The sequence below is a fragment of the Marmota marmota genome, unplaced genomic scaffold (genome assembly GCF_001458135.2).
Source record: "Marmota marmota marmota unplaced genomic scaffold, marMar, whole genome shotgun sequence".
NCBI classification, from domain to species: Eukaryota; Metazoa; Chordata; class Mammalia; order Rodentia; family Sciuridae; genus Marmota; species Marmota marmota.
The window spans coordinates 29,294,288-29,366,376 of record NW_025999977.1 but is presented as its reverse complement, the minus strand read 5'-3'; positions in this window follow the sequence as shown (position 1 = coordinate 29,366,376).

Here is a 72,089-nt window from a genome sequence, read left to right as displayed (position 1 = left end):
TTATAGTTAACCTAGATGTCCTTCAACAAGTGAATAGGTTATTTCCAATTTGGACTATTATGAGTAAAGCTATACACACATGTCCAGGTGCTTGTGTATACCTGAGTTTGCATTTCTATGGGATAAATGCCCATGAAGACAATGACTGGGATGTATGTTAATTTCATGTTTAGATTTTTAAACCGAAAAACAAAATCAGAGTGGCTGTGTTATTTTTGCATTCCCACCAGCAAAGTATGACTGATCCAGTTTCCTCTGGATTCTCAACAGGATTTGGCATTATAGCTATTTTTTATTTATATTTATTTATAAAAATATTTTTTATTTATATTGTCCTGATAAGTATGTAGTAAAATCTATCATTATTTTAATTTGTATTTCTTTAATGGCTGATGATCTTTTTATGCTGATTTACCATTTGTCTATATTCTTTGGTAAAAGATCTGTTCGTGTTCATATATATAATCTGTTCATATAATTCATTTTTTAAATTGAATTATAATTTTTTTAACAGTTGATTTTTGAAAGTTCTTTGTATATTCTAGGTAATGATCCTTTGCCAAATAAATGTTTTTTTAAACATTTTTTCCAGTCTGTACCTTGTCTTTCCATACTTTTTATAGAATCAGAGTAAAATTTTTAGATTTTGATGAAATTAACCAGTTTTGCTCTTATAAATTGTGCTTTTGGTGTCTAGATTAAGAACTCCTGGTACAGCCCTAGATCTTGTTTTTCTTATGCAATTTTTTTCCCAAAAGCTTTATATTTTTGTTAAATAAATGGACTATTTTGACTTTTAACTTTTTTTATATTGACATTTTTTGTTTTAGTCCATGGATGTCTAATTGCTCCAGCATGAATTGTTGGGAAAGTTTATTCTTCATTACTTGAATTGCTTTTACATCTTTGTTAAAAAAAATCATCAGGCATATATTGAGGGTCTATTTTTGTATTCTCTATTTTATTTCATTGATCTGTTTCTCTGCCAGTACCACACAGACTTGAAATCGGGTATACTGATTCCTCCTCCTTAATTGTTTTAGCTATTCTAATTTTCCCTTTCCATGCAGATTCTAGAATGATCTTGTATATATCTTAAGAAAATTTTGCTAAATTTTGGTAGACATTTAAAAACTGCATATTGATTTCAGAAGAATTGACATCTTTACAGTGATCCATGAACATAGTTTCTCTCTCCATTTATTTATATCATCTTTGATTTCTTTCACTAGTCTTGAATAGTTTCCAGTAGTTTGTTACACATGTGTTTTGTGTTCTTTTTGTAGTTGAGTAATAGTAACTGGCATTTTAACTGTGTCTGTATATTCATTGCTAGTATATGGGAATACAATTGATTTTCCTGGTTTATCTTGTATTCTATGGTTTTTCTGGCTCACTTATTAGTTCTTGGAATCTTTTGTTTTTAGATTTCTTAGAATTTTTTAGACAATCGTGTCATTTGAAATTAAGACCCCAGAGAGCTCCCCTACCCTTTCTATTATATGAATAGAAGCTGTGAAGGCATCCTCATGAGTTAGATAATGGGCCTTTACCAGACACTGAAACTACCAGGAACCTTGATCTTGGACTCTTCAGACTCTTTAACTATGGGAAATAAGTTTCTATTATTAATAAAACATCCTGTGTAGGTATTTTGTTAGAGCTTTAAGAAAAATTGCATGAAATGTCTTAATCTTATTTTATAGTTTTTGCTATTGTGGATTGAATCCAGGGGTTGCTTGACCACTGAACCACATCTCTGTGTCCCCCTGCTACCCACCGCTCTTTTAAAAAATATTTTGAGACAGGGTCTCACTTAGTTGCTTAGGGACTTGCTAGATTGCTGAGGCTGACTTTGAATTTGTAATCTCCTGCCTCAGGCTCCCAAATTACTGGGATTATAGTCATGTACCACCATGCTCAGCTTATCATTTTACTTTCAGCAGCTTGTGTGGCTATAACTAAAGTGAGTTTTTGGTAGCCAGCATGTACTTGGATTATGTTCTTAAATGTACTGTCAGCATCTGTCTTGTAATTTGTGTAGATGTTTGATCTTTTGTAAATTTTATTTAAAGTCTGCTATTTTGTTTTCTGGCTGTATTTTTCTTTTTCCCTAGCTTTCCCATGGGTTACTTGAGCAATTTTTCAAAAATTTGTATTATCTATAATGTTTCTGAGTATTTTTGTATAGCTTTAATACATAGGTCTTACATTCTGTACCGAATTTACCACATTCTATTGAAGATTTTACCAGTTTGGGTGAAATTAGAAAACTTACCTCCTCTTACCTTCTGTTTACAATAAAATTGCCTTAAATATTTTTTCATATTTATTTATACCCAAATCAGATAGTATTACTTTTTTGTTTTTGCTTCAACCATCAAACATAATTTGGAGCTTTGGTATTTACTATGTGCCCTGCTGTGTTTTAATATCTCCCCTTATAGTGCTGGATGCCCTTGTCACTGCTGAGAAGTGGTCAAAGTCCTAACTCCCTATTAGGCCTCTTCTCCCACCCTTTTGTAATAAGCCCAAGACCATGTATACCACAAAGTATACATGGCCTTACATTCTGCTAGGTGAAGGTGACAGTTCAGGTGGCTTTCTGCTGATACTATGGGGAGAGAGGGTGGCTTGCTATCTCACTGTGGAGATGAAGGTCTCTGTAGCCTTCTCTGATACCACTTTGGGGGCACTTTATTCCCACCTTTGTTACAGTGGGAATGCTAATCTGAACTTCCTATTTAGTCTTTGCTAACATTGTGAGTGGAATTGTTTTCCTGTGGTGTTTGGAGTGGAGTGGTTGTCATATAAAAGTTTTCTGTCTTGATGGTGTCCCTTTCCTGGTGCTTTGGCTAGAGAGGGCAAGCTTTTGTCAGGGCTTTATTAGTCTGTACTGTTGGCATATTTAGGTTACTAGCTTCTTCAGCTCCAGTCTGGGATATATGAAGTTAAAAGAAAACCAAGGGAACTCACCCTGGTGGTGGTCTTTGGGTCCTGAGGTCCCAGCCCATCTCTTGTCTCTTCTTCTTCTCTCAGAATCTTCCTGTGTTTGTTTTTATGTAGAAAATCCAAAGATGTTAGTTGTACTTAGAGTAGATCTACTTTCCCCTATTCTCCCACTATCTTCCCAGAAGAGGAAGTCCAAACTTATTTTTATTAAATTTAATAAACATTTTAATAAACAGCTTTACTAAACTATAATTCAATGTACTTCCATTCCACGAGTATTTATTTGGCACACCAATACTGTACTGATGAAAATGAAAAGACATGGGTTTAGACATTAAGAATTGATGCCATGTCTCTTCAACATGAGAGAAAGGTGAAGTGATTGATACAGGAACATGGGCCTGTTTGATCTTCTAACACCTGTGTGACATTGAAAATAACATTTCTTGGGCTGGGGAATGTGGCTCAAGCGGTAACACGCTCGCCTGGCATGCACGGGGTGCTGGGTTTGATCCTCAGTACCATATAAAATTAAAAAAGATGTTGTGTCCACTGAAAACTGAAAAATAAATATTAAATTCTCTTCTCTCTTTAAAAACAAAAGAGAATAACATTTCTTTGGGATTATACTTTATCACATAAAGGAGTTGAATTACATGCTTGTAATTCAGCTCTAGCTGAATTCAGAGAAGGAAGGAGATAGTAAGTTTGGGTGAGCCTTGGAAGGCTTTTTTGAGGGTGAATTTAAGATAGGCCTTGAAAGTTACATCTGGCCAATTACTCATGAAGACTTTCTCCTCCCATTTGCAGGATACCTGTGGTAAGCCAACCTGGGTGAAAACTCCTCATAAAACAGAATTATTGGGCCAGAACCAGGCTGGCCCTGCTCCTAGCTAGTGTCTATCACATGGTTCTGGGCCTGGTGTACCTACTCCAGGGGCCTGCTCTCTTGTTCTTCTCTTTCTTCTGCCCCACTTCCTCCTTTCTCTCCCTCCCTTTCTCCCTCAACTCTTCTTCTCCCTCCTCTCCTCTCAGAATGGCTTCCACCCCCTGATGTTTACATTCCAAACATTCTTTTTAAGAGTTTTCTCAGGACTTCCTCTTTCAGAGGTGGGCTTCTAAACCTTTCCATTATTAGTTTTTATTTGTAATATTCACATAGCTTATATAACACTTATATGGCCCCGTTTTATCTTAACTTTCTAATTGTACTTTCCAGAAGCTTGAAATATAAAGTCATGTTTTCTACTTACCAAAGCTTTGGAAGAAACTTAAAGATCAATGAATGTGTGTTTGTGGTGGTGGGGGTGGTTGGGGGAGTTTTCTAACCAATTTGGCATCTCCTGGGAGTTTTTTATTTTTAATATGCAGATTCCCGGGCCCCATTTTAAACATAAATTGTGTGTGTGTGTATGTGCTTGAGAGGGTAGGATGTATTGAAAGGATATGAGAGGAAGCCATGTTTTTGTTTTTGTTCTGTATTTCCCCCAAGTCATACAACATCTCCTGATATAACTTGCAGAACACCTATTCTTAGTTTCTGTTTCTCCATTTGACATAGGACTCTAAAGTTTCTATTGTTTTTTTGATGATCCTGATTCAAATTCTGGATAATTTTGTATTCTGAGGATGGACAGGATGCTGTGTCATCCTGCTCTAGAGCTTTCCTGCTTGCTTTGTGTTCTGGTAGGTCTGCAGGAACCTGCTCATCAGGGGCTAGAGACGAGGATACCGAGTTGTGCTGCTTTTTCTGTATAGGAGTTCAGGAGGCCTACAATGTGTCTGAAGTTTCAGTATATTACAACACACATTCAATATGTGCTTTGCTAAATAAGTTTGATGAAGCATAGTTACATTGAGAAAGATACTGTCCAACTGAAAATGTCCAGCTAAAGAAAATAGCACTTCTTTTTCCCCCTGCTATGAACTAAGGAGAACTTTGGCATTTGATGTCGGGAGGTATTCAGAAAATACAAATTAAACTCTTACAAGCAAGGATTTTTATTCTTTTGTCAATCTCGTGGAAAATTAATCATAGAAAATATGATGGTGCCAAGAAAACATTTGCAAGAGCGCAGATGCATGAATATGAAACATTACATTTTCCAGGCAGTGCATTTACTTATTGAAGCAACCTCCTTTATGACTAAAATGATCGTTATCCAACAGCGATGGGTGACAAAACCTCATATTTTTCCTTGTTTTAATCATTCCTTTGGAATTGACTTTGGAAGCAGGAAGTGCAGGGGGATACCCCTTGTTTTGCAGCACAAGTTAAGAGTTGATGGGACATTTCTGGGGGGTGGGTGTCTCTCTCTGCATCAGGGAAGTGTGTAAGATGACTGAATTGAATATTGAGGTCTTTGGCATACTGCTTTCCAACCATCTGTATAATAAAGGAAATTGTCACATTGATTAGGAGGCTTTGGCATTACGAGAGGAGGGAGAACAAAAAGCTGAAAAGCCCTTGCCTGCCTCAAACAGCTTTTGGGTGGACTAAATTTTTATGCTGTTCTGGAAGCTCCAGTCCAGAGCAGGACCAGAAGTGATACCTCTTCAATGGGGGGCAGCTTGTGGCAGTGAGAGTGGCTTGCACCCCAAAACAACCACTGCTTCCGGTCTGCCTACAAGACTTTTTTCCTCTCTCACAATACATTTTAATGTGTTTTAGTTTTAATTGTCACAAACTGTGTCTAGTTCCAGGGTATTCCTTTTTATTTTGTAAAGCATTTCATTCTTGTGATGTTTTATAAAATCTTATCTCTTGAAGCATAATAACTAATTGCTCTTTACAGACATTCTTCCTTGCATTAGCTCTTTTCCCTTCTGTGTGCTCTGGTTACTACTTTTGTTTTAGAGACATTTCTCAAATATTTGATTCTTGGCTGGTCATTTTGAAACTGGGGCATTAAGAGGGTGTTGGGAAAATTTCATCTAAGTGTGAGGTTTGTTAGCATTTATAATCAGGTGTGACCTGGATGTTTTATTTTATAGAGCAAATGTAAAATGTCAATATATTTAGGCTTTTACCTTGAGTTTTAATCTTTCTTGGAATTCTCGAATTTGCTGGCTGAGTCGCGGAGGCCTGGCTGCTTTGCCTTCTGGGAGTTAAGTTGGGGAAAGACCTAGGGATTTGATATTCAGCATATAAATCCTCACTGAATTCCTATACTTTCAGAGGCCAAGGAACTCCTGAGCCTGAGGAATTTGACCTGTAGATAAGGCATTTGGAAACGAGTTCACCATAATTTTAGTGGGGCTGGGAAGAAATGAAGATAAATCTATGTTCAAGCTGTTATGTTTAGTTGGAAGTGCAAGGTTGATTTTTCAGATTCATAGAAAATTCACATCTACCCAATACAACTTCTATAAGAGAACTTTAGACACAAGGAACATTTCAACACGGAGTAGCAACTGGTCAACTAATGACTAGCTCTGAAGAATTTCGACACAGCTAAGACTTAGGGCTAAGAGGTGACTCACACCAAAGACCTCAGGCCAGGGATATGTGGTGATGTGTTTTCAAAATGTACTAAGGTTATAATTTGGGATATCAAGAGTTTGAGCAGATTGCTACCTTTGTGGTATACATGGTCTTGGGCTTATTTCAATCTGTATTGTCTTCAGCTTTTCAAAGACTGGCCTGAGAGGAGTTAAGGCAGTGCTTCATGCTTATCAAAGCCCTCTCACACACAACTGACCTTCAGATTTAAAAAAAAAATCATTTAAGATAAATGTGCTATATGCCTGTTTAGAGTTAATGCCATAATATTTAAGAATCCAGACATATCTAATTGGTTACATGCCAGTCTTTTGTGATTCCCTAGCAAGAATGGTGGTGGCAGATATGAAAAAAATTCCCCTCATTTAGAGCTTCAAGAAGAGCAGCTCCTCATGCAGAGGGTTACCATCACTATTCTGGAGTCAACATTTCCTTTCAGCTAAAGGCTGAAAGTTCCCCTTCTGGACTTCAGAAGGGTTGATATTTTTCAATCCCAAAGAGCTAACCTGTTGACTTTGCAATTTAGAAGGTCAGCTTTCCATGACAAAATCTCATTTCAGGAGAATGTTTCCCTTAGAACATGTTTCTTTCCTGAGCCTAGATTTGAACATCTCTAGATCTACATAGTCTTTCCTTTGCTGTGGATAAGTCTCTGCATTTGATTCAGCAGCTGCTGATGGGTGAGCAGGAGCTAAGATCTGCCGTGGCTGGAAACATGTCCCATCTTGTCCACATGTGGCCCGGATTTGATGGTACTCAACACAAGCTGGGCTGTTGATGTCACAAATCTTGTTTTATTCAAGGCAAATAAGTCAGAACTGGGGAATATCCTACAGACTCGTGTGTATTTATGGGCTCACTCTCCAGAAAGTCATCAACTTCAACCCTGGATTTCCCCCTGAAAGGGAGACTAAGGTCATGAAATTAGTGTTGGGAAGTATAAAATAAATTGCTTTGATTTTCTAGGCCTTAAGATTGGGAAGTTTTCAAAACGTGGGATGCATTCAGGGGTATTCTGCTAGGCTGCATATGTAGCTTGCAATTCAAAAATCTCAGGTGGATGGGAAGGTAACTGTTAGGAATCTGTTGCAGAGAGACTTGGGTCTTGGCTTGGTGAGGGCGCCATATTTAAAAGCAGTTTTGCTTGTACTAACTCATTTCCTTTGAAACTTTATTATCTCCAAAGCTTCCATGACTTCTTGTTGGCCCAATCTCTGTTACAACTGGACCTAAAGGAAGTGACTAGACTCAGAAACAATCTAAGAGGGAGAAGTTGCCTGAAGGAACCTGTGGAGGTAGTAGCAGGTCATGTATATTGTAGCAAGGAACAAGTCCACAGAGACCTGGAGCCAGGCAGATGGTAATTGGGATAGATTTGAAGAGCATGTAAGCATTTTCCAGGGAGTCCAGAATACGTGAGAATGGAAAATCTGTTAAAGACTAAACTCATCTAATCAAATGGGACAGTGATGGAGGATGTTATATCTAGATCTAAAGTTATCTAAATTCAGGGGGTTGGGGATTCATGGGAGATGTGGAATATGCTGTTGAAATAATTACTTAGTAGCCAACCATCCCCTTTACTGTTTTAATTCAAAATATGCTGTGTTCTTTTGCTCTAAATCCTATGGATAAGTTGGGAATCATAATTTATGACTTCTTCTTTCCTTCCTCTGTTTAATGAAATCTGTTTTTTCCCTGTTTAGCTAATCTGATCCCACTTCTATGTCCTCCTACAAGTCCTAAATGACTGACATGTTGGTCTCAATTCCCTGTCACTTTTGAAGAAACTGCAGCTGCTCCTTCCTCTTATCCACCCCTTCTCTGTACCCACTCCCTTTCCTAGAACTTTATTGGCTTTAACAAAAGATTGATTATGTAAAATATATCCTAATTATGAGTTTGAAAGATCCTTCAGAGTCCCACCAGCTCTGCTAACCCTGTGACTAGTAACCAGAAATCTGTTGCTCCTCTTGCCCTTTATTTCTTGCCAGATCTCTAGCTCCTGGGCCAGTACCTAATGCATAGTAGGTGTAGAGCAAAAATTTATAGAATGAATGAACCCACACTGAACCAGAACCGCTGGTACCAATTCCAAATCCTTAAGAAAGGAGGTGACCTAACCTGGAAAAAATTTCAGAGTTGATCAGGGTTTGCTGATCAACTTCTTCCTTGTCATTTTGCTGCCACCTGCCCTTAAAAGTTCCATGTCTCTTCCATGTTTATAATATTGTCTGTCACCCTGACCCTTTCAGCTATAATGGTGAAAAGTAATTGAATGATCACTGTTAAGCAGGGTGTGGGTGCTTTATGGGTACTGTATAGTGAAATTCCTACAATAAACTTATGAGGAGTTGACATTCTACAGATAAGGAAACTGAGGTACAGGAAGGTTAAAATGGTGGCCAAGGTTCCATACCTGGGAATTTTATTAGGATTCCAGATTTGAGCATAGGTAGAATAAAGCTGGGGTCCTTACTTGTCATGGCTGTGCTGTTGTCTCACTTTGTGTAGTTCCAGAACTCTTGCTTGCTTTCTTCTTCCCAAAGCTACCTCTTCCCATAGTATTAGCACCAGGGCAACTGTGTGACTTATTCAGGAAGATTCGCTGACCCCTGAGTCTGGGCCAGAGGGCACTTCTCCACGTCTTGCACGTCCTGTGCTTTCCTAATTAGAGTCAGGGGTCTGCCTTCTTCCATCACGATTTTATGTCCCCAGGTAGCACAGCACCCTTCTAGAATGGCAGAGAATGGCAATGCGGAGGTGAGAGGCAAGGTAGGGGAGGGGGTGATTTTGAAACTGCAAGGATTTTGATTTTTAGTCTCATTTCTCCTTCCTTTGTTTTAATTGGAGGGAAGCATCATGTGTACTTCGAGATAAGCAGTAGTTATAACTTCATCCATCTTGCTGGAATTTCTTTTCCTGGAAGGATAGCAATTCAGCTCTTATTGCACTCCCTTGAGCTAAAAGTACACTAAAATTCTCTGGAAAGCAGAAAAATTGGTGACAGAAATGCCTCATTTATGGCAAAGCTCACCACTCCATCCTTTATCTTGGAAAACTTCTTGCCAACTTCAAAACATTTTAATGGAAGCTATGTGCTCCCTAAAAGAAACAGGGAACTGCCCTGGAATCCTGGATTAATAAGGGGGAGAAGAAACCACCACTGAGACCACTGGATGTGTCTGGATGGAGGTTCCAGTTGTTCTAGATTCCCTGGCTGGTCACTGTCTCAGCCCTGGTTGTTAGAGGCAGAATGGGGAAGTCTAAACCTCAGATGAGAATGGGGAGCCCTGGAGTGGTGATTGTCCCTTCTCTGTGTTGCTTCTCTGGCAGGGGATAGGGAGACCTTTTCCCCCCCTGTTGTATAGGTGACCCGTAAATATTTGATCTGACTTAATACAAACATAAACTGTTCAAGGAAATTATTTGTTATCTTACATGTTTTAATTCCAAGCACCAAAACAGTGAGCTCTGTGTACATCAGAGATAGTATGACAGAAACTTAGCTAGAAGTCTTGATTTCAAAACTAGACTTTATACATGCTTGGTCTTTAGAACTTCACATTTATGCTCGACTTAAAAAAAAAAATCAAGAAAGTTGTTTTTTAAAGTCTGTTACTTTTCATGACTTGATTGCTTCAATTCTGGGGCCGGGGGAGAGAAATGCACATGGTGTAGCAGGCAATGTTACCATAATGAGAGAGGAGAGGAAATATGGCACCATACTGTGAACATCACTGGTCTAACATCTGATCTGGTTCATGCTTTAGCAGGACAATGGTGGAACTATAGAGAGGAAAAAGTGCCAACCAAAATAATAACGTCTCTTCTTAACCTCCTTCCAGGGTGATCCCTAGAATTCCAGCTTTGATTTCTGACTACTTTTTCCTTTTATCCTCCACCAAATCCAGGAGTGGGTGGTGCATCTATTCTCCTTGCTGCAGCTTTCAACTGATGCTCCCTCCCAAGGTGGGGATGCACTGCTGCTCCCCCTTTCCAGAGCTACCCAGAGTTCCTGCTCATGCTTCTGGCCTGCTGCAACTGCTGGTTACTGCAATCTGTGTAGTTACCACACTGAACCAAAAGCCAAGACTGCTTTCTACATAGAATCTACCCAGTAAGTGAGGCCAACAGAAAGAGCTCAGAACTGACGTAGTCAGTCATGATTATGTTAAGACCTAGAGCCAGTCATGTCTGAGACCAACCTGAATTTTAACTGTTATGCTTTTACTAGCTTTAATGGTATTATGATTACCTTTAAATCTTGACTAATAAAGGTTCCTACACATGGTTTCAGGGCTGTGGTCATAGAAAACCCTGACTTCTTTCCTGGATGTTGATGTATGTTTATCTCTCACTAGTCCCAACTAGATCCCATGGCAGTGGTAGCAATTGCAAAAGTATCTATTTTAAGTTCTAACCTCTGCTTTTTCTCTGACCTCATTATTGAGCTGATTCCATGTGTCATCAGGAAAGTCCACTGGATGTTCAAGACGATGCTCAGACGTGTCTGTCCCTAGCTTCAATGCCCCAGAAGAAAGAATGTGCTTTTTTCTTATAGCATTGCTACATCCCAAAGAGAAGGGCTGGACAATAATCTGAGTCTAATCCCTAGAGAAATCGTGATTCACAGGTGTCAACTGCTTATGCTGCTGTAACAGAACACCGCACACTGGGTGACTTATAAAGAACAGAAATATACATCTCAGTTTTAGAGGCTAAGGAGTTGAAGATCAAGGCAGTGGTGGGTTTGGTGTCTGGTGAGGAACTGTTCCGTTGATGCTACTCTTGTGGGGACAAGTTCACATAGCTGAAGGTGGAGGAGCCAAAAAGGGTCAAATTTCCTCCAGTTCTCTTATAAAGTGCTGATCTTTTCATAAGAGTGAAAATGCCCATCATTGGGGTTATAGAACACTCGATGTACTTTAAGGCTGATGAAGAGGATTGTGGAGAGTGCTGCCCATTTGTTCACTACAGGTCAATTCCTTGCCTGGAGAATTTATGAAGGTCACCTCTTTTGGGGGAAGAGAAGGTGGGTTCTTTACATCTAGGAGCCTTGCTAGATAGTTGACAGGCACAACCATGATACTCATACTATTTTCCATTTTAAGCTGGCTTCCTCAGAAATTGGAGCCTGAGGCAGTCTTTTTTTCTTTTTTGATTTATTAATTTATTCCAATTATACGTGACAGCAGAATGCACTTCGATTCATAGTATATAAATGGAGCACAATTTTTCACTTCTCTGGTTGTACATGAAGTAGTCACACCATTTGTGAAATCATACACGTATCTAGGGTAATGTGTCTCATTCCACCATCTTTCCTATCCCCATTCCCCTTCCCCTCCCTTCCCTCCACTTTACCCAATCCAAATTTCTTCCATTCATCGCATGCCTGTCCCACATTATGGATCAGAATCTACTTATCAGAAAACATTTGACCATTGGAGTTTTTTTTTTTTTTTGGATTGGCTTACTTCACTTAGCATGATATTCTCCAGCTCCATCCATTTACCTGCAAATGCTGAGACAATCTTACATACTACTTCATTAGGGAGTAAAACTTGAGGGAAACTGGAGGCAAGGAGAAGGAGTATGAGTCAGGAAAAGAGGAAATGCCAACACAAAAGTACATTATTAAGCCAGCTACCACTTGTTGTCAAGAGCAACAGATGGCTCAGCCTTACAGGATTATCTTCTGTGTGAGATCATGCAAATGACCAGTTTGCAAGTATATCTGTCCGAGGGAGGGAGAAGAATTTATCCACTGGCTGCAGTTTGCCTTTGGTTTAAAAAAAAAAAAAATTGGCCCCAAAGGTGTTACTCCTCTGAATTTATTATGCATACATGGAGCTCCACAGAATCAACTGGAAGTCCTTGGCAAAAAAACCTGGTGAAGGTTGGAGAAGAAGCATGCTATATGGTTCCTCCTACTACAAAATAGGACCCTATATGAGAAGGGGTACAAGCTAAATCACTTTGAGACCTATTCAGTGTAATGTATACTGCAAACTCTGAAAAGACTTGAGGCAAGAGGGTTAATGAAACAAACTGTAGTTGCCAGTGATATAGCTAATCCCAAGGTCCTGACTGAAACTTATCACACCTTCTTCCATATCTTCCAGATTTTCCCCACTACAGCCAGCACTTCATTTGGCTTGGGATGCTTGCCCAGTAAGATGACCCACACTTTTATCTCTGAGGATTTTATGCCTTGTTTATGTTAAGCTGTGGTTGCTCCAGTTATTCATTTGCTAGTATTACTAAGCAGAGAAGCACCAAAGGGTGCTCCAAGGAATCCTTGTTTTGAGACTTACTCAGTCCTGCACCCACTGTGCGACAGTAGCCCTAGCTTCTCATGGAAGTCAGATCGATCACCCTCAACAATAGCGAATCTTTTCTTTGTATAGCACCATGAGGGAGCCATGTGTTCTTTGATATTGTAATGAGGAGGTCACTGGAACCCTGTGTGCTCTTCTGCATCAAGAGGCACACATTGGGACAAGAGGCAAGAGGGTATGTGGCATGTACATGTGATGAGGTACTGTTAGGTTGTATCCAGGTGAAGTTGGTTAGACTTTTTTTCCTATTTATAAGACAGCAGAAAGCACTGCAATTCTTATGAAAAATTGTGCTCCATATGTATAATATCTCTGGTTGTATACACAATATATTCACACTAATTCATACTAATTCATGTCTTCATACTTGTACTTTGGATAATAATGATCATCACATTCCACCATCATTAATAACCCCATGCCCCCTCCCTTCTCCTCCTACCCCTCTGCCCTATCTAGAGTTCGTCTACTCCTCCCATGCTCCCTCTCCCTATCCCACTATGAATCGGCCTCCTTATATCAAAACATTCAGCATTTGGTTTTTTGGGATTGGCTAACTTAGCATTATCTTCTCTAACTCCATCCATTTAATTGCAAATGCCATGATTTTTTTCTTTCATTGCTGAGTAATATTACATTGTATATACAACATTTTTTTTTTATCCATAGCCACTAAGGTTAAACAAGTGACAAGTGCCCTGGGGATAAGCACATGCGAGAGAATCTGTCATGGGACATAGGAAGTATGTACCTATCTTCCCTTCTTAGGGGAACCTGGTAAGCAGAGTGATGGTGTTCTTAGCAACACACTCGCACACCTCCATCAAGTAGGTACATAGGACCTTTGTTGAGCACACAAGCTATATCCCCAGCCAAGAAAGTCAAGAATGCAAAGTTGAACTAGATCTGGTAGATTGTTTTTCTCAAGGAGTTGGAAGTCAGTGATATGATCATTTGACAGGGAAAATAAAATTATAAAGTAATGGTGGTTTTCTCCAGGTCATTCCAATAGAATGTGGCAATTTTGGATCTATTGTCCAATATTTCTGACTGCTATTCCAGTTAGACTATACTGCCTGTACTGTTTACTGAAATATTTAAACAGCAAATGACTGGCAAGCATAGAATCATGAATCATCAGTTTCAAGTTTAAACAATTCCTCCTAGTACCATGGAGATTTGTAAGTTCTGTGGTAATAGCATATTGTTGAAGATAGACCTGGAATATTTTTTGTTGCTGTTACATTTATTTTTTTTGTTTGCAGCAGGTGAAAGAACTGACACATTTATTGTCAAAGAACATGTATTCTAATTTCAAAAGCAAAAATACCAAATGTGATCTCTTTAGAAAATAGTATACAAAAATACAAATAAATCAATAATACCCTGTGTGATCTTTTTCACCTTAATTTGTTGTGATTATCTTCCTGTATCATTTAATATTCTCCCACTTGATTTTAATGATGGTGGTATTCCATTATATGGTTACATCATGTCTTTCACCAGTTAAGTATATGTAGAAATGGATTTTTCCAGTAAATCTGTATTAAAACAATGTTCCATGAAATGGCCATAGAGCTTTATTTTTATGAAATCCATGATTTTTTATAATAACTTTCTCATCATGAGCTCCTGATATTCATATACATGAAAGCACATGTTTTTTGTCAGTCCGTGAAGGTACCTATTTCCTTGCTTCCTTGACAGCCATGCCTATTATAATTTCAAATATTTGCTTATTTAATGGGAAAAATATAAACCCTCACTTTAATAACTGCAGGAAAAGCTTTCTTTTACTAAAAGAACAGGAATTCTAGTCCAAGGGTAGAGTTAACATGTTGATTTAACTTTTATGTATACTTGCTGTGGTAACTTAAAAAAATGGCCACAATAATTTCCCTTCCTATATCCAGTATTTTACAATGTGATTTTATAATAGGATCATCCATCAAGATATGAAGTCTGTTTCCTCATCCCTTGAATCTGAGCTAGCATTATGACTCTTTGATCAGTAGAACGTAGCAAAAATCATTTGTTGTGAGATGAGGGTCCAAGAGGTCTTGAATGCTTTTATGTGTTGTCATAGATCCTGTGACCATCACATGAATTGGCCCAGGCTCCTTCTGGATGCAGTAACACATGGTCCAGATACTCCATTACTCCAGCAGTTAGCCACTCAACTCCTAGAACTGTGTGTCTGCTCTTCAGTTGGAGCACAAGATCAAAATCACTCAAGGAAGTGTAGATTAAACTGGTGACCATGTATTTATGTGAATAATAAGGTATTGTTATTTTAAGTCAAATTTTGGAATAGTTTGGTACCCCACAAAAACTGGCTGAGACGCTCATATCCATTTTGGAGGAAGAAGACACATTCATATTTCTTGAAAGATTTTCTAACTGAAAACAGGAAGAATTTTCCAATAACAAAATGACCAAATCAGTAGAAAGAGTATTATAACTTATAAAGTGATAAAAAGTCTTTTAAAATTTTTTTAGTAATACATGACAGTAGAATGTAGTTGGACATATTATACATACATGGAGTATAACTTCCCATTCATGTGGTTGTCCATGATGTGGAGTTACACTGGTTGTATATTCATATATGAACATAGGAAAGTTATGACCAATTCATTCTACTGTCTTTCCTATTCTGATTCCTCTTCCCTTTCCTTCATTCCCCTTTGTCTAATCCACTAAACTTCTATACTTCCCCTCCGCTGTTGTGTGTTAGCATCCCCATACAGAGAGAACATTTGGCTTATGGATTTTCTGGGATTGGCTTATTTCATTTGGGATGATAGTCTCCAGTTCCATCCATTCACTGGCAAAAGTCATAAAGCCAATCTTTTTGGCTAAGTAATATTCCATTGCGTATATAGACTACATTTTCTTTATCCATTCATCAGTTGAAGGGCATCTAGGTTGGTTCCATATCTTAGCTATTGTGAATTGAGGTGTTATAAACATTGATGTGGCTACACCATTGTAGTATGCTGACTTTAAATCCTTTGGGTATATACCAAGGAGTGGGAAAACCAAGTCAAATTGTGCTTCCATTCCAAGTTTTCTGAGGAAACTCCATACTGTTTTCCATAGTGGCTGCACCAATTTTCAGTCTCACCAGCAATGTATGAGTGTACTTTCCGTCCCATGTTCTCATCAACATTGTTATTTATGTTCTTTTTTTAAATACATTTTTTTAGTTGTAGACAGACACAATGTTTATTTTTATGTGGTGCCTCACAAGTGCTAGGTGAGCACTCTATTACTGAGACACAACCCTAGCCCCACTTATATTCTTAATTGTCATTTTGACTAGAGTAAAATGAAATCTCTGTAGTTTTAATTTGCATTTCTCTAATTGCTAGAGATGTTGACTATTTTAAAACATATTTGTTGACAGACTGTATATCTTCTTCTTTGAAGTGCCCACTTACTGTTATTTTTTAAGGTTTTTGTATACCCTGAGATTAATGCTCTCTCTGAGGTGAAGATAGATTTTTCTCCCATTCTGTAGGCTCTCCATGTTCTTGATGATTTCTTTTGCTGTGAAGCTTTTTAGTTTGATAAAAATCCCATTTATAAAATATGAAGTCTTGACCCCTACCTATTGGTTGTTAAAAGTTATGAAGCCATGTTCTCCATAAAATACTTTTCTTCTGTAACTGTTGTAGGGGAGCAACTCTCAGACTCCAATTTAGAAGAAAGACTCCTTTGGCTGAGAACGTGACTATGGAGGACTTATTTTAATTTTGCATCTAGAAAGCAATGTGAATTGGGGAAGGTGTTTGTTATTCCTGTGGGCCTCAGTTTTTATAAGTGCAAAATAAAGAACTTGTAATAATAAAAGAACTTGTAATAATAACCATAGCTAAGAATTATTGACTGCTTTTTATGGACAGGCCCTGCTCTATGAACTGTCATAATTCTATTTCTTATAGCTGTGCTTGCAGTTCTGTATCTGTAAAAGAGATATACTAATGGTATCTTTGTTATGGAGATTAAATGAGATGATCCTAAATCATCTCTTGGGTCTAAGACTAATCATTTTTTTCTTTATAAGGCAATGCAATTAAACAATCCTTATTTAGCAAATTTGTTGCTAAAAATGACATAGTCATGCCCCTCACCCCCAAAAGATCTTTGTTTAATGCATTGGAAATCTTCTGAGATTAAATTTCTCAAGCCAATGTCAATAAATACTACATATTTAAGGAAAGACAGAGTGAATGGTATACCATTTATCAGTAGAAAACTTGACAGTCTCAGCTAACTTTAGGCTGTTTTGAGAATATTCAAAATTTTCAAGAAAAACTTGACATTTTCTTACAAAGGTTTGACTATTTCAAGTGACATTCATATAAAAGCTGCTAGTGTGAGTAGTTTTGCACCATAGGCAGCCTATAAACTTCTATATTTCTTGCAGGATACAAAGTCTAACCATAAGGAAAATTTTGATTTTTTGATTTTATTAAAGGAAAGAGCTTCTCTTTATCAATAGACCCCAATTAAGAGAGGGATAGTACAAATTTCCTTCCAGTTTGTGATTTGCTTTTTCTATAAAAACTAATATTTAGGACCAAAAAATATTCCCAAATGTCAGTATGAAAAAAGATGAGTAAGAAAAAATGGTTGAAAGACTTGAATGAGAATGAATATCCAAATGGACAATAAATATAAGAAAAGGTTTTTGAAGTCATTAGGGAAATCACATTAAATAATAACCATAATGGCCAAATTGAAAAGAGACAGATGTTTGGAAACGAACTAGCACACACTGTTGAGGGTAAATGGATACAATGTTTTTAGAAAACTTTCACATCCATGAAAGACTGTTGCACATATTCTTTTTTCCAGTTATTCTACTCCTAGTTACATACCTGACAGGAAAAGGAGACATAATGTTAACCAAAACACATGCACAAGAGTATTTATAGTAACACTCTATAATAGATCAAAACTGGGAATAACCAAATGTCCATCAAACATTGTTACTTAGTCATACAATAAAATGCTATATAGTAGTAGAGGAAAAAGCCACTACATTTAATGAGTTTCAAAAACACCTGTTGAATAAAAAAAAAAGCTAGACACGAGAATACCTGTTTCGTGGCTCCATATGTGAAGGGCAAAATCGGGCAAAACTGATCTGGTGTCAAAATAATCATTCCCTTTACTTTTATGTAAAGAGGTAATAGGAGGGGCAAGTAACTAGAAGATTTTAGTGACCGGGAGAGGGCATTAAGAGGCTTGTGAGATGCTGGTAATGTTCTCTTTTTAAAATTTCATTATTTTTGTTGTTTTAAGATAAATTAGAGTATTTTGTTTCAAATGTGAATTATACAGGTGTTCACTCTGAATATTTATCGAGTTGCCTGTGATTTGTGTACTTTTCTGTATTTCGATCGTAGATGAGTTTATTAAAAAATGAATCCAGCCTGGAAGCCATTAGAGAACTTCCCATACAATAGCCATAGAGTTGTAGAGAACAACTATACCTGGATTTAGCAAAAACAGAGCATGCAGTTCAGGAAAGGAATATGCATGAGAGTGTTCAGGTTGAGTGGTCTCGGTATGAAGTGATCCAGAAAGGGCCAGGACCTATGGCTTTGGTTGCTGGCGCAGCATCAGGCAAAGATCACACTGGGGGCCTGGCAAGCTGTGGAGCTGAAGGTGGGTAAATCCTGTGAATTCAGAGTGCATCCACAAGGTCACAAGAACTTACTATAACCAAAGGGAGCAGGCCAAGAATCTGAGCAGGAGAGATGGAATGAATAGCCAGAGCAAATATGAAAACTTTGACAGGCTACAGATTTAGACATGGGCAGGAATTCTGTACCAGGAAACCAGTGTTGTACAGGGCTCAGACCTGAAAGCGAGAGAGCCTGCAGCCCGCAAGCGTGGTTTACCTGTGGACCCCAAGAACAATGGCTTTCTGCCAGGATTGGTATGGACAAGGCTCTTCAAAGAGGCAAGACTCACCAGGGATCTGGTGGTTAAAGCACAGAAAGAGGGTGAGGGCTTTGGGAAGAACTCAGTTCTAATGGTTGTGATTCAGGAAGGATCATTGTTTCTGTTAGTGGTGAGGAAGAACTTACTGTTGTGTGGGTGCTGTGTAAGATAATTAGAACCAAAACCATGTAATTGGAAGACGTCCTACCTTAGCTGCTATGGCTTCTAGTATAAGAACAAACAACAGTTGGTCTTCAGATGCGAATCGTGATATGGCTGGGATCCATCTCCTTCAGCATGAAGGAAGCCTGTGTTAGGAAATGGCAAGTAAGATACTAATGCCTTATTTTATGCAGGGCTGTTACTCCTTTCAGAGAATTTTCACAAATATGATTCCATCTGAAACCCCAAACATCCCTGAGAGGGGAGGGAGAGCCTGCATTCCTAACCTCCAGAACAGATGAGCAAGCTGGGTCCCACAGAGGAAGAGGGGAATCTGTAAAGAATCCACATCTCAACAGCCCAAGCCTCACTTGCCTGGTGCAGTGCAGTTCTGCCTGAGGTGTGATATGTGCTGGATGGGGGGAGCTAACTAAAGGCGGAAGAGGCATGGAGGAAAGATTTTTTAAAATAATGTAACAACACAGGACTTAGAAATGGAAGACTGACACCTAGATACTGCCTTTTTTTTTTTTTAAGCTTTGTTTTCTAGGAACAAGCAACACCTGGGTTTCCTGGAGTTCAAAGATTGGTTTGTGCTTCCACTGATAAAGCCTTAGAGTCCTTCACTGGAAAACTCATCATGCAGAGTGGTGCTTCTCAGACTTCACGTGCCTAACAATCACCTGAAGGGAATGGTGTTGAAGTGGGCCCTAAGATTCATTAGTGCTGGCAGGAGGATCAGAGTCTGCATTTCTAACAAGTTCTTAGGTGATATTGATGTTGAGGATCTGAAACTGCTGCAGCAGTAAGAACTGAGTACATTCTTGGGGTGATCCCAGACTGAGCTTTTGTGTGGCATCCCAGGGACCAAGACTTAGTATTTGGTGTTTTTATATACCAAGAAATAGGCCCAGGTCCCCATATAAACTACACTTATGAATAGTTAGAAAAATCTTGATTACTTCTGGATCTATTGTTAAATTTTTTTTTTGGAAAATTTTACTTTTACTTCACAGGAAATAAAACTTATGGTTCTGGGTGCTTAATTCATCCATTCATCTGTTTATGATGTGCCCACAGTGTAGTAGCCATAGTTCAGACACTGGAGTTAAAGCAAGGTGTAGTGGCATGGAAAACAGGAACAAGCAAGATAAAAAGTGGACATGTGACATACACATGAGGGTCATAGGTGATACAGAGTAAAATGCTTTAAAAGGCAGAGAGATGGCAGAGGGTGTGGGGTTTCAGCTTTAAATAAAAAGGTCTCATTGAGAAAATAACATTGGAGAAAAGAGAGGAAGGAGATGGGAGAATGAGCTGGGAAAGTGTTTGGTGGAAGAAGATTCTAGGCAGAGGGAACCACAGGTATGAAAGCTTCCAGATGGGAGCATGCTTGCCTTGTTTACAGAACAGGAAAGACTCCTGTCACTGTAGTGGAGAGGCAAGGAAGGTCATGAGATGCAGATGGGAGGAAAAGGGCAGGTTAAATGGCCTCCTAGGCTACCATATGGACATTGATTTTGAATATTATGGATGCTGTTGGAAGGTTTGGAGCAGAGGACTGAGAGTGACAGGATCTGACTTACATTTTTGAAAGCATCATTCTGGCACCTGCACTAAAAATGGAGAGGATGAAGGTAGAATTGGTGAGACCAGCTAGGGGGCTATCTGCCACCCAGGTGAGAGATGAAGTTGTTTTGGTGGTTCCTGGTCTGGTGATAAGTGGGAGGATATATTTAGACAAATGTGATTTTCATGTGTATTTCCCTGGTCGATGGGAAACTAGGATTTATTAATCTGAGTGCTTAATTCATGACTCTTGGCAGTTTGTATTAGTTACAAAGGCTTATTTATTTATTTCTAAAGTTTCTCACTTCTTTTTGTCTGTGGTGCTGGAATATTATTTCCTTATTAAATAATTATGGAATGTTTGAAGCAACGGTATTTGGGGTTAACTTTCACCAATGCAGACTTCAGAACAATTTAGCAGCTTGTTTTCCATTTTTAAGTTTTATATCACAGATGGGAGCCTTTCCATTAAAGATAAATCAGAAGTGGCAGCAATTGTCACTGTTATTTTTCTTAGAATTCTAACTTGAATTAAAGATAAAAAGTCTCCAGAGAATTCAATATTCCAGAGATGGCAAAATTGCAGCAAACATACTCTACTGTCTTCTCACCAGTGGCAGACATTGCTAAATGATCACAGCTTTCTTTTTCACTGAGCCCTGACGGAACATGGGATCTTTATCAAACAACCACCATTAGGTTAGAATTGGCATGAGTTGAAACCTCTCTGCCATTCCTGTGAATAATCCCTCTTCTTGACAGTTTAATAGGATTGGACAGGAAGCCTTATTGCACAACAGTGCAAAGACTTCATCTTTGTCTTGTCAAACCCTGCCTTCATCCCTTGCTAGTTATTTGACCCTGATAGTTATTTAGCATTGCTAAGCTCAGTCTTATTATCTATAAAATGGGTGGAAATACTAATAATCTTCTAGCTTATAATATTACTTTTTCTAGCTCCTATCTGTAAAGTGCTTAACCCAGGGCTTCATAAGATTCATTGTAAACAATCTCAACAATATTATTTGCATTGGAATTTGTTTAATAGACTGATTTATTGAGGACAAAAAATTTACAAAAGTATTCTGGTATTCTGGATTTGTCACCTTTTACTTATTTACCTATTTATTTTAAGCTTGCAAGTAAGCCACTCTTCCAAGAAAGGAGCCCTTGTAAAAACTCTAAAACACACACTGATGTTTTCAGAGCCTTTTATTCTGTCAGCCTCTTCTGGGTTTGGGTATTACATGGAGTTCAGCATCCAGGTGCTGTAGTGGGAAAGCTAGGGTTGGAGGAAAAGTCTTTGGTCTTGCAGTCCTGGGTCTTCCATTCCACCTTGGAATTGTACATGGACATCTCCACAGGGACAAGACAACATGTAGGGGGGATAGTGCTCAGTGATATGTCTTCGATTTCAGGTTCATTATTGACTATGAACCTTTTTGTCTTTTATGTTAGCTTGATTGCTAATTAGCTATTTTTTTAATGGGGAAATATGACCAAGGTTCCAAAGGGCTTTATGTACTTTATAATATTGTGATCATGAAATCCACTTCCTTAATTTGAAGTTCACTTTTACAAAACCAAAGATAATTGTGCTTGACTGCCTATGCATGCAAATGCTACAGCTTTGTCAAGAAAGGCAGTGAGGGCCAGTCTTGTCTTGGCTCTCAAGTTTTATCTTCAGTCTCTATACCACAAGGATTCCTCAGTCCTGCCGATTTGAGGAGGGCACATCTGGGTGCTAAGTGCTGGGGCTAGGGCCGTTCTTAAAGTTGCTTTTTAGTAGGTTAGAGTCAGAATTGCTATTTTGTTTGAGTAAAACTCTTTCCAAATGCATGTTGTGCATGTGTTTCATTCTTGAATGACCTCACTAGACAAAGGGTCTGTATTCTGGTTTTCTAGAGAGTTCTCTGCTGTGTTGCAGGAAAGTATCACTGGTCTGGGTCTTGGATGGATGGCAAGCACATGCTGAATTGTTTCTTTCCTCCTCCTGCCAATGTCACTAATTGAGAGATTGTTTTCTCTTAGGTTGAATGAACTTTAAAATCCTCCCAGGGAGGCATAATCACATGATGGAAGATGGCACACAAAATATAGCCTATTTGTCATCTTTGTCCTAAATTACACATTTATTTTTTTAATTCACTCCACTGAGGTTTTATTCTTGAACAGAAATCTATTAGTACAATTATTATTCATTTTTAAAGTATCCAAACTTCCTGGTTACTTCCAAGAGTTTCTACTATCATTTGCTTCTACAGCTTCACTATGTTGTGCCTAGGTGTGAGTTAGGGTTATTTCTTTTTCTTGGGACCCACAGTGATTCCTGAATCTTAAGGTTCTTATCTTTTTTTCCATTCTAGACCACAGTCAGCCATTACTTTCTTGAACTTGCCATTACTATTAATTTTCTCCTTCTGGAACAACTTCTAGACATAAATTAGAATTACTTATTGATCTTTTTTTTTGTGGGGGAGGTTTACAAGGCATCCCCAGCCCTATTTTCTATTTTATTTAGAGTCAGGGTCTCACTGAGTTACTTAGCTTTTGCTGAGGCTGGCTTTGAACTCATGATCCTCCTGCCTCAGCCTCAAGCTGCTGGGATTGCAGGCCTATACCACCGCGCCCAGCTTCATTTCTTTCATGCTTCTTTTTCTTTCTGTATTTTTCAACTCTTTCTCTTTTGTTATTTTAGATTTCCTCAGATCCATCTTCTACTTCAGATCTCAAACTATTTAATTTGCTATTAATCTGTCCATTGTTGTGGAGTTTCAATGTTTCTATTTTTTGGATTTGAGACATTTTGATTTCTTTCTCACACCCACACTCAGACCATCTTATTTTATTAGAAATTTCAACTTTCCTTTCATTTCTTTAATTGCATTTTATATTTTCTTCCAGATATTGCATATTAGCTGAAGTTCTACTTTTGAATTTTATTATCTTATTTTTACAGTGCATTATCCTTTCCTTAGGATTTTGATCCTTCCTTTAGTATATTTAATAATTTTATATGTATTTTATTCTTTCAGATTGCCATACTGGTAGCTAAAGTCTTTAGACTAGTTATGCTGACTCTGGCCCATAGTGGACTGTTACCTTTTGTGTCTTGTAATTTTAGATCACAGCATGGATTTGTCCATGGGGAGCTCTAGCTCAGGTGAAGACCATGTCCCTTCAGAGCAGTTTACTTGTACTCTTGACAAGCATTTTAAAGATACCTTGACTCTTGGATTAATTTGGTAGGGCAATGCAGACTTGCATTGCAAACCCAAAGGAAGTGGAGGCCTGGGTTTTAAACTGCTACAGAGAATTTTGGTTTTGTTTTTAATCCAAAGTCCAGCAGAGATTTCCCTAGTTGGGAAGGATTTATTTTAAAGTCAAAACTTTTGCTAAAATTGTGGTCCTTCAAGGATTGCAACTCAATCCCAATTCTATATGCTGGCTCATCTCCTATTGGGTGTGGACATTGGAATCCCATCCTAGGTTACCAAAGATTGCTATCTCCACCGTTCACCAAGCGCTCTCTGGACTGCTATAGCATCAGCAGTACATATGTCTGGTTTTCAACTCTCCTTTCATTCTTGATCTTTGGGAATTCCCCTTCTTTGTTAGCTCAGCTTTGCATTTTAAACAATGTTTCTTATATTTCATCTAACATTGAAAGGTGTTTTTAGAAAAATTAATAAATTATAGTATTCTGTGATCATTTCACAATCTGAAGCCCTTGTACATCATGCATTTATTGAGCACTAGTTAATGCCAAACATGGAGCTTAGTTGTGGGGATATAAATATCTGTTAAATACAGTATCTGCTTATAATAGTCATACAATTTTTGTGTATAATTGATAATTGGTACAGAAGGGATACATACAGTCTTTTGAAACAAAATAGAGCCACCCATGCAAATGAGTGAGGTCTAATCAAGGCTTCCTGGAAGAAATCACTAATCTGCTCATGCAATGTGAATAGGAGTGAGCCAGGTAAAGGCCTTAGAAGAGTGGGGAAGGTATACAGTAAATCCAAGAGAACTGCAAGCATTTTATAAAGGGTTACTCGAATAGAGTTTAAGAAACTAAACATCTTATTGCTAGACTCAGCACACTGAGCTCCCTGATACTGTGATAATAAGACAAAGGCAAGGCCCCAAAGATAAGGCAGCTTAGTTCCAGGAAAGCAATGATATCCTGGGGCAGCGGAGTGCTCTGAGAAGCAAATGCCAAGGGAGATCTCCAGTCGTGTAAGAGATCTATTGGGCGTGATGTCCATAAAAGGTGCAGAGGAGAGAGTAGCAGCAGGAAGAACCTTCAATCTGTAATGCTGGTCTCACATTTGTGAAAGGAGATGAGGAAAGAAGCAAGATTGTGTAGGAGAAGCCTCAAACTGGTGCAGTTCAGAGAAACAATTTGCCAAACCAGCAGGAAACTAGGATGTATTGCCCATAGAAGAGTCCAACTTTAGCAGGAGTGACCCTGTCAGAGTATTCCTGCTCAGTGCCATGCTCAAGAGTTGACAGGGCTGCACAGCCTCAACGTAAGCCTTGCAGCAGATCCAGCACTCCTTGTAGCTCCTCTCTCTTGAACCTCCATGGCTTCTGTACACCCACTGGAAATTTTATAAACTGCCTTTCTGGTTTATGTACAAGTCTCATTCCAATTTAATTATGTGTCACTTTTGCTAAGAATCTGTTCATTTCTGAGTCTCCAGTACCTAGTGCTGTTGAGGATGAGAACAATGTCATGACAGATTTATCCAGTTAATATCCCGGGGGCCTCAGGCTTCCTAACATCTTTTCAACCTGTCTGCTTATGAAAGAAAACCTCTCCATCTCATGGTGGATCATAGGTCTGCCTTTTTTATTCTAAATTCAGTCCTTTCTACTTCATTGAAACCTTGTCCTGTGTGGATCCAGACAGTATTTTAGCTCCAGATACCCTTGTTATTCTCTCTTCATGTACACTAGACATGGATAGAATTCAGACTATTAGAATACTCTAAGGATAATTATACATAAGGAGATTTGAACTATTTTAGAGAAAAGATACATCAACATCAAAAAGAAACTAGCAGATTACTATTGTATGCTTCCTCCCAGGAATTTAATTGCTTAGGAATTCCTTAACACACATCATGGAAAAATTGATCACATAATTTGAACCTTTGAAATTACAGCGTTTAAAAAAATTTTTAAGTGTGAATGAGCATCAATTATTGAGTTGCTTGTGTTCTCTTTGTGAACCAACCACCTCACCAAGACTATGAAGTGCATATATATCTTCCCTGAAGTTCTTGCATGTAAAGGCAAAAAAAAAAAAAAAAAGTCTCTGATTTCCTTATTAGAGGGCATGTAAAGTGAATGGGATAAATGAACCTGCTTGGTTCACACATTCTTGATATTTCTGTTGCCTGTGCACAGACTCTCATGTCCCAACATGTTCTATTCCTAAATCTATTATTCAGTTTCTTAGACTACAGAACACCTGCTTAGTGTCAAGAGTTTTTGTTTTACAAAGAGAATTTTAGTTTGATCTAACTGCCTTAACTTTCCTTGTCTTCACATTGATTCAAGTAGTCTACCTTTGAGAAGAGTGATATTTTGAAGCAATAGAAGTAGGGGCAAGGAAGACTGTCCTCCTTGGGAACTGAGTCAAACTGTCAAATACCTAAATGGGTTTAAGAAAAATGATGTATAGTTTCTGAGTCAGAATAGAGGGGCAGAAAAAGGATGGAAATGGATACTGAGAAAATAGGTCCGAGAAGTTGCTCGTTCTTAAAGGCTTCCATTGAGGCTGAAGAAATGGATTAAGAATTGAAAAAAGGTTAATTACCAGACATTTACAGTTTAGTGCTAGAGATTGTCTGATGATCCAGGAGACCGAAGGCCTCTGAAAAGAGTAAAAATAGAATAAGCTTATTATTAAAATATAGAATATATATATAAAAATAGAATAAGCTTATTATTGTGTGATTAGTAGGTGTGAATTAAAGTGCTATAGCAAAACTGTACCAGGTAGTCAAGGCAAAAACCAAGAATTCTTGGAAACTAAAGGTATTAAACAAGTGTAAGTATAGATAAGGCCTGACTCCAGACCAACTTTCCCTTGCATTTCTTCCCTGTTGGGCTCCCAAAGTGTTGCATAATATTTTACTTGTGTTTTCAAGGCTTCTGGGAATATCTTTGAAAATTAATGTACATGTGTATATAAGTGTTAGCACCTAAGAAAAATATTATATGGCATCTAAAGAAAGAAAAACAATCAACATGCAAAAATGGAAGAACATAATAAAACAGGAAAGGCCACCAGTGCCTGAACCTCAGGATATGCATATGCAATTAGGTCTCTAACCCTTCTCAAGGTTAACTGCTCTTGTTTTGTAATTGTTCTGCTCCAAGTGTTTATATAATTATTCTTTTGCTTTGGGCATTTTGGCTAGATAGTTCAACTACATGTCAAGACATCAAATGAATAAACTGAATTGCAATCCACTGGGGATGATGCCAGCACTGAGAATCCTTATTAAGGTTATAGGTTTTAGCAAATATTGGATTAAATGCTGGTTATATCTAAATACTCCACTGGGAATGTTATAAAAAGGTCTTTAGAGGAACTATTTTTTTAAATGAAGTATATTTTTGTTGCTTTTAATGGTTTCCAAATGGGTTATTCAATGTGAAAGGATGTTACCATGAATTTAAGATTTTTTTCCTAGAGGACATGGATTGGAAAGATAAAGAGTTGGTATTTCACAATCAATTTAGCTGAAGGAAAAGAAACTAGAAAAATTAGTTGTAGGAGTTCTGTAACACAATAAATGATGATGTGTTTATTATGGGATTATCAGTTCTAGAGGATGTGTTTTATTCAATGACTTGAAAAATTCCAGCCAAAGGATTTGGCCAAAACTTCTAAAAATCTGGTGAAAACTTAGGTGTGCAAATGTAGGTATAAAACCTTTAAAATAAGAATTGGGACTGAAAACCAAAATGCAAATGTTACATGTTGTGACATGTAGAAATAACAAAAGTTAGAGGGAAGGAAGAAAATAGAATAAGCTTATTATTGTGTGATTAGTAGGTGTGAATTAAAGTGCTATAGCAAAACTGTACCAGGTAGTCAAGGCAAAAACCAAGAATTCTTGGAAACTAAAGGTATTAAACAAGTGTAAGTATAGATAAGCCTTCCTACATACCTCAAAATTTTTAAATGAGCAAGGAATGCACATATGAAAAAAGAAAAACCCCAGTAAATGTAACAAAATACCTATAAATATTTTCCCACAGTTTGTGTCACCAATCAGAGTGGGGTTCTTTTGCTGAATTTGGGATAGAAATCATGAAAAGGTGAAGTATAGTGTTTGGGTTGTTTTAATTTTTTATTTTTTTTTAAATGTCACCAGCTCTTGGAGTGACCAGCTCTCAGGTCCTAGTGTTATCGGCTCATGTGAGGGTTTCTGTTTTTTTTGAACTTTTGTTTATTGAATATAGTCATGAAGCAGCAAGTAATACCCTCTGAAAGAGACTTTACTGGGGCTTGTGCTGGAGCACAAAGGGGTGCATGGGCTAGGGTCCTGGATGGCTTGCTGAGCATGTGAGGAGCAAAGCTTAGGGTAGACAAAGGGTGGGCTGAAGCAGGTGCTCACAGTCAGCAGGTGCCACGGTCTCAGGGTTTCTGCATGCATCTTGTCAGTTCTACTCTCAGCACCTGGTTTTCGCTTCACCTGGTGATCTGCTTGTGTGTGGCACTAGGCTCATCTGTGCTTAGAAGAGGTAGATGCTCACTACCATCACACTAGGAAGGTTGTAGGTCAAATACAGAACTGTTGTACCTGGGGATCAGGTCATGGCTGGAAAGCCTGGGGAGGAGTTAGTAGCTCCTGAACATGGTCATTGCTAGAAACAATCATTTGAAAGCAGCTTGTGCTTTCAAACTGTTTGTGCTTTTCTCCCCTGTCTGGATTTTTTATTTCAAGATGACAGGGTTTATTTTTTTTTACTCTTTTTAGAGGTAAATGACAGTGAATTTTGACATATTACACATACATGGAGTTTAACTTAATCTAATTAGGATCCCATTCTTGTGGGTGTACATGTAGAGTTTCACCGGTGGTGTATTCATATATAAACAAAGGAGAGTCATGTCAGACTTACTCTACTGTCTTCCTGTTCCCATTCCTCCTCCCTTCCCTTCATTCCCCTTTGTCTAATCTAATGAACTACTACTTCACCACTTGTGTGTGAGCAATCACATATTAGAACACTTGACCTTTGTTTTGGGGGGATTGGCTTATTTCATTTGACATGATCGTCTCCCGTTCCATTCATTTACTGGCAGAAGTCATAAAGCCAATCTTCTTTTTGGCTAATATTCCATTGTATATATAGACCAGTTTCTTTATCCATTCATCAGTTGAAGGACACCTAGGTTAGCTCTATAGCTTAGCTATTGTGAATTGAGCTGTTATAAACATTGATGTGGCTACATCATTGTAGTATGCCGGTTTTAAGTCCTTTGGGTATATACAAAGGAGTGGGATAGCTGTGTCAAATGGTGGTTCCATTCCAAGTGTTCTGAAGAATCTCCATACTGCTTTCCATTGTGGTTATACCAACTTGCAGTCCCACCAGCGATGTGTGAGTGAACCTTTTCCCCCACATCCTCACCAACATTTACTTACATTTTTAATAACTGCCATTCTGACTAGAGTAAATTGAAATCTCGGTGTAATTTTAATTTGGGTATCTCTAATTGCGAGAGATGTTAAAAAATTAAAATGTATTTGTTGAACATTCATATTTCTTCTCCTGTGAAGTGCTTGTTCAGTTTTTTGTTCACTTATTGAACTGGTTGGTTTTTTTTGCTGGAGGGTTAGGTTTTTGGAATTCCTGATACATTCTGGAGATTAATGCTCTCTGAGTAGGTAGCAAACATTTTTCTCCTATTCTGTAGGCTCCCTCTACATGCTATTGTTTCCTTTGCTGTAAAGAAGCTTTTTAGAATAATGCCATCCCATTTTTTGATTATTGATTTTACTTCCTGCACTTTGAGTCTTGATAAGGAAGTCAGTTCCTAAGTTGACATGATGGAGTGTTGATCTTATATTTTCTTCTAGGAGACACAAGGTCTCTAGCTAATGCCTAGGTCTTTAATCCACTTTGAGTGGAGTTTTATGCAATGTAGGAGATAGAGGTTAAGTTTAATTCTGTTGCACATGGGTTTCCAGTTTTCCAAGCACCAGTTGTTGAAGAGGCTATATTTTCTCCAACATGTTTTTTTTTTTTTTGTGCCTCTGTCTAGTATGAGATAACTGTTTATGTGGGGTTTTTCTCTGTGCTTTCTGTTTTATTCCCTTGGTCTTGATGTCTGTTTTAGTGCCAATATAATGCCATTTTGATACTATAGCCCTGTAGTATGATAGAAGTTCTAGTATTGTGATGCCTCTTGCTTCCCTTTTCTCGCTGAGGATTGCTTTGACTATTCAGGACTCTTATTTTTCCAAATAAATTTTGTGACTGCTTGTTACAGTTCTATGAAGAACATCATTGGGATTTTAATAGCAGTTGCATTAAATCTTCATAATGCTTTTGGTAGTGTGCCTATTTTGACAATATTCATTTTACCTACCAAGAGCATGGAAGATCTTTCCATATTCCAGGGTCTTCAATTTCTTTCTTTAGTGTTCTGTAATGCTCATTGTTGAGGTCTTTTACTAGATTGATTCCCAAGTATCTTATTTTTTGAGGCTATTGTGAATGGGATAATTTTCCTAATTTCTTTCCTCTGATTCATTATTGATGTATAGGAATGCAATTGACTTATGGGTGTTAATCTTATATCCTTCTACTTTGCTGAATTGTGAGTTCTAGAAATTTTCTGGTGGTGGTTTTTAGGTCCTCTAAATATAGAATTAAGTCATCAGCAAATAGGGATAATTTGAGCTTTTGTTTTACTATTCATATCCCTTTAATTTCTCTTTTGCCTAAGTGCTCTGGCTAGATATTTAAGGACTATGTTGAATAGAAGTGGTAAAAGAGGGCATCCCTGTCTTGTTCTGGGTTTCATAGTAAATGCCTTCATATTTTCTCCTGTAAGAATGATGTTGGCCTTGGTTTAAACATTTTGTAGCTTTTACAATGCTGAGATATGTTTCTATTATCCCTAGTTTTTCTAGTGTTTTTAGCACGAATGGATGCTATATTTTGTCAAATACTTTTTCTCCATCTATTGAGATAATCATGTGATTTTTATCTTTAAGTCTATTGATGTGGCAAATTACACTTACTGATTTCTGTTTGTTGAACCAATTTTGCATCCCAGGGATGAACCCCATTTGATCATGATGCAGTATCTTTTAAATATGTTTCTGTATGCAATTTGTTTTTTTTTTCTTAAGAACTCTAACACATGTTCATCACATATGGGTCTGAAGTTTTCTTTCCTTGATGTGTTTTGTCTGGTTTTGGTATTGGGGTGATACTAGCTTCATAGAATGAGTTTGGAAGGGTTCCTTCCTTTTTTATTTCATGGAATAATTTGAGGAGGATTGGTGGTGTTCTTTGAAGGTCTGGTAGAACTCAGCTGAGAATGTCCGGTCCTGGGCTTTTCCTTCTTGGTAGGCTCTTGAGGGAATCTTCAATTTCATTCCTTGAAATTGATCTGTTTAAATTTTCTATGGCCTCCTGATTCAATTTGGGTTAGTTATGTCTCTAAAAATTTGTTGATGTCTTCAAGATTTATATTTTATTATGAAGTATACATTTTCAATATAGTTTCTGATTATTGTCTGAATTTTGGTAGGGTCCATGGTGATATTTCCTTTTTCATCAGAAATTTTAGTAATTTGAGATTTTCCCTCTTTGTTAGCTTGGCTAAACTTTTATCAATTTTATTTTTTCAAATAACTCACTTTTTAAAAAATTGTGTGAGAGGTTTTTATTTCTTTTTTTTGACTCTGATTTTAATAATTTCATGTCTTTTACTGCTTTTGGTGTTGATTTGTTCTTTTTCTAGGGCTTTGAGATGTAATGAGAATTTTTATTTGACTTTCTATTTTAATGAATGAGCTCAATGTAATGAACTTTGCTTTTAGAATTGCCTTCATAGTGTCTCAGAGATTTTGACAAGCTGTGTCACTATTCTCATTTCCCTCACATATTTTATTTCACCCTTGATTTCTTCTCTCCACTAGTCATTCAATAGTGTATTATTTAGTGTCCAGGTGTTAGAGTAGCTTCTATTTTTTATTTTATTGTTTATTTCTAATTTTATTCCATTATGATCTGATAGAATGCAAGGGATTATCTTTATTTTTTTGTATTTGCTTAGAGTTGCTTTGTGACTGAAGATGGTCTATTTTAGAAAAGGATCTTTGTGCTGCTGAGAATAGCATTTAGTCATTGATGGGTGAAATAGTCTATATATGTCAAATCTAAATTATTAATTGTATTTTTTAGTTCTATAGCTTCATTAGTTTTTGTTTGGAAGATTTATCCAATGCCAAGAGAGGCATGTTAAAGTCACACAGTATTATTGTGTTGTGGTCTATTTGATTCTTAATATCGAAGGGTTTGGTTGATATTTATGCTCCAAACAACAGAGCATCTATGTATATTTATGATTGTTTTATCTTGTTGATGTATATTCCCTTAAGCAGTATGAAATAGCCTTCTTCGTCCGTTCTGATTAATTTTGACTTGAATTCCACTTTATTGGATATAATAGAAACTCCTGGCTTATGAGATCCATGTGCATGATTTTTTCCCCATCCTTTTACCTTCAGTCTGTGGATGTCTTTGCCTATGAGGTGAGTCTCTTGGAGACAGCATATTTTGGGGTCTTGTTTTTTAATCCAATCTGTCAGGCTGTCTTTTGAGTTTAGTCCATTTGCATTCAATGTTATTAGTGAGAATTGCATTTTATTCCCTGTTATTTATTTCTAGTTTTTTATTTGAATTAGTTTCTTCTGTGACTGACTATTCTAAAGTAGTTCATCCCTTTGCTAGTTTTCAATTTTATTTTACATTTTTTTCTTCATGAAATATTTTGAGTATATTTTGGGTTGCAGGCTTTCTAGTTGTGAATTTTCTATTTATCATAGAATGTTTTTATAATTGATTCTGGAGCTTGATTTTATTGGATATAGTACTCTTGGCTGGCATCCATTTTCTTTCAGAGCTTGGGATACATTATTCCAAAACCACCTAGCTTTAGGGTCTGGTTTGAGAAATCAGCCGAGATCTGTATTTGTTTTTCTCTAAATGTGACCTGTCATTTTTCTCTCACAGCCTTTAAAATTCTATCCTATTCTGTTAGGCATTTCCATAATTATGTATATTTGGGGTCCTGTAAGCCTCCTGTATTTGATTTTTTCCATTTCATTCTTAAAGTTTGGGAAATATTCTAATATTCTTTCATTGAAAAGATTGTGTGTTCCTTTGGTTTGTGTGTCTGAACTTTCATTTGTCTTGATAAATTTTAAGGTCTTTTCATGTTATTCCATATTTTTTGGAAGTTCTGTTTGTGGTCTCAACATATTTTCTCCATGGTCAAATTTATTTTAAAGATTATATATTTTGACTTGGTTGCCAAAAACTCCATTTTCCAAGTGGTCTAATCTGTTAGTGATTTTCTTCCATTAAATTTTTAATTTGGTGTATAGATTCCTTCATTTTGAGGATTTGTACTTTATTCAGAATGTCTCTTTATTGAAAAGATCTTTCACTTTCCTGCATTTTCTCTGATTTCACTTATGACATATCAGTTTAACTATAAACATTCTAAACTCCTTCTCTAACATTTCTTCCACTGTGGTGGTGTTGGATTCTGTTACTGAAGTATTTGGGTTGGGCGGCAATTTATTCTCTTGCTTTTTTGTGTTTGTGTGTTTATCCAACAGTACATTTCTGGGGCAGTATAGTTTCTATCCTGTGGACCACAGTGTCCCTGAAGGTTTCTAGTTTAGGGGGATAAACAAATAACAAAAATCAATATAAACAATATATAGTATTAACCCAAATAGTTCCTACTACGATATCTTCAATGTTAATTGTTACAAACATAAATGATGTGATCAGTTATTGCCCACAGTAAAAAACAGTATTTGGGAACCTTTTACAATTTCAACTAGTAAACAGGGAGAATACAGAAGTAATATAGAATGTAATGTTTATGATGTAGAAAATAGAAGTAAAAAAAAAAATTAAAGAGTGAAAGACAACAATAGAATTTGGCTGTTATCAGAAGAAAAAGAATCAAGGGAAACAGGTGAGAAAGAAATACATAACATAAAAATTTAAAAAAGGAATCCAAAACCAATGTACTAATTAAACATCTTAGTCCTCAAAATACTGATCCATGAAAAATAACTGCCTTCCAAACATGATACAAGTGACATAAAAAATATGTATAAGTGTCCATGAACCATTTATGTCACAATTAAATTTAAAAAGAAGAAAAAGACTCTATGAAAAGTTAAAAAAAAAATTGTTGGAGTTTATGGCTTCCCTGCTTAGTGGTAGGTGCAGTTTTATGAAGTGGAGCAGTGATATCTGCTTCACTCTCAGGGTGGTGTCACTGGAGTGTGAGATGAAATCCCATAAGTGGAGCTCCTGGAGGCGGGTTTAGGCTTAAGTAGGCTCCAGGTTCTTTGTTGAATGGCAGTTGGTTTGAAAATTTTAAATTGCTGCACCTTCAGTTGCCAGTCCATGCTGGGAGACTGCACCCTAGCTATCTCCCCTGGGTTCCAGTTGTGCACTACAGTAGCCCTTACTCCCCTCCATCACCTGTGGACCCCGTGTTTTCTGGTCTCTTGAGTTCAGTCTCCAAACTCAACACTCCTGCCTTGGCCCTTTTGAATTCCCAGCCGGCCGTGTCTTTCCCAGCAGGTCCTGCAATCCACTAGACTCAAGGGGGAGCCAGGTGGGTTTCCATGACCTGTATTCCCTTGTATAAATACCTCTCCATGTTTGATTTTTTCTCCTGGTCATTTTCTCTTGGAACACTCCATATTATGCAGTGTGTGTTTGCCAGATCTGTCAGGCCCACCTAGGGTTTGCCAGGAATCTGCTCCTCTAGCTCCCAGCCCTCATTCTGTGACTGCAAAATGGCTCCTACCTCTATCCTCTGTGGGCAGCTGAGAGAGATAGGGCTTCTTTCCTGCACAAGGTTTTTGTGCAGCTTGCTTTTTAGGTTAGTCTGGCAGTGTCTTTGATTTATGATCTCTCAGTACTCGGACACGCCATAGGCTTCCTATAAATGCAGGTTCCTTTTATTCCCTTATCCCTCCACTTTGCTCATGGGGGGGGACTGCTCTGACTGGCATCACCAATGGCTGTGGTGCTGGGGATTTCTGAGTCCCCGATCTGCTTTGAACGTCCTGTATTAATTCCCAATAATGCCCCTCCCCCTTTCACCTTGCTGAGAAGCTGCTTATCTGCTTTCTTGGTTTCATGCCACAGAGCAGCCGGGAAAGTGACTTCCTCTAGTCCAACATCTTGAAAAACCAAGCAGCTTGCATTTGAAAGGAAATCTTGGTGGGGAAATTGGGGCCTTCTGCTCTTATTGGGATGAAATGTATTAGTCATTTCAATTAGCATAAATAGGTTTTACCCACCTATTGAAAGAAAAAAATTCAATTTGGTTTGTGAATAATGATCTGTGATTTCTGACAATCTTAATACCTGATCCTTATAAATATAGGACAAAAGATGAAACCAAAGACCAGCTTTCTTTATTAATATTGTTGCAAAAATAATTGCAAATAAAATTCAATATCATATTAAGAATATACATAACAATGTGGAATTTATTACAGGGTTGGCCTAATACTAGGAAATCCAATGTTGCATATAATTTTTAAAATCTCTAAGTTGGGCATGGTGGTGCATGCCTGTAATTGCAGCAATTTGGGAGGCTGAGGCGGAGCATCCCAAGTTCATAAGGGCCTCATTAAATTGCTGAGGCTGATTAACAACTTAGATTCTTTCTCAAAATAAAAATGGCTGTGGATGTAGCTCAGTGGTTAAGTACTTCTGGATTCAATCCCTGTACCCCACCCCCAAGAAAACTAGGGGAAAAATCATATGATTATTTTAATAGATATTGATAAGCTAACAATGAAACTCAATAATGATTTATTATAGAAACATTCAAGAAAGTAGGAATAAAGTGGCTCTTTCTTAACCTGATAAAAGATATACTGGTTAGTTGTGAAGCCAGTATCTTACTAATACAGAAATACTAGAGAAATTTTGATTAAGAATGAGTGTCATCAGTATATAGTACATTCATGTATGGAAGTGTCAGTGAATTCCATTTTTACCATTAAAAATAATGCATATCATGATTCAGCTGAAAAAAAGATAAAATTCTGTCATTTGCAACAAAACGGAGGTGAAGATTGTCATGTTGAGTGAAATAAGCCAGGTATTGAAGGACAAATACTGAATGGTCTCACTTCTATGTGGAATGAAAAAAAATTTTTTTTTTCTAGAAGTTGAGAGAACAGTAGTTTCCAGAGGTTGGATGAGTAGGGTGGAGGAGGGGATGGGAAGAAGTTGATAAATAGGTACTAAATTAGGAGAAATAAATTTTGGTGTTCTATTGCCCAACAGGATGACTATATATAAAAATAATATCCTGTAAATTAAAAAAGCTATTGAAAGGATTTTTGGTAGTTTTCACTTATAAAGTCCTTACAGATCAGGAAATCTTAAAATTGAAAACAAAAACACAAAAACTCAAACTTAACAGAAGTGTGGGAAAGAGACATGATCAGACAACTGGCAGGGATAATATCACCAAACCCACCCCCCGATTTTGAGCTGCTGTGACTTGAATAAGGTACAATACTTCTGGCATAGATTGGGTCTACAGTAAGCCCTAGGTCCTTCCCTCCAATATCTATCAAGTTAATATATCTTTGCGTTCATTTCTGTATTACAATTTTTCTCTTTCATTTCAGACCCCATTCACCTCTACTGCTCAAACGCCGAAATTCTAGAGTTGACTGTTTTCTTACTTATCCCCAGAGATCTTTTCTTCATGCATGGTTAACTGATTCTCCTTTACTGGGAGGAAACGACACTAGTGTTGGAGTTTGTGAACTGTTTATATTGATTAATGCCATAAATATGGCAACTCTACATTGATTTCCAACTTCGGGATCATTAAGCTCACTATTAGAGTTCTCCCATGTGTAAGATAGTACACACTAGACTCTTGAAGGAGATTAGTTGTAAACCAATGGTAATCAAAACAGAAGGTTGCAAATGAAATAGAGATGCATAGACTATGTCACTTGACATTAGAAGAGGGAGCCATCAATTGGGACCAGGGAAATCTTTTCAAAGATGATGTGTTTAGGGTGTATCTTAAAGAAGTAGCAGAATTTCTAGAGGAAAATTATTTGAGAAATTACTTGGCAATTTAGCTTAATTCAAAGCGCATGAAAGTGGGAGAGCAAAGATTAGATGAAAGAAATAAGCTTTATCATCTTATTTTTATTTTTATGTTGGGCAGATATTGTTATAGGGCAGAGCTATAATAGGAGGCATATTTCCCCCACTGAGTCAAGAAATCTTGGAAAAACCAATATCAGGAAATTACCTTTTATTTCTTTGACACTAGCTAATGACTTGGTTCAATGGAAACTGCTTAGAGACATAAGGGAAGTAATCCTGATTAATATCACTTGTTATGTGGGAACAACAGGGCATGGAAGTCAGGCTGTAGATAGGAGCCCAAGGGATAGAACTTGGCAGTCACTTTGACAGAAATTGTACATTAATCTAGGTACTAATATTCCTAAAACCTGAACTTTTTCCTACCTTCAGATCATTTTGTTCTGTTAAAATGTCTATTTCCATTTATTTACTATACTCCCGGTTATTCTTGGTCGCGTATTAGTAATTTTCAAATTTTGTTTTCCTTGCCTTAGTCATATTTAATCAGTGGGAGTAAAGAGGTATGGAACTAACATTAAATACCTGGAATCTATCAGGCAGCATACCACAAGGATTATAAATACTGCTTCATGTAATTCTTTATATCCTCCTAAGTGAGGCTGAAGAAACGTGAATAACCAGCCCAGCATCATGGAGGTTATATGATATACAACTAAATCCTTATGTTCCCTGCTACATCCTGTTGCCTCCCCAAATGTACTGTCTGAATTCTGTCTGCAGGAACCCAGGGTTATGTTAGTTACAATCCAGAATAATAATCACTGCATGTTTTTGCCATCAAGGTGCATATTGCTGGAAAGGACTTTAAAGATCTAAATTTTTCTTTTAAAAATAAGACATTATTAAGATCCAGAAAAATTAAATTACTTCCCTGAAGCCATAGACTAATTAGTGGCAGAACTTTAGCCAGAAATCAGGTCTTGATTCTAGTGTAGTGCTTTTGTTATCTGTCTTCCTAGCTTCATGAACTAGAACAAAGTATGAAAAGACAAAAACGGGATCCTCCGGGCAGAATTCTGGAATATAGTAACATGTCAGTTTTTAAATGGGATCAATTCCTTACCAAATCCTTAGGATCAGTAATCCTTTGAGATTTTTCTTGAGTCACCATCATTGGTCAGTATATTTTCTTGTTTGTTTATATTTTTGTGTGGTGCTAAGGATCGAACCCAGTGCCTCACATGTTCAAGGCAATTGCTCTGCCACTGAGCCACAACCCCAGCTCGGGTCAGTATATTTTCAAAAGCTCTTTACTTGCTGATGCTGTGTGTGTTGTTTGTATGGGAAAAGAATAAAACTGTTAGGAGAGGGGCAGAAATCCTACAACTGATCCACTTAGCAAGAGACTCTATTAATAGAGAACAGTCTTCTGAGCCTTGTTTTTTTTGTCATCTTGCAGATATCAGCTGGCCAAGTAAGGGTGAAGTTCAAGTAGTCAAGTTCAACATGGTAGAGGGAGAGTTTATGTGTCTGCTCTTTATCCTACATTATCCCTTAATATACTCAGTTATCTAACCTTGGTCCATTGACTTGACTTGAGGGAACTCTGTTATGGTCTTCATTATGTTTTACATTTGACTCAGTTTAAGATAAGATTTCCTTTATGTGTCTCATTAATGTGTTTGGAGTTGTCCATGTTTCTGGCAGTTTTGGAGCTAATACTTGGGAAAAATGACAGTGGTTAAACCATCTTTTTCATGTTGGGCTTCCAGTGTTGTTGGGATTGACAAGAGTGGTATATCAAAACTGTACATCCTTTTTTGAACATATTCTCTTTATGATAGAAATTACTTCAAAATACAGATGAATTTTGGATTATTGAAGAATTTACCTGAATTTTTAGATTAAAGGTATGATATAGAGAGAGAACTTTAGTAAATGCTATCCTTAACATATGCTATCCTTAACGTATCAGCTTAAGGTAAACACTGAGTTTTGTTCCTGGTGATATAAATATTAATTATTGCAGAAGACTAGATATGTGGGACTATGAATATTTGTATTAGGTGAGATGTCTCAATATCCGCCATTTGTTTATTTTTATTTAGAAGGAAACAACATTCCAAAATGAATGGGAAAATTTAACTCCCCTCTACAGCATGTGTGCCATGGTCTTGTCCAACCCTATGTTTACACTTGGTCTAACTACTTCCATCTTCCATGTGGAATTCCTGCCCCACCAGCTTTTGTTCTGTAAATTCTACCCAACCAATAAGTTCCTCAAGCTTCCAAAAAGTCCTTATGAAATTCTTAGTAGCAGAAGTCCTATAAGATATTCTTCTGAATTGACATGAGTTAATATGCTTTTAGGAGTCCCTTACTAGTCAAACACTGTGGGAGTTGAAGGGATGTAATTCCTTCACAAAAAGGGAATAAAACTGTTAAAATTGCTGGCTGCACCATGCCTATTAATGTTATTGCATTGTAACAGAGAATTTGAAAAGCCTTACTTTTGCTAAAAGCAATGGCTCTTTACTAGGCCTGCAGATGTCCAATGGGTAAATAAAAGCAGGATCAAGCCTGGCATCTCTTAACTTCATCCTGTATCTATTCCCTTTATTACCTTAAACTTTGGGTCCCTGCCTCAGCTCTGAATGTAGGCGTGTTGATCATTTAAGGAATGCTTAATCTATACAAATATACAGCCCTAAGATTACTCGCCCATTTTATTTTCTTTGAGGGCTGAGGCAAGATTGGCAGCATCCTGTTTAAACGCCCTCAGGGGGGCCTAGAAGTCTCCAGTCATCACCTTTCCAGGATCACAGGTCTGAGGAATGATCATCCTTAGCAACAGATGAAAGTTGTTCCCTTCAAGTGATTTAAAAAAAATTCTCTAGAGCCACCTCACAGAACCAGAACTGAGAGAATGATCAACCAGACCACAGTTTGACCAAGTCTACTTAATTATGTAGACCTCTATCCCTGCCCCTAATTCTTGTTCTATTTAAACACAGAGCTCCTGTCAGACTCTGGATAACAGGGCTAGATGCTGGATCTCACTTTGCCTTCCCACTATGACCATACTGATTCAAGTTTCCTCCCCTGCTTTTCACCATTACCTTTTCTGCTTTGTTTTTAGGATAAGTGGTCAGATCTGGATCACTGGGACCCTGGGAGTCAGGCCTCTGACTTAAGATGCCCATAACAGCATTGTTCACAAATTATAGTACTTTATTATTCTCCTATAATAAGATGTCCAATGAAAGCTGCTACTGGATTAGAGGCTCAGTGATCTTAGTGCTCCTGTCCCTGAGGTTTTCTTCATTTTCCCCTGTGGTTGCAGGATGACTGCAGTCTTCCCCCTATTATGATGACATTCATGGTAGGGATGACAAGGTAAGGAAGAGGGCTAGCCAGTGAAGGACACTACTTTAAAAACCCTTAGCAACAAGGAAGGCTTGCAATACAAGCATTTGAGTTTTCAGTCTTTCTTGTGAGATGTGGCAAGGGAGAAGGGATTGCAAATGTCTACCCCAAATATAGTGCTCGGGACATTTTCTATCCTGATGAAACTAATTATTTGAAGAAGATAAACAATAAACACACAATTGTACAAGTATAATATGCAATGAGAGGAGTCAGCATAGAGTTCTATCAGAGCAGATGGAAAATATACAGCACAGTCCTGTGGGGGGGTTAAGTTTTGGGGATGTCAGAGAACTCACCCAGAGGACAGGGGATCTAATTTAAGTTGACAGGAGAAGAAAGGGGAAGCATGTGGATTAAAGTGTTAAGTACCATAGTAATTGTGGAAAGAGGAGCTAGGAATATTCAGAGGGAAAAATACTATCTTCTGGATAATTTTTTGTCATTCAACTTGAAAATTGATCAAATGGAAAATTCATACTATTATGGGATGTCAGGGAAATATTAGAAGAAAATAAAGCCAAAGAATAAAAGCCAATGGTAATTTGCAGATACAAAGACCTATTGTATCTTTTTAACACAATTTTAGGTAGGTTTTATCCAAAATTATCAATCTAACAGCAACATTTTTCTTTATTTAAAACTTTATAAAAATAATTTTAGTGATCATATTCCATTACTTAAAAGCACTATAAGTTATTTAACTATTCCCCTAATGTTTTCATATTTTCACATAAGGCTTAAAACAAATATTATACATGTGTTTATTTCTGTTTCTACAGCTGTTTTAAAATATGGCCTCTAAATTCTTCAGCAACAGGTGAGACTTATCTTCCCTTTAAATCTAGGAGGAAGAGACACTGTCAGTTTGGAGTCCTAGACATTTAAAAAAAAACAAAAAAAACAGTTTCCACTTCCTGTCGGTTGTTTCTCTCATTACTAGAATCCAACCCTCATGCTGTAAGGAAGCACAAGCAACCTGAGGAGATATCCATATTTATTTTTATGGAGAGGAACTGAGAATGTCTGCCTCAACCCCAGGGAGCTCCCAACTGTCTTAAATGATATCTGGCTTTAACTTAGCCATATGAATGAACCATCTTAAAAGTGGGTCTTCCTGCTCTAGCTGTCCCAGCTAATGCTTCATGGAGCACAGATGAACGTCCCTTGCAGAGCTCTGCCCCAGTTGCACATTTGTGAGCTAAATATGTGACTGCTATTCTATTAAGCATCTATATTTTAGAGGATTTTTCACACAGCAATAAATAACCAGGATAATTTCTGATTATTGTCTTAGAAAAAAATTCATAGAAATGACTACATAAAAATAAAAAACTTAGAGCCTCTTGATATATATTGCCTTGAAGATGTCTAGAAGAGTGAGATAAATTTCCAGTCCCATCAGTGTACGAGAGTGTTTCATAGTTTGCCAGCACTAAATATAACATGAAAACCATTTAAATTTCATTTTTGAATGTTAGCTAATAGAATTACATTGCATTAAGCTATTTTCTTGTGTAAACTGTCCATTCTTTGATTTCTAAAGCTTTAATGAAAGGACATTATCCTCTTATCTTACTTGTGGCACATTTCCTCCCAGCTTATTTACTTAAAAAACTTTATCTTCTTAATTTTGTTCACAATGTAAGTGAATTTATTATATAATCAAGATTATATTTTCCTCTATGAAAGAACAAGCACTGTAGATAATCTGTATAGAATGGCCAGACACAATACCTGAGGATCCCACAGAGACATCCAGATTCACAAAGCTGCAGTGCACAGGTGACTGCTTGTGGCTATGAATGTGTCCAAGAAGGGAATAATTCCTTTGGGGATCATTAATAAACAAAATCCTGCTAAAAATAGATAAAAAGAAAAGCACAACATAGCCTGAATCTGTGGGTTGATTATACCTCTAACATCAGATTATCACTTCTGTACTACCTCTTTCTTTTTTTATTGATTTTATTATTTTTTAATACACGAAAACTGTGGAATGCATTACAATTCTTATTACACATATAGAGCACAATTTTTCGAATCTCTGTATATAAAGTATGTTCATGCCAATTTATGCCATTATACATGTACTTTTTTGCATTACCATTCTTAATACACATATACCACATTTTTCATCTCTGTTTGTATATAAGGTATGTTGACACCCAATTCAAGTCTTCATACATGTACTTTGTATAATGATGAGCATCACATTCCATCATCCTTGCTAATCCCCTTCTCCCTCCCTTTCCCTCTCACCCCTCTTCCCTATCTAGAATTATTCTATCAAATGTTCTCCCTCCCTACCCCACTATGAGTCACCCATCTTATATAAGAGAAAACATTTGGCATTTGTTTTCTTGGGATTGGCTAACTTCACTTAGCATTATCTTCTCCAGCGCCATCCATTTACATGATTTTCTTTTTTTAATGCTGAGTAAAATTCCATTGTGTGTACATACCCCATTTTTAAAAATCCATTCATCCACTGAAGGACATCTAGGTTGGCTCCACAGTTTAGCTATTGTGAGTTGTGCTGCTATAAACATTGATGTGGCTGTGTCCCTGTAATATGCTGTTTTTAAGTCCTTTGGGTATAGTCCGAGAAGAGGAATAGCTGTGTCAAATGGTGGTTCCATTCCCAGATTTCCAAGGAATCTCTGTACTGCTTTCTAAATTGGCTGCACCAATTTGCAGTCCCACCAGCAATGTATGAGTATACCTTTCCCCCACATCCTCGCCAACACTTGTTGTTTGTCTTCATAATAGCTGCCATTCTGACTGGAGTGAGATGATATCTTAGAGTAGTTTTGATTTGCATTTTTCTGATTGTTAAAGATGATGAGCATTTTTTCCATAATTTGTTGATTGTATATCCTCTTCTGACAAGTGTCTGTTCAGGTCCTTAGCCCATTTGATGATTGGTTTATTTGTTTTTTGGTTGCTTAGCTTTTTGAGTTTTTTATATATCCTAGAGATTAGTGCTCTATCTGAGTGAGGGGCAAAAATTTGCTCCCAGGATGTAGGCTCTCTGTTCACCTCACAGATCATTTCTTTGCCAAGAAAAACCTTTTTAGTTTGAATCCATCCCATTTATTTATTCTTGGTTTTAATTCTTGTGGTATAGGAGTATTATTAAGGAAGTTGTGATCAAATCCCTCATGAAGATTAGGGCCTACTTTTTCTTTTATTAGACGCAGAGTCTCTAGTTTAATTCCTAGGTCCTTGATCCATTTTTGAGTTAAGTTTTGTGCATGGTGAGAGAGACGGGTTTAATTTAATTTTGTTGCATATGGATTTCCAGTTTTCCCAGCACCATTTGTTGAAGATGCTGTCTTTTCTCCAGTGCATGTTTTTGGCAACTTTGTCTAATATAAAAAAATTGTAATTCTATGGGTTAGTCTCTCTTTCCTCTATTCGGTAACATTGGCCTACCAGTCTGTTTTGGTGCCAATACCATGCTGTTTTTGTTACTATTGCCCTGTAGTATAGTATAAGGTCTGGTATAGCGATACCGTCTGTTAAACTCTTCCTGCTTAGAATTACTTTAGCTATTCTGGGTCTTTTATTTTTCCAGATGAATTTCATGATTGCTTTTTCTATTTCTATGAGGATGCCATTGCGATTTTGATTGGAATTGCATTAAACCTGTCCAGTGCTTTTTGTAGTATGGTAATTTTGATAATATTAATTGTGCCTATCCATAAGCAAGGTAGATCTTTCCATCTTCTAAGGTCTTCTATTTATCTCTTTAGAGTTCTGTAGTTTCCATTGTATAGATCTTTCACCTCTTTTGTTGATTCCCAAGTATCTTATTTATTTTTTTTTTTTTTGAGGATACTGTGAATGGGGTAGTTATCCTCATTTCCCTCTCAGAGGCTTTGTCACGGATACACAGAAATGCCTTTGATTTATGGGTGTTGATTTTATATCCTGCTACTTTTCTGAATTCATTTACTAGTTCTAGAAGTTTTCTGGTGGAGTTTTTTGGGTCTTCTAGGTATAGAATAATATTGTCAGCAAATAGTGCTAGTTTAAGTTCTTCTTTTCCTATACTTATTCCTTTAATTTCTATCTGTCTAATTGCTTTGGCCAGTGTTTCAAGAACTACGTTGAGTAGAAGTGGTGAGAGAGGACATCTCTGTCTTGTTCCGGGCTGGAAATACAAACCATGTCTCAATAGTAACCCTAAATGTTAATGGCTTAAACTCACCAATCAAAAGACATAGACTAGCAGATTGGATTAAAAAAAGATCCAACAATTTGCTGCCTACAGGGGACTCATTTGATAGGAAAAGACAAACACAGACTGAAGGTGAAAGGTTGGGAAAAACCATACCACTCACATGGACTGTGGAAGCAAGCAGGGGTCTCCATATTCCTATCAAATAAAGTAGACTTTAAGACAAAGTTAATAAAAGGACAATACATACTGCTCAAGGGAACCATACACCAACAAGACATAAAAATCATAAATATATATGCCCCAAACAATGGTACAGCTATGTTCATCAAACAAACTCTTCTCAAATTCAAGAGTCAAATTGACTACAACAAAATAATCTTGGGTGACTTTAACACACCTCTCTCACCACTGGACAGCTCATCCAAACAAAAGTTGAAAAAGCAACTAGAGAGTTCAATAACACAATAACTTATTCTATATATTTGAGTTAATTATATGTCAACCAACATCAATCGGATACACTTTCTTCTCAGCAACACATGGATCCTTCTCAAAAATAAACCACATACTATGCCACAGGGAAACTCTTAGCAAATACAAAGGAGTAGAGATACTACAATACATTTTATCAGATTATAATGGAATGAAATTGGAAATCAATGAAAAAATAAAGAATAAAAATTTCTGCATCACATGGAGACTGAACAATGTTACTGAATGAACAATGGGTTACAGAAGACATCAAGGAGGAGATTAAAAAATTCTTAAAGGTAAATGAGAACACAGACACAACATTTCAAAATCTCTGGGATACTATAAATGCAGTACTAAGAGAATAATTCATTTCATGGAGTCCATTCCTTAAAAGAAAAAAAAAGCCAACAAATAATGACCTCACATTGAGATGACTACATCTCGAAGCCCTAAAAAAAAGAACAAATCAGCAGAAAAAGCAGTAGAAGGCAAGAAAAAATTAAAATGAGAGCTGGAATCAATGAAATTGAAACAAAAGAAACAATTGAAAAAATTGACAAAACTAAAAGTTGGTTCTTTGAAAAAATAAAATTGACAGACCCTTAGCCATGCTAATGAAGAGGAGAGGGAGAATTCAAATTACCAGGATATGTGATGAAAAAGGCAATATTACAACAGATACTACAGATATATAGAAGATAATTAGAAATTATTTTGAAAACTTATACTCTATTGATGCCTTCACTGTCTTCTATTTTATTAAATGCCTTAAGTCATATTATCTGCCCAGATTGAGTCAGGAAGATATACACAACAGACCAATATCAAGTGAGTAAATAGAAGCCATCAAAAGACTACCAACCAAGAAAAGCCCAAGACCGGATGGATACACAGCTGAATTCTATAAGACCTTTAAAGAAGAACTAATACCAATACTCTTTAATTTATTTCAGGAGATAGAATGAGTTTCATAGTGCCCCCTCTGTTTTCTATGAGGCCAATGTCACCCTAATTCCAAAACCAGACAAAGACACTTCAAAGAAAACTCAGACCAATATCTCTAATGAATATAGATGCATAAATCCTCAATAAAATTCTGGCAAATCAAAAAATATATGCACCATGATCAAGTAGGATTCCTCCCAGGGATGCAAGGTTGGTTCAACATATGGAAATCAATAAATGTAATTCATCACATCAGTAGACTTAAAGATAAGAATCACATGATCATCTCAGTAGACAAGAATTTGACAAAATATAGCACCCCTTTATGTTCAAAACACTAGAAAAACTAGGGATAAAAGGAACATATCTCAACATTGTAAAGGCTATCTACACTAAGCCTCAGGCCAACATCATTCTCAACAGAGAAAAATTGAAGGTATTCCCTCTAAAATCTCATATATATATTTTTTGTTATTTAACTTGACTTGGTTTTCCTCTTTGAGTTATTCAGTGTACTACCTCCTGGTTTTCATTTTTGTTTTTCATTTTCTCTTCATGAAATATTTTGTCAAGGGTATTTTGTAGTGCCAGTTTTCTACTTAAAAATTCTTTTGTTTATCATGGAAGGTTTTTATTTCATCTTCAAGTCTGAAGCTTAGTTTTGCTGGATACAAGATTCTTGGTTGGAACTCATTATCTTTCAGAGTTTGAAATATGTTGTTCCAGGATCTTCTAGCTTTCAGGATCTGTGTTGAAAAATCTGCCGTTATCCTAATTGGTTTACCCCTATATGTAATCTGATTCCTTTCTCTTGTGGCTTTTAAAATTATCTCCTTATTCTGTAGTTGGGCATTTTCATTATAATGTGTCTTGGTGTGGATCTGTTGTGATTTTGAACTTTTGGCGTCAAAAGTAGGCTTCTTGGATTTGGATTTCCATTTTATTCTTGATGTCTGGAAAGTTTTCTGATATTATTTCATTGAACACATTGCTCATCCCTTTGGTTTGGACCTCTTTGCCTTCCTCTATCCCTTAACTCTGAAATTTGGTCTTTTTATGCTATTCCATATTTCTTGGATGTTCTCGTGGTTTCTTATCATTTTCGCTGTGTTGTCTACGTTCTTTTCAAGATGATATGCTTTATCTTCATTGCCTAATGTCCTATTTTGTAAGTGGTCTATTCTGCTGGTGATGCTCTCAGTTGAGTTTTTAATTAAGTTTATTATTTCTTTCATTTCAAGGATTTCTGTTTTTTTTTTTTTTTAATATATAATCTCTATCTCCCTGTAGAGGTGATCTTTTGCTTCTTGTATTTGTTTATATGGCTCATTGTCAAAGTTATCTTTCACTGTCTGAATTTGTTGTCTAATGTTTTCTTTGAGATTCCAAAGCATTTTAATCATGTATATCCTGAAATCTTTTTCTGTAATATTTTCTGCTGTAGCTGTTAATTCTTCTAATGATAAAGTTGTCTTGAATTGTTTGTGGTACTTTCTTCCCTTGTCTTGTTGCTCAAATTTCTTTCTAGCTCTTTGTGACTGGCGTGTTATTATTTTTACCCTATAGATTTGTAGTGCTCTTGTATAGTTCCAAGATCCCTCCTTTGTGGGGAAGGACAATATTAACAGTTCCCAATATCAACAATACATCACCTATGTGCAAATTATTGTTATTAAGGCATTTATAGTTAGACTCAGTGTCTAGAAATTTTGGCTTCAATTATTTAAAATATAATCAGGAGTTTCATAAAAGGTGTAGAGTTTCTGGTGGCGGACAGTGAACTGGTGGTCGGGCGTAGGATGTTAAGGGGGAAAGTTGTGAGGGTGTGGGGTTAATATAACTTAAGAAATTTGCAGAAGAACTCTAAGAGGGTTAGTAGCAGGGGAATAGGCAGGAGGTAATTTAGGGTAGACAAGTATGTGAGGGGACAATAAAATGCATAAAAACAAATTATATAAAGAATTACAAGAAGTAAAAATAGTAAAAATTAGCAGGTTGAAAGAGGAAGAGAGGAAGAAAAATAAAAGAAAGATTAAAAAAGGAAAAAAGGGGGGCTTATGCAATTCCTCTATATATTATTCTGGTGACTCAGTCCTTAAAGTTCTATTTCATGCAAAGTTCTTGGTTTCACATATGTTGGAGTTGTGAGGACCAGAGGAGGAAGGGTAGAGGAGAAAGAGGATAAAATGGAAGAGAAGAAGAAAAAGAATACTCCGAGAATTCCATTTTTTTCTCTTCTCTTCTGGTAGGTGGAGTTGTGTATTCCAAGCTTGAGTCTCTGCCCTCAGGATGGGATAGGTAAGCAATGTGAGAAGACTTGAGGTCTCCTCCCTCTCCTGCCTGGAGCTTCCCTAATCTTGGTCTCTCTGAGTTGCTCCCAGTTTTTAGACCCCTCCCCTCTCTTGCTTTTCAGGTCTCAACAGCGGGACCTCTTGCTCTCCTCCCTTGGTTCGCACCAGGTGTGCAGCGCCCTGGTCGCAGTGTGCTCCTGTTCAATTAAGAGCTGTTTCTGTGCTAGATAGTCACTGTGCTGATTTATCGCAGCTGGGAGGAGGGGGAGTTGGAAACCAGGTACCTGTTCAGTCGCAGATCCGCGCTGGTAGCCATCTCCACCAAAAGATGGCGAGAAAGGTTTTCCAAGATGGAGTCTGTTTGCCCCGTCAGGGTGTCTGGTGAAGTGGGGGGAGCTGTCCTTGTGCTGTGGCTAGATCACGGTTGAGTGACCTGTGTGGGAGCAGAGCATATTCTGGAGTTCTGCAGCTCTGCAGCTCTGCCGAGGTGCCGATTTGGTGTTTCTGCTCTGCTGCTTGAGAGCTGCACGTGTGCTCAAACTGCGGGCTTTGGGATCCGAGTCTGGAGTCTTACTGGAACAGAGGCTCTGAGTTCTGCAGGTTGTTTGCAGCTCTGGTGGAATCTGCAAAAATCAGCTGTATGGGGTCCTGTCACATGCTCTGAGATGTTGTATTCCATCAAGGCGAGACCCCATGGAGAAGCTGCCTGACTGCTTTCTCCGATTCATGCACAGAGCAGCCAGAAATGGTATCTCCTCTACTCCGTCATCTTGGATCCTCCTCTCTTACCTCTCTTTCCATCTAATGTATTTCAATGAAGCACAAGCTATCTTTAGGTTTAGGAATCTGCATTTTAGTGAGCTCCTCCAATAATAGATGAGACTTGACAGACTCAAGCATTTATATTTTACACTTTTTTAAAAAACTGTAAACTTGTAGTGTAGAGTTAAAATTCCTAAAGAGGGAAAGAATTATTCATTTCCATCATCCAGACAGTTGGGAAATTTATTTCATCTTTTTTCTACTAATTTTAAACACACTTGAATTCTGTGTAAACAAATATGTATCCTGAACTTCTCATTTCATACCAGATGAAAGCATTTCCTTTGTTATTTGGCTATTCATGAATGTTTTACTATGTAATATAGTATCATACACTCAGTTATTCTGTTTTTGTAGTGTATTTAGCTTCATTTTTGTCACTGTTACAGGTGATTCTGTAGTTAACATTGTTGTGTTTTCCTTGTTTATTTTTATCCATTCGGCTAATTCCAAGAAGTGAATTTGTGGGGCCAAAGCCTATGAACTTTAAGTCCCATAATGTATGTGGACAGACATGAATGTTCACTTTTTTTAGGAAGAAAACTTTGCTATTTTTCATGTCTTATTTTTGCAATGACTTTCAATTTCTAACTTAGGCTTCAGGGGCTTTGGGTTGATATGTCATTACTCACCCCAGATCTTCCTTATCAGAAGGAAAGCAGGGAGGGGCAAGAAGGGCAATGACCCAGAGGAGGGGTGCAGATGAGCAGGTAAGTGTAGAAATGTGGAACTACTGAGTGGAGATTAAAGTGCTCTCTGAAATTGGGAAGATTAGGGTGTGGAGCTGGGAATTTATTGATCTCCCAAATCTTCTTCATAAAAGGCTATGATTTAGCTGAATGTACTATTAACATATGGACCCTTCAGAAGCAGCAAGGATTCTGTACCAGACAGGCACAGATAAGCCATTGGGCCTTCTGGCAGGAGGAGTCAGTCCTTGCAGCACTGGGCCTTCCAGGCTCCTGCTGATGTGTTAGAAGCCCAGAGTCCCTCTGCAGATGCACACAGACATACTGATGGATGGTGAGCTTCAGACAATGCCCCCCATGCTCCTGGGCTGAAATCCTCTTGTAGGAATTAGGGAGCTGGAGAGAATTCAGGCACGAATTAATTTACATTAGAGGTAGAATTTGGAAATTCTCCTTTGCAAATTCCTGCTTTGTTCAGCAAGAATGTTTTTTTTTTCTCATTTGTGCAGCTATTCTCAACCTTCACTGTGAACTGTGATCACTTGTGGAACTTATTAAAATGTATACTGCTTGGCTTTACCCCTAGAGATTCAGTGGGTAAAAGTCAGGTCCTGGGAATGTCCTTTTTTGGTGATGGTTTGTGAGTGGTTATTTGAGTAGATACAGGGAGACCCTGACCCTGGGGATTGTAATGGACACTGAGGTGTACACAAAAATCCCCCTTTTAGGGGGACTATTTTCTCAAGAGGTGGAAATAGCAGCAATTGAAAACCTTTAGCTCTCAGTCCTTGCAAGGACAGCCTCAGATGGAGAAAGACATATCCTCTATGTCCCAAATAGGTGACTGATCTAGTTGAGTACAAAGGTTCAATTTGCCCAAAGCAGGTCAAATATGATAGGTCATTTTAGCTACACAGCATACCATGGGGTCAGCTGAGGTTATAGACTTCACTTTACATCTCAACCTCTTTTCCTCCAATCCTGCTTCCTTTCCTACCTCCCACCAGAGCTGAGCCAAAGGTACTCTTTTGAAAACTTCTGCACACTAAATCCATTTTGGGGTCATCTTCTTAGAGATCTGACAGTACACGGTTGATTGCCCATGCTTTGCTGTCTTGTCACCCAAAAGAATAGGACAGAAGGATGGATGAATGGGATCCACACACGCTTCTCTATTTGAACCTTGTTGACCCTGACCCCAAACCACCACAAGGTTGCTGTCTGCTATGCTACAGTTTTTGTAAATTTCCTACCTTTTCATGACTCAAGATATGACTTTGGCTTATTCAATTGTCATGAACCATTGTTAAATAGCTTTTAATTTTAATCAGATTTTCCTTGTTTGAAAATCTTGCAATCTGGAAGAAATTTGGAGAGCACAGTGAAATTTGTTCCAAGATTTTCTCTTTAGAGAGATCATGGTTTATAAATCTGCCTTTCTTTCTGAATCTGTGATATGGATCACAAAATAAACTATTTGAGAGTATGATTCTCTCATTCTTTGTCCATTTTCCATGTATCCATCCCTCTTTACCCATTCCAATCATCATCCACAGTGCAGGATAGAATAATGATTAAGAGTAGAAACATTGTCAGATTCACCTGAGTTTAAGATGACACTCTGCCACTTATGGAAAATGTGATCTTTAAGATATTGCTTAAGTCTCATGTTCTACATTTACAAAATAAGGCTAATTACAGAACCTAGTTCATTGGATTTACAGGGTAAATGTAAAATTACCTATATTCATCCAGATACATAGTACTAACTCAATAATAATAGAGCTAATATTTATATAGTACTCATTCTACATCAGGCACTATTGATTTAATTATGACACAGCCCCATGAGGTAGAAAATATTAGTGTGAGCAGATACTATTATTAACCCCATACTATAGATGAGAAAACTGAGTCAGATTAAGTAACTTGAAGTTTACATAGCTAGTAAGTGGCAAGAGTTGAGATTATATAATTGTGAGCTCTCAAAATATAATTATTCTTGTTATTAATAATATTAAAGATCATGGAATCATCACTACTATTAGTAAGTGAAAGCAACTACCTGTTCTCTTACTAAACCTACCAGTGCTCTCAGAACTATGCTTGATTTGAAAAGTTAATAAATGAGGTCCATCATAAACTTGGAATAATGGTTACCAGGGGCTACCAACAAGTGTGGTTGGTTGCAGAGATGGTAGTCAAAGGATACAAAACTGGTTAGATGGGAGAAATAAATTCCAGAGTGCCATCCTACAACATGATTACTATAGTTAACAACAATGTATTATATTCTTAAAAATCATTGAATAGATTTTGTATGTTTTCACCCGATCCAAAATAAGTATGTATATTTAATTATCTTCAATCTCACACTGTATACATGATTGAAAAACTTCATATATAATAAATTTTTATTTGTGAATTTAAAAATGTTTGAGGTCTAATTTGGCAAAATTAATTTTAAGGGGCAAAGTAAAACTTAGTCTATTTCCAATATTATTGGACCTGGGTCATGCTCCAAAGGACTTTGTTCAAATTATCCAAGTTATGACTTATTTATTCAGGTAAGGTCATCATTCCAAGGACATATACAGTTAGTATAATAAAAAATTAGTTTGCCACAGAACTTGGCATGTTTCTCTAAAGCTCTATCCTTTTTGACACAGGTTGCTCTCTGTAGACCCTACAACTGGCCTTCCATCCAACATCTAAACATTCCTGGAAAATTGGTGATGAATTAGAGTCCCAGCAATGCACATAATGAAAACAGACTTTAGAACCCCTTAGCTAGCTGCTCTTGGTTTATGTTTTCATTCTTTTAGCCCATGTCCTTATTTACACCAGGCCTGGAAAAAGCCAAATTCTAAAGCAAAACTTTGAAAATGAGATAAAATCCAGCTGCTTCAGCAAAAGGAAGCAGCTGTATTCTCTCAAAGTAAATGATAAAAACTGGATTACCCTCCCCGGCTGAAGACCAAAAGAGCTTCAAGATGTTCAGGACAAAAATGGAATTATTTCTTTGATTTTAATTTCAGTTTGGCTTAAAGCATCCTCTGAAATACAGATATTTTAACTTTTGTCTCATTCTATTGGAGAATTATTAGTCTTTTTTGAAAAGTGACCTTTAAAGTGTATGGAGAAAAGAAGATGAAGGCATGGGATGGGATGCTTTTGTCTTTATTAGAAGTGAGAAAAAATATGTACCCATTACTGAGTGTTGGATTCATCAACAATATAATTAACCACCAGTTGCAAAGGTTCATCAGTCACAAGAGGATACATGCATTAGTTTTCTACTCATGACTGTAGGTTGCCTACACTGTCTGACCTTATGGTGCTTGGTATATTTCTCTGCTTTCCTTTTACTGACGGTTATAGTCACCAGTTGATTTTTAATCCATGAATGCATGTATTCACTCAAGTAATAATTTGTTCATCCATTTGTTAAAAATGGTTGAACATTTAGTACAAGCTAGATGCTGTGTTAAGTGTCCACAGCCTGGTGGAGGAGACCTGCTTAGCTGCAGAGTGTAGAGATCAGGCTTTTATGTGGATTTTCTCAGAATGGAGGTGGTAGCCACTACTGCTTGGGAGGTTTTCATGGGCATTAAGGATACCTCATGGGAGGGAAGGAGGAGATACTAAGTGTCTCTCAAAAGAACAGAAGTTTCATAGATATTTCTCAGGGCTTGATTCTCCTTCTGGGCTCTATAGGCTTCAATTCTGCTCAGACATGTTGTAGACTATCTTCCCAGCCCACATATGCAACAGTATGCCCATGTGAATGGCACAGCTCCACCTCCTTGCTGTAGTCAATTGGATCAGAAGTGAATCTCTACCTTAGCTGCATCCATTTGATTCTTTTTTTTTTTTTAATAGGCCTTTAGTGAAGTGATTGAGACTATAGTTTGGAGCCAGTAGACTCTGGAGCAAAAAGATGAGGAATAAAATAATTTCAGATTAACTACCTCCAGTATGCATAGATTTGTCTATTAGTATGGTCCTTGGGATATTGTGGTTGGATTCAAATAACTGACAAATGAATTGATGACAGGGTTCTTAGACAAATATGGGACTGAGGAAGAAGGAGTGGGGTAAATCGGGAGCTGTCTTAGATGGTGTAGTTAGGGAAGATTTCGGTGAGGAAGTGCTATTTTACTTGAGACCTGAAAGGCAAGTGCTGACCATGTGAGGGACCAAGGTGAGAGCAGCTCAGGCAGCAGAGTGGATGGCCGAGAAGTGAGGAAGAGGGAGTTAAAGCCAGGAGGAAATCTGGTCAGATGATAAGGAGATCACAGGCTTTTGGTGTTTTGTTCTAGATGCCACCAGGATCTGTTAATGAGTTTTAAGCCAAACAGTGATGGTGTCTGATTAAAGTAGTAGTAATTCATCTTAAGCTCTCCTTGAACAATCTAGCAGTTGAAATTTCTAGTACTTTATTTAGGCTAGCAATGTTTAAGCTATTAGGCTTAATGTGTGCATTGACTTTACATACCAAGTCTGGGCCTTCTATGAGATCTGTGCACCCATCACTTCCATACATAGAATTGGTTGGGACAGAAGTTCATAATGGAACTTCTACAGATAAGTTTTTTATGTGCAAGGATGTAAACCTTCTAACATAACTTATTAAATCCTCATAAATCAGGTCAACTAAATATTAAAGATAATTGAGGATTGTTATTCTCAAGTAGTTTACTATTTGTCCAGGCTTGCAGAAAGTAAACAGTGGGACTGCTTATGATTATGAAGCCAGAATATTTAACCATAGTTCCATCCTTTCTCCTGTTCTGTTAGAGGTGGCTGGGATTCTTAAGCCAAGTATAGTTCCACAATCTCATTTTAGAAGTGAGCAGTCATGGCTAAGAGTTCAGTAGTCTGGGCAAGGTCATGTAGTTCGTGGTGGCACAGCCTTAAAGAGATTCTACTCATTAGTTCTCATGTGCCCTGGTATTATATATACTGGTGCTAGTTACTGCCATTTTGTCATAAAAATTTTTGCTTCTATAACTCTTAAAAGCAAGACATCTCACTCTTGAAATAGTGGTAAACCACAATTATTTCACTAAAGAATTCATAAGGAACAATGATCATCTGCAGGAGAGAGGGCAGATAATATACCATGCAACAGTTGCTCAAAACACATGGTCCTTCCCTGTCCAGAACAATAGCCAATAAGAGAAAGGATCTCCACAGGAATGAATATCTCAACACCTTTGACTAATCTGCATTTTTTTTCCAGGAAGCAAGTACTTACTAGAATTACCTACACTCCTCTTTGCATACTAGCTTTTTTCTGTCAACATCAATCAGTGGTAGCTTTATTTTTATTTAGTTTTTAAAAATATTTTGGAGTTATACAGGGACACAATATATTTTGTTTATTGTGCTGAGAATCGAACCCAGTGCCTCATACATGTGATATGAGTAATCCACAACTGAGCTACAACCCCAGTCCCTAGCTTTATTTTTTAATGCTATGCAGCTCTTAGGTCTCATCTTCCTGTAGCAGAAGAGAGGTTGATTGATTGTGAGCATCAGAATGATGTGAGACTAGTCATTCCGAGTGTGTCCCTGCAATACTATGTTATAATATGCTAATAGGCATTATGAGTGTGTGTGGGGGGAAGAGGGTCTCATGGGCAAATGGGTTTGGACAAAGCTAATCTTATTGAAACATACGTTTTTGTGTTATAAGAAATCTCAGGGTTTTTAATATGTACTTTGAATATCAAACACAGGGGTATAATATGTAGCATCATATTAGGTATATATGACCATGGAAATAATTTTTTAGGGTTTCCACTAAAACTTAGAGAACTATAACTGCTTGCTGTCCAAATCACTGACCTAATTCTTAGGCACTTAATCTGCTACAGCCAGGCTTACACTATATAAATAAAACCTGCTCCAAGTACAACAGTGCAATTCCCCATTTTTGATACTTAATCAGTTACTTAGCCTCCTTTGTTGAAAAAACAGCTTTTTCTCAATCTTTCGCCTTTTTAGTATGAGTGCATACAAAAAAAGTTTATGTATGTATTTGTATATGCTGTATAATTTGTTTTGTATATATAATTTGCATGTTTTAGGTATAAAATACAAAATGTTGCAAGTTGGTATAGAGGTAGAGAAATATGTAGTCTGTTCATTCTAATTTCAGAGGCACAGAAAAGGTACCTTTATTCAAAACTACATTTCCCTTTAGTCCAAGATTTGAAGAGACTCATTTACATAGTTTTGCCTTAAAAAGAATATCTACCAGCCTTTGATAGCATCTGGTGATTTAGTTTTAATTCTCTAATTGTTTTTTTCCCTGAAAGCTCTCATAGATAGGGCTTTAAGAAGGTAGGAATACTGATGAGGGCTACTCAAGGCTGCTGCTTTTTGCTTCTAGAATTTCTCTAGCCACGTTCTCTGCTTGCCAGCCCTCCCCTTCCTTGAGTGGGGTGTTCCTGATTCCTCTATCCACTTATTATTTTCTTTTAGTTTATTTTTCAAGAGTCAGGGTCTCACTATGTTGCCAGGCTGGCATCAAACTCCTGAACTCATGTGATCCTCCTGCCTCAGCCTCCTGTGTAACTGGGACTACAGATGTGCACCACCATGCTTGGCTTTACCCACATTATTCTTATTTGGAAACTCCCATAGCAGGTAGCAGAGGCCTGAGTTCTGCATTCTATGAGGCATATATACCTACATATAAATTTACACAGGATTTGGGTTTTTCAGGTCAATTTGAATGGTAAGAGTTCAAAGCCAGTTTATTTTGTTGCAACCTTATTTCATGATTCTCAAAAGTGGCTGGAATCATGGTTAGATAGATTTGGCCTTTCTTTGAGGTCCTTATGAATTAGGTATCACAGAGCTATGTAGACTCTTGATCCAGTGGGAGTATTCTGACTTCTGGCTCTGCTATACCTAGATCCAGGTGGGTGAGGAGAAAGGACAAAATGAGTGCACAGTGGGCTAGAAGAATGAGGAACAGATTCTTCTATCTGTTGGAAGACACTGAATTGTGTTCTGGAAGGGACCTTTATGCTGACTTTAATTGCTCTTTTAGAGAGACGCATCAAAAAGATCAAATGGCTTGCCCAGTGACACTCGGCAAAATTTAGACCAGAGGGAAATTTTGTTAGACCCTCACTGCCAGTGACCTACAGGCAGGGAATCAGATCAAAAGTACCTTACAGCCCAGAGAACTGTGGGCAGAATGAACTCTCTGTCACCTGCCTCCTCCTCCCACTGCCCCTTTAGTGTATCCTTCCATCGCACATTTCCTTCCTCTTCTCCCTGTTTGTTGTCAACCCACCCCTTCTTGCTGTTTCTTCATCATTCTTGCATCCCTTTCTCTTTCCACAACTTCACCTAACTTATTTCTGTCCTATGCCTTGAATGTTTCTCCCTTCAATTATCACTTTTTTTTAAAAAAAGATTTTGTTGACTTATTCATTCCTGTACAGATGTGTACAGGGCAACTCCTCTCTGTAAGCACCCTTGCCAAGGGCTATGTATATCTGATGAGTAAAAAAGTTACAAACATGGATCTCATGTAGTCTGTGGAAGGAGCAGTGTTAGTGAAGTAAATGGCATCATTGAGACTTATGCCAATAGTCTGATTTGCAGTGCGTACCTGTTGCTGAATGCCTAAAGCTTTGGGCCATGCTATTTCAGTTTGATCTGTCAGGGGATGGAGATGGAGGCACTAAGATGTTGTATGCCTACATGACTGGCCTCCAATAAAATCACTGGATGCAGGTTTCAATTTCCTTGGTGGAAGCACTTTACATGTGTTTTATACATTGTTGCGAAGCGAACTGAGCTTTCCCTGGGATTCTACTTGTAGAAGAAAACAGTTATCAATGTTTTCAATGAATTTAAGATGTAGCGAGAAATTTGCAGATTATTCCTTGGTTTGGTTCAAGACAGCTACAAATGGCTCAGCCCTACACAATTCCAGCCCTGCACAGCTCCAGGAGATGCCATTTACAAACTCCTCAATATGATCCATTTAGCCCATTGGGCCCATTCCAAACCCAAAACTGGATTCATGTGTAACCAAATAAACAAACTAGAGAACAAACTTCTGTTAACTAAGGCAACAGTGCACTCTGAGGGTGGGGCCTGTCTGGTTTTGTTGAAGATTTTACTGGGACGGGTAGAATGAAGGCAATCTGGGGCAGAATTGAATGGTGTTGCATAAATGATGGAGAGGCATTTACCATTCCATGAAGTGGGTAAGAAGCTGCCAGAAGCATTGGGCTATCTGGTTTTGTAAACAGGCACAGCCAGTGAAAATTCCCCAAGGTGGAATGGATAAAGCACATTCCAAAACGAGGGTACATCAAGATGAACCCAACTACTATGTATATCTATAAAACATTAATTAAAAAAATTGTAAAAGAAAAATGGATATGTAACAGGAGGTAATACCCTCCCCTTTCTCCCTACATCTTAAGTTCATTGAATTACAATCATGCCTGATTAGGGATATGTTTGGTTAAGAATTGCTAACAAACCTGACTTTGATATTTGGAAAAATTCAATGCTGAGCAAAATGCAAGCATGTGAAAGCCAGAACCTTAGGAGCAGGGACCATGATGCCGAGGCTGCTCAGGAATCTTCAGGAAACTCTGGGGGGAAAAGGCTGCTATTTTAGGCTTCTACCAGGCATGGAATGAGGATTAAAGCTGATTTTTACCCACATCTCAAGGGGCCAAGATACCTGGGCCAACATCTGGTTTACACATAAATGATTAGAACACTGATGTGTTTCCCTGGGTCCAAATTATAACCACATAGCATCTGTTTCTCATAAGTTGCCCAGGAAGAAGGTCAAAGAGACAGCTATCCAAGGACAATGGCATGTTTACTTTTCATTTAGGAAGGAGGCCTTGGAAAAAGTCAAATGGATAAACGTGTTAATACAGCAAATGTAAAAAACCTGAGAAGAGTCTCTTAACTCAAGCGCTCACTGCCAGCTGGCACATGCAGTTGCCTGAAGACCTGGAGAAGGCCTGGCCAGGGAGGAGGATTAGAAACCATTTCCACTCAACTGAGCAGGATGCCAGGCAGGAAAAATGCTGACTTCCACAGAGGGAAGACACTTTTCCTAATGAAATAGGATGGGATTTTTTTTTAATTGACCCAGGACTCACCCCAAACCATTATCACTCTTTGATTAAAATTAAAAACAACTGCTGAAAAACTGACTTGGGTGGCTTCTGGCAAGCAGGACTTGGTGGTCCTCAATTTACTCCATTGGAGACCATTGAGAGATTTTTTTTTTGACCAAAGAGGCATCTTAAAAAAACAATGCCTACCATTGTGTACATTAGTATGTAAATGAAACATTTATGAATGAAATGTTTATGTACTGGGTGTTGTCTTAAGAATGTGCATTGCATGCATCACTTACTTAAATTTAGTTCTCATCCCAGGCATTATTTGTCCCTCGTAGAAGTTCAAGTAGGTTTCCCTACTTGAGCAAATACTGACTGTTTAGAGCTTTTGGTTGACTAAAAACAATGTATCCTCATCACCGATTGATTAAATATCAATGTAATTTTCATTGCAGTGTTCCAGCTCAAAGACCAAATCAAAAATATCTCCATACCTGGTAAGGTACAAAGGTTTGCTTAAAAAAAATGGGGACTATTTTATTACTTTTGAAGACCTTGAGACAGATTGGAGAAGTGGGAAAGAGAAAACCCTAATACTTCCTGGCCCAAGCCAGGAAACTTGGGCTATGTAACCTTGGGTGAATTAATAACGTTTCTTAGCATCATATTTCTTATTTATGAAATAAGGAATTTGGAATATGAGATCTTTTCTGGCTATTCCAGATGAAAATCTATGATTCTGTTTTAAAATTCTGAGAGTTATTACTATTTCTTCTATGTTAGTTCATTTGATTCTTGACATTACCACTTACAACTAAGGGATTAAGTGTGGATAGAATCATTTGAGGACCTGTATACCTGATGTCCCTGAAACCAAGAGAGCAGTTATTATTCTATTATTCTCTCTTCTCAATTGAAAATGGAAACTTCCCCCATTTTTTGTGACAACAAATAGGATACATTTAATTTCAGTCCCACTGAACATAAAAATAGAACATCATAGACAAAATAAATAAAGATACCCAATATATCATTGCAAAAAATAAAACTACAGATTAGGCACAGCTTAGTGGCGTTTATGTGACACACAGAACAATTTTGTGTGGTGGTGGTCAAACAAAAGTGCATACAAATGATTAGTGGTAGCATCCATTGATCCATGAGATTTTTGTAAGGATAAAATGAAGTGATGAATATGGGTTTCTAAAAAAAATTGAGTAATTACTATGGAAACTAAATGAAGAGTAATGGGTAGGATAGTGGTCAATGCATCATGAGATGGGCAGTGTGATACAGAAAAATGAGGCAGATCTGTATTGCTATAGTTTGGGGACTTGAGTCACAACCTTGGTTTTTGCTGTTTGTTGACTTGTCTTCTAAGGTATTTGGTATAGGTCACTTTGGAATGTGAGCTTTGACTCCACCTTTCAGAAACTCATTGGTGTGAATGAAATTGTTTCAACCTTGTCAGGTGAGGAAAGTCTCGCCCTACCCTCTTCCCTCTGAGACCTCTAGAAGATTCCAAGTATTAGTGAATTCTAGAAACACAGCTACCTAAGTAAATACCAATGCAGTCATCAGCCCTGCAGTGTGTCCAGAGGGTTGGAACAGAAGGGACGTGAGGAAAGAGACTGAGAAGGCACTTATTTCGAGAGACTGGAAGGATGACTTAGTGCCTGTGAAATTGAGGACCGGCATTGATGTGGGATGTGTGTCTGTGGCATACCTTTGTTGGAGGTTGGAAGGGTACCATCCTCCCTATCTGTCCATGTAGGTTCTAAGTAACTAATTGCTCAATTTTTAAAGAAATCTGTATTTGTCATTTCATTTTATCTTATTTACAACAATCTTATGGATTAACGTGCTCAATTTTAAGGAGAGGAATCTGGTTATAAAGAAATTACACATTTTATCAAAGGATGTTCAGCATGTGAGTAATGGAACTGGACTTCTACCCAATGGTCCATATTATCATCCTCTGGATGCTGAGCCCTACAGCAAGCTGCTCAGAGATTGTGGCAGGATGACAGTTGCCTGTACTGGGTTGTATGGTTGTAGGAAGTTGCATGTAGATAGCACTCATCACCCTCTTGCCATGTAACTGGTCTACAAGAAATGGTGGACATTATTATTATGTATTGCTCCTAGTATCTGGATTTCAAAAAACAAGGAGAGACAACCCTCTTGACTTTGATGAGATCCCTGACATGTTTCTGCAAAGTCTTTTTTCATGTCACCCCATACCCTTTGTGCTCTCCTTCAGATACCTTGATAAGCATGATTTACTTTTCAAGCTCTGCTGGTGTCCACCAGAAACCCTTTGTGGAGTAGCCCAAATAGTTTGGAGTCCCTGACAAAGATTGAGGGTTCTGGCCTTAGCTGTTCCAGGAGGCGGTGATGTGTGTCTGAATAAACTTGGCTTGATCACACAGAGTCATGGTTGGCGCAATTTATCAGTGACATAACATCAAATAAATAAATGACTCCTGGAAAAACAGCTCATTCTAAAGCCAGCTGCTTTTATTGCTGAACTCTGATTTCACTGTGATTAATGAGAATGTGCTTCCCCATCTTGGAGATCAGAACAACTTCTTAAAACCCTCCTCCTCTCAGCACTGTCTTGTCATTAATCTATAGGACTCAAGACGGTTCCATTTCATGAATACTTCTTGACTTGAAAAATGACCATCCTGCATAGATAATTAGGACTATTATAATCTTTGTGTTATCATAAGACTCAGTCTTCTGGGGAGAGTTTAGTTTCAGGATAACACTGATTATAATCCCCATCCCCATAATGCTCCATTCCATATTCTTTAATATTCTAAAGTATTCTGAGAGCAATTGACTGAGTATGGTATATTTGTCTTAATAAAGGTCCAGACTTTTTACATATGCTAAACTCCACATCCTTTGAATTTTGCCTTTGGGTGTCCCTCTGGACTGTCTATTTGATAAATATCAAATATTAAGATAATATGAAAGTATACAGAGCAGGAAATATGGAAATCTCTTTTTGTTCCATTTTTTTGTACCATAGGCAGCCACAGTTGGTGGTCTGTGTGCATCTTCTAGGCCTTTATTATTAATGCAGTGACATACATGAATACACCTGTGCCCCTTCTGTTTCTTTTATAGGAGTGTTATTGTTTTAAATGCAATATTCAGTGAAATACTCAATTATACTGAGATTTTTGAAAATGTGCAATATTTCAAGAACATAGAAAACATAATAACAAATATCCACCATCTGGGCTTTAAGTGGACACAATTTATTTTATTTGCTTCGTAGATTTTAGTGACATTACATATTGCAGTTATTCTGATGCTTCTGCTATATGGTTCCCTAATCCTGTCTGCCTTTTGGAAATAATCTCTGTTCTCAGTCTGGTGCTTATTTTATTACCATATACTTTTAGCTTTTACTAAATTGTGTTTTAAAATATAAATAATTTAGCATTCTTTTGAATGAAGTTGAAATTATACAAATGGTAAACTGTATCTTTTTGCAATTTTTTTCACTTGGGTTTATTTGGCAAAATTCCATTTATTTTCTTGCTGTATGGTGTTCCGTTTTGTGGACATAACACAAGTTATTTAGATATTTGCCCATTTAGGGACAGTAATAGTCTTCAATACTTGCATTGGCAAATAAAATTGCAGGGATGATTATTGGGCAAGACTGGAGTTTCTCTATAGTACTCACTCATGTGAAATTATTGAACTGTAGCTTGTGTGCGATTTTCGCCTTAAGATGGATTGCTATTTGAAGATGTAATTTCAATTTTTTTCCTTAAACTCTTCCTGTGTTTGGTATTGCCAGACACTTTAATTTTTGCCTGTTGCTTTTTGATTTACCTTGCATTTCCCTAGTTGCTAGTGAAGTTTCCCATGTTTATTGGACATTCAGGTTTCTGCCTCATTGAATTTTGTATTTTTAGCATTTGTCAATTTTCAATTTTCAATATAACATCTAACACCTATATTACAAAGCACTTACCACATGCCAGGCAAAGTTCTAAGGTCTTCCCATGTAGGAAGGCATTTACTCTTCATAAGAAATATATAAGGGAACTCAACCCAGCTTTCATAGACAGTAGGTGGTAGGACTAAAATTCAAACCCAGAAAGTCTGGCTCCAGATTCTGGGTGCTTACCCCTCATGACATAAAATTGGACTAGACAGAAATTCCACTGAGTTCTTGTTCATATTCTACTTTGTATTTCTATGGTTATTCTTGGTTCTTTGCTTGTCCCTATGAGTTTTGGGATTATGTTTGTCAGATTCCTCCATATCCCATTCAAATTATTTAAATTACATGGAGATTATAGTTTAATTTGAGAAGACTATTATTTCTTCCCATGAGTAAATATGTAATATGTTTCCATTTAATTTCCTTGTATCCTTCTGTGGCTGTTAGTCATTTCTGAAATAGTTTTCTTTCTGAACTCACTCCTAAGAAGTATGTTGTTTTAAAACTTTTTAAATGGCATCTACTCACAAATTTATTTTCGTTCAAAAATTCTAAATATATAATTGATTTTTAGGCAATATCCTAGATAAAAACTAAATGTCTATTTTTTGATAATTTTAATAGCTTTAATATAAATCATTTGAATTTTCTAAAATCTATATAATTTCAGTGAAAATAAGTTTTTCCTCTTTTCCAAATCTTTTACTTTAATTTAAATTTCTTGTGGTTTCTGTTTAAATATTTCATTGTGTTTTTATTAGTACATTATAATCATATACAGTAGTGGGGTTCATATTCATGCATGCATATGACATAATTTACTCCATTCCCCTTCTCTCTTCTCCTTCTCCCCACTTTTTTCCTCTAGTTTACTGGTCTGCCATTTACTTATTCATTTATTTTAATTGCTGCATTATAAATATATACATGACCCCCTCTACTCTTTACTTACTTTTTTTTCTCTAGATTCTGCATGTTGTGAGAGAATAATCAACACTTGACTTTCTGAGTCTGACTTATTTATCATGTTTCCCAATTTTATCTATTTACAGCAAATAACATAATTTCATTTTTTTAAATGGTTAAAGAGAGTTCCATTGTGTCCTCTTATGATGCTTGATACGAGAATACATACATTACTTGCATTTCCTTTTGAAAAATTTACAGTCTTGCCGCAGTCTGGCTGGGCACAAATCACGAGCCACTGAAGCAGGAACAAACTTTATTTTTAAACTGCAGGAAAACACTTCACACAGCTCCCGGGGAATCCTCCCGAACGCCACGAGGCTTCTCCAGAAACCCCCAGCCGGAAATATCTCTCTCGGAAATCCCTCCTCCTGCACTTCCCCAACCAATGGGAACTCTCGGGGAATCCCCGGAAATCCCCACGAGAACTCCAAAATAGTGCGAGAACTCAAAAGTTGCGGCAGAGGCGGATAGTAATGCCTCACCTGTCAATCAATACTGTTGGCAAAATGCCAGGGGCCATACAGACTCGGCCGTGGCTCTCAGCACAGTCTCTGCAATATTTTATATACCAAATATCTTAAATATGTGACAGAACTGATTTATAAAAATAATTTTGGCCTTTTCCTTTCCTGGCAAGAAAGATTTTAAATTACTGTATTTCTTAAACACATTTAAGTCTACTCTTGTTTTTAATTTGTTTCATCTTAATAAGTTACATGTTCTTTAGATAATTTTCACTTGTTCTGTGTTCAGATTAACATAAATTTTCTTATAAATTTAACATTGGAAATGTTAAATTGTTGGAAAAAGTATAGAATGATAACATGCACATGAAATAGGTTAGCAAAAATTAGTCACACTTGCTTCAGATTTTTCTCCCCTGACTCCCCTCTCAAAGAGAAAGGAAGATGAAGTGAGGGAAAAGGTGGGAAGGGAAAAAGAAAGGAAAGAAGAAAAGAGAAAGAAGAAGAAAATATTAGAGACAAAAATGCCCATCCACATTCTACTTTTCTGAGATAACCACTGTCTTGAAGCAACTGTACACCCCACTCCTGTGTTTTCATACTTTCACAATATGTTGTGCATGTATCTTTAAATAATGTATACTAGTATTTTGTGTGGTCAGTTACATGTGTGAGAGCTAGAGATGAGGATTTCCTAGCACTTAAATTAATCCCTTTCTAAATGAAGTATTTTATTTTATAACATTTGAATATGTCTCTAACAATTTATTTAGTTTTTTTAAATAATTGAACTTTAGTATTATGTATAATCTTCTGCAATTTGCTTTTGTCACTCAAATTTTATTTCTAAATTTGTTTTTTTACATAAGTTTTTATATTTTTCACTGCTGAATATTTTTTGGGTGTCTATGCCACAATTTTTGTATTATTCACCTGTCAGTAGGTATTTCTCCGGTTTTTTTGCTACTATGGACAAATGTTCCTGAAGATTTCTTTCCTTTATTAAAAATACTTATTGAATACCAATATGCAGATCACATAGCAGTGGACAAACCAAAGATCTCTGAAGCATAGTTTCTAGAGGGCAAACTGAAGGAAAATCTAGCTGAAAGCATATCTAAGATACCATTAGAACTGTAACAGTGACGGTTCTCCACAGGCACACCCACAAAGATTTCCCTGTGATTACAGATTTCCCTGTAATTGAACTCATTGGGGAACGCTAGTTTTTTTTGTTTTCTGTTGACTGTGCTCAAATTTTTAGGAAGGACCATGGCATTTTGTTGCTCCCCAGGTTCAATTTTTGTAATTGCCCATTTAGGGGGATTATTAACATAATGTTTAATCAATACATTATAAATAATATTTTGTGTGGTAGGATTTTTCAAGGCTCCCAGACATCCTAGGGAGTCACTGTTGCCTGGTATATTTGGTAGTGTGGCTTTCAATGTGGAAGTCACTTGATAACATAAAACTTACATAGAAAGGAAACTGAAAAAATTACTAATTACCTTCAACTTTATAGATGTACAAAGGTGAAGAGAGGCCACTGGTTATGTTTATTAATGAAAACAGAAGTGAGCAATGATGTTGAGGTACTGTAGAATATTTTGAAGAAAGTCTTCTGTATCACACAGGCTTGGCTCTCACTCTCTGTGAGTTTAGGTCTGTTACCTGAACTTTCTAGACCTCAGTTTCTCCACTAGTAAAAACTGGGTAATAATGCTTGCACAGTAGCTAGGAGAAATTATAAATGTCTTAAACTCTAAGGCATAAGGTAAGAACTTGCTTATTAATTATTTGCTTTTTCTCTTTTTTAAAGCTCCATAGTCCTTTAAAGTTAATTTTAAATTTTTAATTAAAAAAATTACTGACCTCTAAGTCCAAGACAAACATTAAACTTCATCAACAGTGACAAAGTAGCCTTAATCCATCTTGCTTCATCCATATTCAGGTAGGTAATTTAGATACATAATCATGGAATGATGTATTTCATGAAGGGCTTAGATGCCCAAGAAGAGGGGGAAAGGTGGCAAGTATTAATTGCACTTTGGAGTGTCCCAGTTTAAAATAAAATAAAGGGTGATGACTTCTTTCATAAATAAATGTGATTTCTCATTTTCAAGCATCTGGAATGTCACACAGGTGCCCAGCAAATGCTTGCCTGGGCGCTGCAAGCATTTGGAGTATCTTGTTTTTTTCTAAATGAGTGTTCCATGTGATGTAGGGCATTGATTGCAATGAAGTAGACTAGACACATCATTTCCATTGGGTGCTAGAATGAAAAGTTATCAGATTTACTAGTTTGAAGCACACTTATCGAGGCTTCACAATAAAAATGACTACTTGTTGTTCTAACATCTGCCTTCAGAAATACTGTTCTCCAGAACAAAACATAATTGTGGTAGTGGAGGATGCATCTGAATGATCTGTTGAGAGCACATGATGCTGTTGGAGGAGTCTGAAAATTGGAGTGTGCTTTAGGCAAAGGGAACATTGTGTTTTTCTGCTTTTAAACGGAAGACATTGCTGAGTAAAGCTAGTTATGCCTCAGTTACAGCCTGCCTGGATAGTCCTCAGTGGGGATGCTGAGGCTTAAGGGCATGAGAGCTGTTTGGATTCATTTTGTTCAGCTTCTGAGACTCTTGGGTAGTATTAATGCTCTCACAAACTCCCACGAAGAACATGAGAAACTAGGAGGCTGACTGGTTGATTTACAGAGGCCATTCCAATGACGGGAGCATGGTGAACATCATCTTATTGATGTCATGCTATCAGGTATACAAAGTTGATGGTCTTAAAGTTGCTTTGGAGTCACAGAATCAGAACAAAAGGGAGCAAATTGCCCTGAAAAATATATGTAAGTCTTAGATCAGCCTAATGAATGATGGACCTTGCCTTCTCTAAAGCAGATAAAATATTCTTTTTGCCTGGAAAGTATCTACTCGGAGATACATTAAAAAATAAAAAATCCTTCTTGCAAACAACTCCACTTCTTTAATACATCTTTTCTTCAGATTATAGGAAAAAGGACTTTCTAACACTGTCCATTAATTACTGGCAAGCTACTGTCATCCTGAGCATTTCCTAATTGTTTATCATGTGCTATGTTTGCAAACCACCTCTGGATCAATGGTATTGAGTCTTCATGGTACTCTCCTTCTCTAAGGATGATTTTTACCTCTAATTTTGGGAACCAGAATTTACTGCAGGTTATCTGACAGGCCCTAAATATGCAAGCCCTCTATTTGGACATCATAATGTTACCAGTAGCACTTTTGAATTCCACACTTGAAGATCTAAACACCAGACATGGCAAGATGAAGGGAATGAAGACACTTGGGCTTTAGGAGAAGTAGAATGAGTAACTACAGGATGAGAATCCCTAATGCAAATACCTGGCATCTAAAGTGCTTCAAACTTTGTATAGTTTTGGAGCCCAAATGACACCACAGGTGAAAACTTCAACCCCTGACCACATGAGGTCAAAGTCAATACTCAGGCTCACTAAAAATATTGCATAATATTACCTCCTTGTATAAGGTGTAGATAAAACATAAATGAACTTCATGATTAGACTTGGGTCTCTTCTCAAGTTGTAATGTATCTGAAAATGTTCCAAAAATCTGAAAAAATCTAAAACATTTCTGGTCCTTGAAATTTTGAATAAGAGACAATCTGTATGACTTTATTGACTCTTAGCCCTTCCTCAGGGATTTAAACATGGCTATCTCTGGCTTAGCAGTTGGCAGCAATATGCTCAGGGAATGTGCGTTTATTTACATGGAAAATTTTAACAGCAGCTTCTTGGGACAACAGTGCAGGCACCATAGTCTCCTTATGTAATAAGGGATCTCATTGGCCAGAGTGTCGTTTTGCTGTGGGGACCAAAGCTGAAATCTGAAGCCCACTCTTATATAAGCCTTTTTGTCCATGTGGAGAAACTAAGTCACATCAAAATACCAAAAAAGAAAACAAAACCACACCACCCTAAGGTCTATATTCCCAGGCAAAGATGAAGGGCCATGTCCTAGTGATAATCAAAAGAACTGGATAAATACAGTCTTGGACCAATTACATGTATATTGCCACTGTGCTAAAAAAAATCCATACTGAGAAATATCTTATGCAGCAATAGAAGGAGATTATTGATTGATTGAAATTTTGTTTTTTATAAGAGACCTAATAAAGGACTTTTTAGTGAAGTCTGAAGAGGGACAACCAGACAAGTGTGGTCTTATCTCCATTAAAATCATTGAAGGATCATTGTAGTCACATGGTTTCAATTTATGATAATGTGGCTTGAATTGGGTTTCTCCTAAAATTTAAAAATTATTAAGATGACTCCTGTTGGTGTCTCCTCTAGAATAGCATCCTATTTTGTGGTGGTTTCTAGGTGTGCCATTGAGGGATAAGGTACACAATGGAGTGGGGGGGGTCACTGGACTGTCATTCACTTCTCTCATTCCATGTTATTTGATCTTCTCCTGCCCCTCCCTGACCTTTTAAAAAGTATCACCAGAATTAATGGAAAAATTATTCCATTCTTAATGATTCCCATCTGGTTATATATAAGCAATCGATCAATTCTGCCAAAAATGGCATACATACTTCATTTTATTACAGATACAACAGGTTCTAGTTGCTAGCCGATAAGATTCACAGGAGGCCAGTTATCTCCAAGGTACGCTTAGAAGCAGTGGAGAAAACTAAATCTCAGTATTGCTACCCATTAGCTATGTCCTTAGGGAAATTTGGTCTGAGTCTTCTTTCTTAAGCTGTATAAGGTAGGTAGAAATAACCATTTACTTGGAGGGTGATTGTGGGGATTAAGTGATATCATATACTCAGTGCCTTACCTCTTTTATAATAGATGCTCAATAAATACTCTGCACATATTTCCTTAGAGAACTATTCTGTGAAGGCTTCAAAATGTGGCAAAATGCCATAAAATGAGGTTGTATAAAGCAAAATGTACCTTGGAATCTTTATTGCTGAGACTAAAAGGTGATAGTTGCTACTCCTCTAAAACATGATCATACCCACATGAGGACAGCAAAACCATTTGGATGGTTTAGTTGGTCATGTTCTGTATGTTTTATAACAAAATAATTTGGTTTTGTTTAAACTATTTTTCAAGATATCAAATGTCAGGAATATGTACTCCCTTGTTGCTGGGCTGGCAACACCCAGACCTCAGACCAGAAGGGTTTATCTGTACCATCTGTTTGGTACCACCCAGTATCACACTGGCTCATTTTTCTCAGTAAAGAAAAGAGAAGCACATAAAATGCAGTGGTAGAAGCCTTCTGGTCCACATGTGGGAATGCCTTTTCCTTTCTTTTGGTGAATTCTTTTTGCTGATTTCAGGGACATCTGGCAATGGGTAGAGTATTGAGGTTTTTAAGCAGAATGTTTTCTACCACCCAATTAATCTTGCCTTTCTTTTTCAGATTCAATCTTGACATTCTATTTTCTTCTTGTTTCCATCTTGGATTAAGAAGGTGAGGGCGTAGGAGAGGAGAGATACATTCTGAGTTTCATGTTATCTATTGTCCCTTCTTTTTCCCTTATAGTACTTGTGGATCTTGTGGTCAACTTGTTAGAATGGGAGACAACGTGGGTAATTCTAAGATTGTGTAGGCACAGGATCAGCCATAAAGTTGAAGAAATCTGACCACCACGGTCTCCCTTTCTTCTCAGCTCAAATGCTAAATTACACAGCATTGTGAATACTTGTTGCAGTTTTATTTTTGATACTTTTTTTGATATTTTTTATCAAAGATTTTTTTTAAATTAAAGAATGATAAATTAACAAAAGATTCTCAGTTCTGCATAAAGGTCAGTGACAAGTATTTTTAGTGCTAGCAATCAAGCAGCTCAAAGGCAACAAAAGAGGCTTTTTCTTTTGTGAACATTTACCTTTCAGAAATATTTAAAGGAATTTATTCTGTAATGCAATCATCATATTCTGAGAGCTGACTGAGCATAAGAAAGTGAGTGTGGTCTTCTCTGTGAACTCTGCCCCGTGTAGGTATTTGAGGAATGTGTAGGATTAGTGATGAGGGCAGTTGAGAGCTATTATGTAGGAATAAATTCTTCATCTCTTTCTGTTTGGCTGACCAAAGCCACTCAAATCTTGGGAGTACATTTGCTCATTTTGTACAAACATATTTGCCTTAGAAATTAGGGTTTTATATAAAATATGTTCAAGCAGCAGCTCTTCATAACAGTCCACACTATTAAGTAAAGACTAACAGCTCTATTGGTGGTTCTCTCAGAAGCCACCATATTTAAGCTACAAGACAGGACTATGGAAGTAAGTATGTTTCGTGTTCTTTTCTCCACCACTCTGTTTTCTGCTGTTGATTCTGTGACCATTGCCATGAGGTATTTGAAAACTTTGCCTGCTCCTTTCATGAGCTCCATTGATAGGTATAGAAGCACCTGCACCTTTACCCCGCACCCTCCATCCTGCCAGTTGTCCATTTGCCTACTTCTCATTGCTTTTCTTTACACCCTTCACTCACTGTTCCTGCCCTACGCACACTGGGTATCCAAGTATTGCTGGTCCATCTTGGGATTTCTTCTGCTCTTTCAGGCATTTGTATCTTTGCTAGGAGGCACATCTGTTGGCAATATACTATGCTATACTAATCCAAGTATTTCAAGAAACCCAAATGAATTTTTTTCCCCTTTTTATAGAGGCAAAGAGAGGCAGAAAGCCCCAGTTAAAATCAGAAAGTCTTGAGTATTTGGAAGTCATGGCCACCAAATTTCCTTCCATCTGTCATGAGCAAGTTATAGTTTCCTAGCTGATGAAGAGTTTCTGCATCTGAGCATTGGATATATTGGGTGAGGAAGGAAATGAGGTGAAAAATCTACATTATTGAAGATGACTTCAGGCCTTGTGAGGGGGACCTTCAACCATTCTTTCACAATACAAAACTAGGAAGGCTGCTCCATTGCATGCTAGAAAACAGGTCCTAGCACAAATTTCCAAAGGATCTCATATATTTTTAATACATGCATGTGTGTGTGTGGGTATGCTGATTGGTTCTGAAATGGCAAAGTTGATTTTCATTAGCAGTGAATTTCTTAAATTTCCCCTGAAACATGAATGGTGTCCTTTGGACTAAGAGACCTTGTCTATTGGTTTTTGAAGTTCTGAAAATGGATGGAAACTTTGTTCCCTCCCCACAAACTTTTTGCTATTTAGTGCTGCACAAGGAATCTACTGGAATGGACATGCTCTTTTCCCTCTTACCCTCTTTCCTTTCTCTTAAATCAGGAGGCAGCAGGAGAGTGAGCACCCTGCTAGCATTTGTACGTATTGGTTATCTCCTCTCAGTGTGATCACGAAGTGATTCTCCTTAGTTACCTGCAGAATAGCAACAATCATTCCTGAAGCTTCCAGGGGCTATAGCAATGACATGCTTTTATCCAAGGGATCTGTGTAAATCATACTTATCACAGTGCCCACCTGTGGTCCATTTACCACTGAAGCACTTTGTTCTCATGTGTTTGCTTGGTGGTTTTGCTAGAATTTCCATCTCCTACCCCATGCTCCTACTGCTATCCTTTGTGAGTTCTGTTTTCTTATTCCCCAACCTTTTTGACTTGGTTATTTTTCTCTTAAGGAATTCTCAGACTGGCTTTTTAAAGATTTTTCTTTTGTTGATCTATTCTACATCTCCTCCACCATTTCCCATTCTTTCAGACAAGGTAGCTTCACTTGCCATCTTACTTTCTCCTTTACCTTGTTATTTAGTCAATTTCATAGCCTCCCCCAGATCAGATAATAATAACCACTTAGCAGCAGCAGTAA